Below are 57,123 nucleotides of genomic sequence, written 5' to 3'. Positions count from 1 at the left end.
AAACATAGGAAGGAACCTAGAGAGGAACCAGGCTCAGAGGGGAGACCAGTCCTCTTCTGGTTGTGCCGAGTGAACATTTTATAGTACAAATTATAGTAATTAATAAATGCATGTGGGCTGTGTCCAGAGTTTATAAAACATAATACAGGTAAGAAGCATGACCAGATGGACAAAGACAGGGACAACCCTGGGGGAGGAATGGTCTGCAGAGTGGCAGCTGGAATCGTCAGGTATCATCTTGATCTGCAACACAACCAAGAGGACTTTGGACAGGGACAGTTACAAGTCTTTCCAGCCTGGTACTCCAGAGGTGTGGTCCAAGTCCTCCTTAGTTTGAACGGAGAAGGAAACAAGGAATATTTAGAGAGCACATTCCTTAGATCTCAAAGGATTTACAATGGAAAAGGAGAACTGACTGTGTACATGTGTGCATTTCCCTGGAATGGCACCACATGGAGACCGGCATGAAGTTGGCCCCCCACACAATGCCAAACTTCGGCAAAATAGGCTTTATTGTCTGTGCTCCTTTTGTGCTGGTTTGTGTTATTAACATTTTCGTTTGGGCTGCTCTCATTTTTTAGATATTTAATAAAATGTTATAGGTCATTCTGAGGTCACTCAGCCCCTCAACATGCTTCAAATTCACCCAAAATAGTCTTGTTTGTTTGTGATGTTAAAAGTTTGGTTTGTGCTGCTTTGGTGTTTTAAATATTAGACATTTCATTATAGCTGATGATGTCACCAGCCGCCAACATGCTCCAAATGGGCTGACAATAGGCTCAATTGTTTGTGCTCTTTTTGTAATAGTTTGTGCTGTTAACATTTTAGTTTGTGCTACAATCATTTAAAAAATATTAAAACATATTTTATAGGTCATTTTGAGGTCACTCAGCCCTAAAATGTCCAAAGGTCCCCATCAAACTTGATGGAGCTTGAGCAATTTTGGAAAGAAGAATAGGCAATTTATTTGGTCTCCGGATGTACAAAGCTGGTAGAGTCTCATCCAAATACCCAGGTGCCTTTATTTGCTGCCAAAGGTGCCTGCAACAAATTGACCTAAGGGGGGAATACTTCTGCGATCAATTATTTTCTTTTTTGTATTTGCAATTAATTTAGAAATGTCTTTAGATTTAATCTTTCACTTTGAGTTGGTTGAAAGCTATGGTCTGTGTCTAAGAGCTTTTTTTCACAGTAATATAGTTGTTATATGATACATCACAATCTTTGCCTGTAGGCTAATCTACCTTCAGTGAGCAATTCGGGCAGCACCCCCAAAGAATACGAAACAGCTGTTTGTTGATTTGCGACTGCCGATGAGAAGCAACGGGAATAATTAGACAATACTAAATTCAAGTGTGGGATAATGACTAGTTAGATATATTCTGACTGGCACTTTGAAATTATTTAAGTGTAAAGTGTATTGTACTTTATGGCATTAATGGGATACACCAGGACTAATCTCTTCGCATAGCAGAGTGTGTTGGGCATTTTCTGGGAGAGTAAACACATACGTGTCCCCTGTGTTGCAGGCCTAGATTCGATGGCTGCATTCAAGACAAGGTTATTTTCAGTGTCATAAGTCTGTGTACAATGTGTTTTATAAGAGGCAAACATTTTCCAGACTCCTCCTAAAATGTATCACTCTTGCTGGCTTTGAGCTGATTTCCCATGAATTAAACTTAAATGCAGCACCTGATATTGGTAGGCCAACCTCATTTACTTTCTGGTAGTGGTAAGAGGCTATATTCTGTACAGGCTATATTAGAGCTGTGTTCCAGCTATCACCTACACAGTCTAGACATTTGCAACATTTGAAAAAATACACATTCCACAACACAGCAATGTGGGTAGAAATCACACACAGAAACTCTTGGAGAAACCTGGAGAAACATTGTTTTGTAAAACAGAACATACCAGGGTACACAATTTGCTTTACATTTATGCCAAAGTATTCTATAAAATGTGACTGACAGCAAACATTTTTGTATTTAATTGGCCAAATCGAAAGTTATAGGTTTAAATGGTTTTACGTACTGTGTTATTTGAATAGGAAAACATTTGTTGAACATACTGAATCTCTATAAATGACTTTATTGTGTTATGTGACTGTATATATTTGTCCTTGTTTGCACACATTGTGAAGTTATGTATCGCAGAACACATAGAGAGGAGATGCAATACAAAATACATACCTGAAATTTTGAAGTCTCTGTCTCTTTTTAAACTGTATTAAAATATGTAGGAAAGAAACTAACAACAATAAACTATGGAGGAGGGGATCGCTGGGATGCAGTTAAACAGGCACCGAATTCCACCCAAGTGCAATGCTTTCTACCAGGGCCTGTAGGGCTCAGACATAGTGCTCTGTAAGGCATAGATGCACACTTGGAAAAATGTGGCAAGTGCTATAGGAGGCCCAGTCTGGGTGTAGAGCTCTTCAGTTTTTCTCACAACTCTTTGTGAACAGCAGCACTGCATCGCCCCCCTTCCTGTCTCAACAATCCTGACTGGTCATGATGAAATATACCAATGCATTCCAGACAGAACCAGGCACAGATCAATGCCAAACATCGAGGGCTGATAACAAGACCGACCATTGCAACGTACCCAGATACACCCAGAAGTTAAATTGAATGGGAGCTGATCTCCTTCACATATGGCTGAAATGAAAAGGCAGGCATTCATCAGTTTCTGGGTAATCCGACAGCTAGGGGAATTGTCTGCAGAATCCGCATGATGTGATTCAGAAAGATTCACACTTAGTTCTCTGTGAGACATGGAGACTGAAGCTTGAATGAAGATACAGCTTCTATAGCTGACGGGTTGTGATGTGGTGTATGGTCCACAGACAAAGGCTGTTCAACCTGTGTTTAATGGGTTTATCTCTCCCTGCCGCCACAGAGCTGTGGGATAGTAGATTACTATAAAAGGCAGAACTAGGACTTATCAATGATTGACTGACGTAACATGCAGAGAACAGAGACAATACAAACAGTATGGAGACTTCAAATGATTCACAGATATCTACCAAAATAAAGGAAAGACTGAAGGAATGAGGAAGACAAAGTATATTGAAAGTAGCTGCTTCTACATGTTATCAATATTCCATCATGCTTAGTGTCATGTGTAAATGCTGAGCAATGGTAACAGGCATTTTTGGGTCTTAGTCATCTGGTTTTCACAGTAGAACATGGCTGTCTCAGTCACCTGGTTTTCACAGTAGAACATGGCTGTCTCAGTCACCTGATTTTCACTGTTAGAAATGTACTGTCTCAGTCACACATTTTTCGCAGTAGGACTTGGCTGCATTAGTCATATGGTTTTCATACCATCAACAAATCAGTAAATAATAGTCTTGTTGAAGAATGCCAAGGCACATTGAGGCGGTACTAGAAGTTTTTGTTGGCCCATAAACCTATTAAGACAAAATGTACACTATGACATTGAGCTCTTTAATCATTTGGTTCAGTTATTAATTATTTCCTGTTCACAGGCACTTTTCCAGATGTACTTAATCTATCTTAGGGAAACCTAGGACTTTATAACAACAACAAAAACACAGCGATCCTTCAGCCCTGAGCAATTATAGCAAATAGAATATTATTTTTCTCCCCTATTTAAGCAAAATCCTTTGGAAAGTAAAATACAGTTATAATAAAAATAAAAGTAGGTATTTGTATTATGCATGTACATATACAGCTCTGCAAAAAATTAAGAGACCACTGCACCTTTTTCTTTCCTTTCCAAAAAAGTTGAAAAGGAAGGTTTTGAGTAAGGAAGAGAAGGGTTAAAATTAAGAGACCCCTGCAAATTGAACGCTTCTGTTCCTCACTCAAAACTTTCCTTTTAAACTTTTTTGGAAAGGAAAGAAAATGTTGCAGTGGTCTCTTAATTTTTTTCCTGAGCTGTATTTCACTTTGAAAACAAGATAAACTATAACGTAACATAGCCAACAAACACCCAAACAATTCTTTCACCTCTACTAAGATAAGTGTGGGCCATTCTGACATCGAAAGCCGAAACTATAACTAACATCAGTCACAGCTTGTTAAAGATCTACAGAGGTAATCAGGGTATGTAAGCAAGTTTCAAAAATAAATCTTAAAAGCACTTTGATTTGATATTACTTTAAGGTGATTTAGCCAATAAAAGCTAGAAATGGCAAAAGTTAGCCAGTAGTCTGAAATGCATTTTATAGAAAGCAAATCCATGTCCAGTATTACAATTTCTCCGGGCCCATTGACTACTTTTAGTGTGAGGAACAATCTAACATCAAGTCGAAAAAAGGTGGCACTCTCCGCAGCATTTGATCGTGCAGATCATTATATCCTCCTGGATGGACTACAAAATTGGGTTGGGCCTAGATAAATATAATTTGATAAAATTGGAGAAATTAGAAAAAGGGGGTAAAAATTATACATATTTTTTTTTTACAAATGAACATAACATTACTATCCAAATACATTACTTTAGTTTGACTTTTAGGTACTGTTCCATAGTACTGTATAGAATTATGACAAACAATCAGACAGGAGCAGGAAATCAGATGAAGTGAAGCCAAATAGGGTGTTTTATCTGTTTCTGTCGGGTTATAGAAACATTGTTTACCTTCTGGGGATGTTAAGGAAGACGGAGTATGTCCTGATATAGTAATTGTAATGTGTTTTGGGTCAACACATGTTGTATCCATGAAGCATCCCATGTCGACTCATTTGATCCTGAATGAATAATACTGTGAAAGAGGTTTGATCACCTTAAGAGAGCTCAGAATTCCCAGGATTGTCTCCTACACCAAATCATGGCAGTACCATCTATATCACTCAGTGCCCAATGTCCTAAACAAAGAAGAAAACAAAAGTTGCTTAACTCTTGCAACACAATTATGTCAAACTGCTTGTTTTGATAATGCCCCTGCCTAGTATTACAGAATTCTTAGTAAATATATGACTTATGGATTAATTAATTATAATGTTATCTTTATTGTAATAACGTAATAATATTTTTATCATGAAATAGTAGCTACTTTTGTTATACTGTTATCTTTGTCTTAATAATGATATGACTTTATCATAATAACAAAATATATGATAAGTAATATTTTTTTGTCAGCAATACAACGCTGTACAATACAGTTTAGTTAAATGTTGAGTTGACTGTAGTAGAAGATACGTCTCTTTGACACAACAGACACAGTCATTTAGGTAGTTTGTAAAGGTTAGCTACCTGGCTTGTGGTTTTTACAAGCCCTTCCCTTTCAAAGAAACTGTATGTTCTACACCGCATTTCCAGGGGTTTCACTGTACAGGAGTCATTTGGCATGCAAGTGTAGACTCATCAAAAGGCCCTCTAGAGACCAGGCTCATCTCCAACATGTCGGCTTCCAAATTACAACAGTTTCCCCTTCCCTTGCTATTTTTCTATACAGGTCAAATGAACAATAACGCTGTAATAAATTAGCCAATACCTTGCAATGAAGATAATGTCCAAGTCTGAATACAGTACACATTTCATTACAAGGTGCTTATTTGAGCACTGATGATTTTCTCTCTACCCTTTGCAGTCACACATGGACATTGCATAGCTAATGTGCACTTTCATCATCATGATCTAACCTGTCACCACACACTTAAAATCAACTGACTCCCTACACACAAGTCATCCTTTCCAAGAAAAGTGGCTTGGGATTCTTGGTAAGAATTGCCTTTTGGCACAAAAACAACATCCAAAGGAGCTCGGCTGCTGCTAGAATGCTGTTTCCTATGATACACATGGATGATCCTATGAAAAAAATACAGAGATTCCTTAAAATGTGGTGGACGTGAAACTCACCCTATAAGGGTCCCTGTCAATTACATAGAAAACATGAGATAATTGGAGATGGACAAAAACATTGTTGTCTGTGAGGGATGGACTGTTGTTTTTGCGAGGGCCTTGAAAATGGCACAGGGGTTAATTCCACACAGGAATTCACGGAAAATAAAATGTCATGTCAGAAGTATACTTTAATGTGCCTGGATCACACGGTGTGGGTCTATGGGTGACGCAAATGGACAGATGATTTTATAAGTTTTTCCAGTGGATTGCGGAGATAGGGCAAGAATCCATCTTACCCCCACGCAAAAGACTTGGGAAATAAAGGGTGGACCAAAGAAGATGAGCAGGGGCCTCATTTATCAATAATATGTAGAAACAATCCGAAATGAAACGTGTACTTAGGAATGTAATTAAAAATGTCCGTATGCATAGAATAAGTGTGTTGTTTTGCCAAACGATCCTACGACCGTTTAACGCACACCATCTGGAAATAATAAATGATAAATACTCCTTGTTCTCTGTTCTCAGACTCTGTCTTTGTGCACAACCATGGCTATTTGTATGTGAAAATGCCTATACCATATATGGTCAAAATCCTTCCTTTAAGCTTGTGGGAAACACAATGTGAATTCAACAAATAAATCCCAAGCAACCCAAAAATCCAAGAAAGTTTGAGGTTTCACTGTCTGAATTGACACTTAAATGCATGCAATCATTATTAATTTGGCTTGCTTAGTTATTGCTTGCTGGACTACTAATAAATGCTAAAGAGAGGACAGTTAGAACAATTTGTGTCTTTAGCACTGGGAAATATGCTGTTCCTGAAACAAGTATTCAACAGTTACCAGAAGACCTCCCATCCTCAAAAGATCCTTCATGTAGCCTATACCATCAATGTGGAACCTCAGAATGAATGAGTTACGCAAACATTGATAGTAATAAATCCCACAACATAAAACTTTTTGCAACCATGGTTTATTGGTTACGCAAACTTGATAAATGAGCCCCCAGATCTTTTCTTTTCTAGTTGGCTCGCTGCATAATCCCTCTTAACATTATGACACAGTGCACCTGTAACGCTACCAGACGGATGCAGGTGTTGTGGCTCCAGTTCCGGTGTGCGCCACTCTGATCGACAACAGGGAACAGTAGAAACGTGGTCAGACGTACATGCTGGGGTCATACACAGAAGGCACTGATACAAACTGAGGTACAAGAGGGCTAGGCAGGTCTCCAGGTCACAGGCAGGCAGAAGGTCAAAGTACTGTAATCCAACAGACGGGCAAAAGCACAGATAGGGACTATACTGGGAATCAGAGTCAAAATGTAGAACAGGCAAGAGCAGGTTGGTACACAAAATCCAAAACTGTAGCAATCCAAAAAGAGGGCTTAGTAAAGATGCAGCGAACTAACAATCAATATCTCACAGTCAGAAGGCTGGGAGTGGAAGAACTAAATACTGGGAGAAAACAAAGAAACAGGTAAGTGACACAGGTGATCAGTATTCTGGTGATTGCGAGGCGGTAAGAGTGATGCATTCATGTGGAGTGGAAGGTTGCGGTCTAGGAGGTGCGCCGGTTCCCGGTGAGGAATGACGTGAACAGGGCATTAACAGTGGCCAATAAGCAACTGTCCATGTGTCTGGACCATGTGTGGTGAACATGTTCATGCGATTCCTGACCCTAGACCTGGCCCCATAATCTCCTTTTCATTATGGAGGTGGAAGATCTATGACCACCATTCCCATGAGCATGTTACCCTCCTTCTGTCCATGGATAAATCATGTCATGACATCACTGGTGATCAATATCAGGTTTGGATTCGCCACACCAAAAGATTTTTCCCACAGTGCCTGAAAAATTAAGATATTCATTGTGATGTGGAGATATCATGGCCAAATACGATGGCCAAAAACCACAACAGAATTGATTCACAATCAATTCTGTGAATCATTAGTGCTCAAATCATCAAATGAGTGTAGTGTGTGCTAAACACTGACACTGAATTTCTTTAATTTCTTTCTGATACTATTTGTTAGACAAAAACATTGATGGGACAGAAATTATGGGATTATGGATGATTTTCCAAGAATTGTGATGGATAGTGTACAGTAATAGTTTTACTTAATATGCAAACAGGTCTTGAACTAACTGATTGTTACCTTGATCATAGGTCTTCCATTGTAACCCTTCTGTTCCTTACTCAAAACCTTCCTTTTCATCATTTTTGGAAAGGAAAGAAAAAGGTGCAGTGGTCTCTTAATTTCTTTTCCGGAGCTGTATGTATTATATGTATTACTAATGTATGGTCATCTATTTCATACATATATTAACATATTAGAGTTTGGCAATTTTCTAATGTTTTAATATGTCTTAAATACATGTAAATATATTTACATAAATGACAAAATTATAGTTGGTAAAATGCAATATTACATCTAACTGATATACAACTCCAGATTTTTAGTTTGTTTTTTCTTTCCACTCTAGGCCGGTAGAGTGGCAACAAAAGTGAGTACACCCCTAAGTGAAAATGTCCAGATTGGGTCCAGTTGGCCACTTTCCCTCCCCGGTGTCATCTGACTCGTTAGTGTTACAAGGTCTCAGGTGTGAATGGGGAGCAGGTGTGTTACATTTGGTGTTATCCCTCCTCATACTGGTCACTGGAAGTTCAACATGGCAAAATAATTGTTGCTCTACCTAAAGATGGCCTAGGCTATAAGAAGATTGCCAAGACCCTGAAACTGAGCTGCAGCACGGTGGCCAAGAACATACAGCCGTGTAACAGGACAGGTTCCACGCAGAACAGGCCTCGCGATGGTCGACCAAAGATGTTGAGTGCACGTGCTCAGCGTCATATCCAGAGGTTGTCTTTGGGAATTAGACGTGTGAGTTCTGCCAGCATTGCTGCACAGGTTGAAGGGGTGGGGGGTCAGCCTGTCAGTGCTCAGACCACATGCCGCAAACTGCATCAAATTGGTCTGCATGGATGTCGTCCCAGAAGGAAGCCTCTTCTGAAGATGATGCACAAGAAAGCCCGCAAACAGTTTGCTGAAGAAAAGCAGACTAAGGACATGGAGTACTGGAACCATGTCCTGTGGTCTGATGAGACCAAGATATACTTATTTGATTCTGATGGTGTCAAGCGTGTGTGGCGGCAACCAGGTGAGGAGTACAAAGACAAGTGTGTGGGGAGCTACAGTTTATTGAGGGAACCGTGAATGCCAACATGTACTGTAACATACTGAAGCAGAGCATGATCCCCTCCCTTTGGAGACTGGGCCACAGGGCAGTATTCCAACATGATAACGACCATAAACACATCTCCAAGATGACCACTGCCTTCCTAAAGAAGCTGAGGGTAAAGGTGATGAACGGGCCAAGCATGTCTCCAGACCTAAACACTATTGAGCATCTGTGGGGCATCCTCAAATGGAAGGTGGAGGAGCACAAGGTCTCTAACATCCACCAGCTTAGTGATGTCGTCACAGAGGAGTGGAAGAGGACTCCAGTGGCAACCTGTGAAGCTCTGGTGAACTCCATGCCCAAGAGGGTTAATGCAAATTTACACTGTTATACAAGCTGTACACTCACTACTTTACATTGTAGCAAAGTGTCATTTCTTCTGAAAGGATATAATAAAATATTTACAAAAATGTTTGCATAAGTAGATATTCCATTAAAAACTAGCCATTTCCAGCTACAGTAGTCATTTACAACATTATCAATGTCTACACTGTATTTGTGATCAATTTTATGTTATTTTTAAAAAAAAGAAAATTTTTAAGTGACCCCAAACTTTTGATCGATAATGTATGTCAACTTCACAACAGAATATGTGTGTATCATATTACTGCGTGTGGTTTACAGATTTTTTGAGTCATTAACACACTGAAACTTATGTAACCTATGTAAAAGAGTAAGAGTTTTTTTTTCAATAAATCACCACAAATGTCTAAAAACATGTTTTTTGCTTTGTCATTATTGGGAATTTTGAGTACACTGATGACAAAAAAGTTATTTAATCAGTTATAAATGAAGTCCATAACACATAATGTAGAGAAAGTGTATAGGTTGAAACATAGTGAGATTATTGGATCCATTTCAAATGTTCTTGGCATTTGTGTAAAGTTGAATATATTGGAGAATGTCTTCCGTATTTTTCACCAAACCCCATAATGTCTGACATCAGAAGTAAATTCAACATCAGAATGCCAGGAACAATTCTAAGATTTTCCCTTTCGTAATGTGTCAAAGAGAGATTAGGCCTGATAAAGAGTGTTAATAAAAATTTTGACCTCTCTGGCCTGAACGACCTGGTATTTGAGTATGAGGAGACATACTGTACAATAGTATTAAGAGAATTTCACATCAGAATTATAAAATATAGAAATGATATGTATAATCAGGAATGTAATAGTATTTTGATCAATGTTTGTGATGACTAGGATACTGACCAATTGAATAAGCCTATTGTCATTGCAATGTCTAGTAGCCTATTGTCTCAAGACCATGTTATATGTTACAGGCATTTCAAATATGCCATCATTACTGTTAAGAATACCTCATGTTTGACCTGTGAAATGTTCAAACCACATCACTATTGTATGCAATTACATGAATCATTAGGTAATTATTTCCAGGTCATCATTGTAAACGAGACTTGGTTCGAGGTTGGCAAACCTGATTAAATTAAGGTGAAATAAAAATATGATTAATATTTCAGACAGATTCACCTTAGATAACTTTAGACTACTAAATGGGCACCTTTGGGAGAAGTGATAATCTCGTATTTGGCACAGGCCGAATAATAACAAGTGGTGAGCGTAGGCTATTGGACCACACATTAAATTCTATTTCATGTTACTTTTTCAAATAACAACAGATGTAGACATGTTGTTGATGGATGAGAAATGCTTGTTCATTAGATGCAAGAAACAGAACTTGATGAGAACTTCCTTCGCTAAGTAGATTTACACAGATAAGTAATGGTACATATAGACATGTAGACTTACTAGGTAGAGCACCAGTCAAAGGTTTAAACACAGCTTCTCATGAAAGTTTTTTTCTTCTATTTTTCAAAGACAGCTTCTCAAGCTTCTCATAAAAGGGTAGTTTTTTTCTATTTTCCAAAGACGTCAAAACTGAACATTAAAAAAATAAATACATTATTCAAAGTTTGCACACTCTTCGCATTCTCTCAGCTTCATGAGTTTGTCACCAGGAATGCACTGAAATTAACAGGTGTGCCTTGTTGAAATTTTATTCCAGTAATTTATTTTCCTTTTTATTGAGTTTGAGTCAATCAGTATAAAGAAGACCATTATAAAGTCTGTAATGTTTTAGTCCATATTGTGGCAAGAAGAGTCTGAATAGTTATGTTAATGTGAGATTATAAAGACATTAAAAAAAACATACATTTAATTAATTTTAGAATAAGGCTGTATTGTAACAAAAAAATGGAAAGGTGAAGGGGTCTGAATACTTCCCAAATGCACTGTAGTATTGGTGGGACAGATTGCCATTCTCTGATGGCCACAGTATAGGGAATGAAACTGATCAGAAGGCAGTATTTTTTGGTAACAATGAAATTGGAAGTCTCTCCCAAATTACTCTATTTAAATAGCAGATGCTTCGGTTGTGATGTCGATGCCAGGCATCATGCTTTTTTCCTTTGTATAACAATAATCACAATAGTTAGATTTTTATTTTATTGTTTTAAAGGCTGTTTTTTAGTTTTCAAGACAAGTACGTTGAATTTAAGGGATTTCAGGTCAGGCCGTCATGGCCAAAAATAGTATTTCCAAATTAGGCCAGGCTTTGACCTTCTGTTATGGTCAGAATCTAGTCAGCTATAGCTTGTTTTTTTGTTAAAAGAAAGTATCCCTGAATACACTGTTAATCATATATTGTGCAAACTTACTGAATAATGTTAGCTTAATAGAAAAATCCACAGTTGAAAACAATGTAAGAAACCATATTTGTTCTCTCTTTTAACAACCATAAGCTGCATTGACATGGTGTACTTCTGCACAACTGCTTGGTGGAAAAAATGTGACTGATATTTAAATGATTTTGGTTGGTCAGTTACTGAATGAGGATGGATATTTACTCTTATGTGACACATTTCTTGAGAGGTTTAGAATTCCAATAAGCCCATAAGGAATGGCAATATTGATAAAAATGACAATGTTTTAATATATTGAATTAAATAGTATGTTTTATATTGATAAATGTAAATGGTCCAAGAGCGTGACTGTTTTATTTTGGATAAGTTAATGTCTAGGCAAAAACAATTATTTTATGTTTTTTCATATTCAAATGATATGAAGTATTTATGAATAACACAATGATTGTACAATGTGTGGTATTATATCATTCAACCAGGAAGTCTAGACCGAAATCTTTACACGGCAGAAGGAAAGCACTCTCTGGCCTTTTACCTTATTATGCATAACACAAAAAATCTTATCAAATGTTAAGCATGCACTTTGTATGAACATAATGTATTTTAAAGTGAATGTCTTTCTAGAAATTGTTTGTACTCAGTCAATGTCAGATGTAGTTAGAGTTGTGAAAAAATGTATGTTTTGATAATCTGTTATGTAGTATAAATAGAGCAACAATGCAGCAGTTGCGTTTTTTTTAACTCACTACGCTTAACGTGCTGTGACTTTGAGGTCCTGATACAGGATCTCTAGCCTTGCTTGTTCCTGGGCGGGAAAAGTGAAAATCCCTGTTACTAGCTGTAAGGACAAGCTGTTAACCAGCAGTACTCATTGTTCCTCATCCATGCTTCCAGAAAGGTTGGTTAAAGCATCCATGTCCAGAATATGTTATAGTTATTAAGCCAGTGCTTCGTTAGCCACTAATATAACGTTTGCTGAACTAAGCCATAGAAGCTCTAAATGAATTTGAATGAAATGAAAAGTTTGGCATTGTTCCCAATTCTTGCATAGTTAGGAAGTTAATACCAAACAGTATAAAAACACATCTTAACAAACAAATGACCACTCTACAATTCTGTCATAGCTGAGTTGTCCATGCACAGTCTAAGCAGTGATTGATTTCAAAAAGCATATCTAACTACAAAGGTAACCAAAAACAGTGTAATAACAAATAATTCAAACCGAGACTACTAAATGTAATTAGGCCAGTGCTTTGTTAGCCACTACAGAAGAGTAGAACAATGCTTTGCTGCAACATGTAGTTTTTCCATTCCAGTTTTCCAGAGAAAGACACACACACACACACAAAGAAACACACACACGAACACAGTAATAAAAGTAATAAATGGCCCAGGGCTGCATCCCTGCAGTCCGTCAGAACATCTATAGGTTAACCCTGAAACTCAGCATATGGGAATGGAATCTGGGCTGGCTTGTCTCCAGTAAAACCCCTTCTATCCGCACATCAGCATATCTTGTGTGATAAGAAACATACTTCTTACACACGCATTCACTCATACCCATCAAAGGATCGTATCAGTGAAGGGAAAGACCAAGGACTGAGAGAATAATAATAATAATTTTAAAATACTCAATAACGGGTTGTTTGTAGTTTCTTAGTTCCTAGCTCCAACGTACTGAAAAAGTCCATTCATGAAATATTTTGGCTAATAAGAAAGCCATGTTTTCCAAAAAAAAGGGATTCTCTTATTTTTTATCTCTCTTCTTTTCCAGAAAATAATAGGATTTGATTATTCTGATCCAACAAGAATATACAATATCAAAATAACTGAATCCAGATTTGCAGAGCATTATCACGCCTACACATTGTCACCTACTGGACAGGTTGTAATACTTCTTATACACTACTGTTCAAAAGTTGGGGGTCACTTAGAAATGTCCTAGTTTTGAAAGGAATCACATTTTTTGTCCATTAAAATAACATCCAATTGAGATCCAGCATAAAGGAGATGTGTTGCTCTGCACGAGGCAAATGGAGTCACACTAGAAAGTCCCTTGTATTTAAAATGTATGCTGCTACCTATTCTTTAAGATATTTGTAACAGATTTATATCTGTGTTCCCAGCCATGTGAAATCCAGCGTAATTACTTTATTTTCATTTAACTCAAAAAATCTTATATCGTTTATATTTTTTTCTTAACTGTGGACGTCCAAAGACCATTCTGAATGAAGTAATGCCACCTGCTGGTCAAACTGGAAAATAACTTACTATCAACAGCATTTGAATGGGCACAAATTCCCACAGAGACACGCTAAAATCTTGTGGAAAGCCTTCCCAGAAGAGTGATTGCTGTCTTAACTGCAAAGGGGGGGACAACTTTATATTAATGCCCATGGTTTTAGAATGGGATGTCCAACAAGCTCATATAGGTGTGATAGTCAGGTGTCCACACACTTTTGGTCATATAGTGTATTTGTTTTATTTCTAAAATTCTACTAGGTCCTCAGTGGCGTCGTTAGTCCTGGGTGTCCGGGGCTATAGCCCCAGATCTTTTATGAATAGCCCCGGATCTCAAACGGACCAAAAAATTATAATAATAAAAAAATAGCCCCTGATCTATTCATTGGTAATTCCGATTGTGCATTATGTGCATTATATTTGATGCCAGCAACACGTTTCATAAAACTTGGGACAGGGTCATGGTTATCACTGTGTTGCATCACCTCTTTTTCTAACAACCCTCTGTGAGTGTTTGGGACCTGAGGAGACCAATTGCTGTAGTTTTGAAAGTCAAATGTATTCCCAGTCTTGCTTGATACAGGATTTCAGTTGCTCGACAGTTCGGGATCTACTTGGTCGTATTTTCTTTTTTTCATAATGCGCCAAATGTTTTCAGTGGGTGACAGATTTGGACTGCAGGCAGGCCAGTTTGTCACTCTCTTATGTTACTGACTTGTTGCCAATTGACCTAATTAGTTTTTTGATATTCCAGTATTTATTAGCATTACACAATTTTCCAGTCTTTTGTTGCCTCTATCCTAACCTTTTTGGGATAGGGTTTGCGAATTGCCTAAGACCAGCCTTTAGTCATGGTGTATTGGGAATATACCACGACCCCCTGAGTGACCTATTGGTTGGCCATACCACAACAGTAGTGCACCACCATATATGGATTTTTATGGAAACTCACCTGTAGTGCAACAAGTGGGGGAGGATTGATCGACTAAATGGACCGCAATCAAGGTAGGTAAAAGTTTTCTTTAAGCTCACGGTGCCATAATCTTCAATAGTGCAGATGGGAATATTATATGTTCATTCAAATTTGATGGAAAAGCCTGCTGAAAACAGCTAATACTTTACACCCAAATGTTTTACACAACTTGGCTACATGAACTGAAGTCTGTGTGGCTCTCACGTTGCAGTAACAATGCTAAAATGTTTTACACAACTTGAACTGAAGTCTGTGTGGCTCTCACGTTGCAGTAACAATGCTAAAATATTTTACACAACTTGAACTGAAGTCTGTGTGGCTCTCACGTTGCAGTAACATTGCTAAAATGTTTTCCTCAGCTTCACTTCATGATCTTTTTTCGGACATACTATCCTCCTGCTGTCTGTAAAGCCACTGACCAGAAGACAATTTTACAGTAAAGGAAATCATCAGGATGGGGGCCCCTAGCGGCCGAGGGGGACCCTGAGCCATCACTTATGTCTCTTAAGCCTAGAACGGACCCTGGTGACCCTGGTAGTCAGCTCCATTACTAATGAATCCTACTCTGAATCACTGGTACGCTGGACAAAGCACTGTACCAAGAGTAATTATCATGAGACATACAGTATTCATACGCACAACACACACAATATTCCAGTGTATTGAGTGGGAACGTTGCCTTGTGTAGATTCTATCTCTTGGATGGGATGTAAAACGAAGGTCCTGATTCTCTGTGGTCACCAAACATCCTTATGATAGTAATTTTATAAGCACAGGTGTTAACCCTGGTGTACCTGATATTCATACCACCATGGTCACTGAAGCATCCCCAGCGTCTTCTATGTAACTATTACCCTTGTTGCTGTAGTGAATGTGGTGTTTACAGTCCACATACATGGTCAAATAAGGGTTAAATAAACAAACACACACATACACGCCACCTTGGAGGCCCACAGATAATCCTATAATGTGTGGCCTCTGAATGAGTGGGCAACAGTCTGTGTCTGTCCATCTGTGAGCCTTGTAGGCTGATTACCTCCTCTCCCTCCACACACACACACACACACAATTCCATAAACATTTTGTTGTGTGGCTTGCCTTGTGTATATTGTGTATACAACTAGTAAAAATGTGAAACACAAACACAAATGTACTTGTTTGTGGAATGACAAATGATTTACACTCAAAATCCTATTTTCCCTAACCCTTAACCATCGCCATCAAATCTTCTTAACCCAGGTGACATTCCACTGCTGCCACAAGGAAGTGCATCTTTCTATACTTTGTCAATGCCATCTTTTTTCCACTTTGGCAGTGCCGTTTATCACCATAGATTTAAAGGCTAATAAGTCATCCTTTCACATACAAAACATTCGGGTTCTGCTTCTGGGAAGCAACCCTCAGTAAAGGCATTTCCAGCATTTCCATATAACCATATTTGTCTTTCAAACATTTTTTAAATGCTCTTTTGTTTTTTAATTACATCGTTTTTTCAGATTATGCTATAGGCATCTAGAAAAAGCAGATGTTGTACTTCACAATGGTCAGCAGGAAGAAAGATCAATCCTGCATTTAAGGACAACAGGGACAGACAGTTTTCCGTCAAAGGTACCATCAGTACAGCCATGGAAACTGATGAACTTGATCTCCACTGTATAATTCATCCAGACATTATTCTCCCTTGTTTGTGGCATACTGATGCTTGATTTCGCCACTATTAAAGAAAATCTGTCTGTTAAGAAATACATTTTTTAAGGCTGTTAACTTCGCAAAGGTACTAAATGCCGGCGTGTGAATTATTGTGTCACATATGTTTTTTTCTTGATATTTTTTTTTTCTTTGAACAAGCTAATAAACACCAACAAAACTGTTTTACTGACTTTTTAGGTCGCATTTACCTGGGTCTCCTAAATAGTTCTATAGGGAACTAATATAATGTAAGCAATAAGGCATGAGGGGGTGTGTTGTATGGCAGATACCAGCTGTTCATAGGAACGACACATTGCAGAGTGCCTGGACAAAGCCCTTGCCATAAAAAAAACTGAAAATGTCATATTGTGCGCATAAACCAGTTAGCAATGCAATTAGAGGAGTAAAAAGTGATGTCATACCTGTGGTATATGACCTCATATATCACAGACAATGCCTTTTAGGGGCCCTAAGCAAAATTTTATGTGGGACCCCCTCTCCCATAGAGGTCGGCGACTCCCTAGCAGTCGGGCCTCCAAACAACTGCTTGAGTTGCTCTAGAGCTGGCCCTGACCACAGCTAACATTTGAATCCTGAATCAGCATCTAGGATTCAAATTGCTCAGTTTATTTATATCACTTGAATAGATGTCCAAACTTTTGATCCTAGTTTCGACTGGACTCTGATTATAGAATTACATTTTGTGGACTCTGATTACAGTACCAGTCAACCATTTGAACATAAAATGTAAGTCCACAAAATGTTATTCCTTATTATTTCCTATAATTGCCATGACTGCAGGTGATTTGACTGTAATAATTAGGCCTAATGTATAATCCCCACTTTTTATGATAAACACTAATTATGGAAGATGCCCTTCAACTGACAATCAATTTATTTCTGAGACAATGCAGATGTACTGGTAGCATAGCTAGGTGTATTGCATTAGTTTGACTGACCTGTTTACAGACAAACAACCAATACATCTAACTCAATTTCACCACCAAAACATCATCTGGTGACATTTTTCCAACAAAAACGTTACTATAATTTTTCAATTCATTGCAGTCATTAAGAAATAAATCCGTTACTCCCCAACCCTGGTCATACTCCACTTCTCTATGAAGAAATTGGACGACTTGTTTGTCAAATATACTAAAGCAAAAATGCTTTGTCAGACAAAAATCACCGGTGAGGTTACTCAAAAGAGGACGTCTCTGTAGTGAATGAAATTTTTTTTAGGCTCTAAGTGAGGATCAAATTGGAATGCAAACAGATGTGTAGGCTTGCAGTCATTTTAGTCCACATACGTGTAGACGGGATAGCTGCCTTGGAACTACTGGCGTGCTGCCAAACGGCTCATAGCGTGATGGCTGACTGCACGATCAAATCCAGTAAGCAACCAGTTTGTCACGTGACTGGACTCAACATGAGTGTATTTCCGCGTTCATTTGGGACTGAATTAATAGAGAGAGAGGGACGTACTTGAACCTTTGCTGTCCGCCAAATGTGCTATTGAGCAAAGGCAAAATTCGGGGCGAAGGGACCCGTGCGTTACTATCGCTTGGACTCAAGCTGCGGCAAGAACATGCTGACGCGGATGAAATCAGCTGTGGCCAATTTTATGGGAGGTATGATGGCTGGCAGTTCCAACGGTGACCATCTCGGTGGCTCCGATTTACCACTGAAATACCCGTATACAAGACCGGAGTTTCTGGGACTGTCACCGGATGAAATCGAGTGCTCGGCAGATCATATCGCTCGGCCGATACTCATTCTGAAAGAGACGGAGAGGCTGCCATGGGCCACTGGTTATGCAGAGTAAGTATGCGTCCATCTTTAAGTCGTAAGACCATAGCATCAGCTGCATTGGCAGTTCAGCACTACCTGACCAGATGGAGCGTTGGCTACACATGATGTGCGGTTTATTTCCATGTGAATAGAGCTGGCAGTGCAGTCTCACCAGTAAGTGCAAAGGTTGCCCCTTAATCTCTCAAACGCAAACACAGATAAAAACGGTTGTATTTACTAAATGACATCTCATCAAAATGCCAGTTCTTTGACCTAACAACATCAGCAAACCAACAACAACCAAAATGTGATTTATTGTAATGGGCTTTATAATACCATAGGGTATTGCCATCTGGGTATCTGCAACACCCAAATGCATATCATATACAGTACATGCCTCTGTGTGTCATGGTTTCAGAAGTGCCTCTTGCCATTTAGAGACCCTAAGTGGGATTTGGGTGCTAAAAGGTTATTTCCTTTGACTATTAACATTTTACCATAACCTACCCATAAGCCATGTTGACATGAGGGTGACACAAAAAAATCAATAGGGCCCCTTGAGGTCAGGGCTCTTTGGCATATGCCCTGGTCTTTTGGTGATTAGATGTTTAGATACTGAAGTTTGTTCAACCATGTTAGCTAACATGGACTAATGGAGTGGCTAACATAAAGTGTGGATAACTGCTGATACTCTATCATGTTTAGAAAATCCACTGGTTTATTCTATTTGTTTAACTGTTAAGGGTTGGTTGAGACTGTTGTAATTTTATACGAGCAGGGGCGTAGGAGCCATGTGGCCTTCATGCTAAGGGATGTCTGAATAAAAGGCACTTTGGCATGCCCTAGATATCCTCTAGTTATTAGAGTCTTTATTTTGACCGTTTTACGGTCTTTAATTTAGGCCTGCTTGTTGATCATTCTTTGTTGTGGCCTATGATATTTGCTTATTACGTATTTGCTTTGCCAAGTCTCCTTGCTACTTGAGTCAACAGTAAAGCGCTGAGACCTTACTGCTTTCATGTGTCTGGTAGTTGTAGATTGCCAACTTCCCTTTACAGTTTCATTACTTATGCCTGCCATACAGTACATTTCTTCCTGCAGGTTAGATCACTGTGTTGTGGACATGGTGTTAAACATACATCAGGTCATGTGTCACGGATGTCTTACCTTTGTATACTTGCTTTGGACCTTTGTTTGGGTACTTATCTACATACTAAAAGCTGTGGTCATTCTTGCTGATTGACCCATGAAAAGCCAACTCGTTTACATTGATTCAATGAAGGTAGCAGCTTGTGCTGCTATTAAAGGAAAATAAAAAATAGTTAAATTACTTTGAATTCAAAATGCCAAGGAACACATTATTACAAATATATATATGAATTACATTTGATGTTTTAATCCTTTAGCAGATACTCTTATCCAGAGTCACTCAGAGTTAGTTCATACAGTATATTTTAAGATTGCTAGATGAAACAAACATGCAACTTAGGAGTAAGTACAGTCAATGAATTAATTATCAGTAAAAGTCAGTGTGGGAAGGACAAGCATACAAATAATAAACATAGCAATTGTGAAAGATGCATGCAGAATGAATGAACAACAACATACTTGTTCCATATTTGTAATAAATCTGGATTGTGCCAGGATGGGAACTGAAACATATTTTGTCAAAAGTATTTTCTGTTCCCTGTTTGCCACTAGATACCATCATATTTTTTTCAATCTTTTATCTTACCGTTGACTCTCAGTTTTGGTCTTAACTGCGATAAATGGATGCATGTCTCATGTACAATGAGAAAAAGGACTATTGCCGTATATATTTGGACAACCATTCAGAGCCTACACTGCGCACATGCCGAAAGGCTCCAGATTGCATGCTACCCTAAAAGATCAGATTCAGGCTGTGTCCAACATGATTCTGCTTGCTCTCTGTAGGGTATAGGGATGGCACTGTTACACTGCTGTGGATTAGTCAACAGCTGGTTGACCAGCAGGCCGCCCTCCCCTCTCCTCCCAGCAGGCAGCCCGGCCCGTATTGAGATGATCCAGTTAGGGAGGGAATAAACTGTGTCATGTGCCAAGGAATGGCCCTTCTAACTGCATAACACTGAGGCTCTCATGGAAAAGCTGGCCTGCATTTCACAGATTGGCGATTGAGGAATAATATAAAGGACACAGCAGTCTAAACTACATAGCCCTTCTTCTGCTCTTAGGTCCTCTGAGATCTATACATTTCAGAAGGACAGTGTCTTGTTTTCGCCCCACCCCTCCATCTTTCTGACTGTCTTAGTCATGCTCCCCAGTGTAGGTGTAACCATATTGCTTCTTCGTCTCTCCAACGGCCCCACAACGGCCCTCTGAACACAGTGACAGCCGTCACCCATGAAGTGTAGTTACCGTTACTCCACAAAAGGGAACCGTTGACATTCACTTCAAGGTCTCAGAGTGACGTAACCGATTCAAAAGCCATCAGCGCCGTCCCCTAACCGTGTAGCCATTTCACATCGGTTTCATAGGCCTACTAAAGTCTACTTACCACCATATTACTGTCAATACCTCCCTCTCTTTCTTTCCTGTCCTGAGGCTACGTAGCACTCATGAACTGAATGGAAGAGGATCAATAAATGAATCAATATGTGTGTCTGTGTAGCATGAACGCGGCTACTGTGTTGACTGGAGAATGGCAGACATGCATGTTTAAAGTGATGTCACAGACATCTACACATACAGGGCACAAATATACATCCCTTTGTGCAGATGTATAGTGGGTGGGTAATCACTTGTATTAACACTTATTTATAAGAATTTTCTATCTCTATCTTAGGGAGGAATTTAACCGGGCAAGGAATTGAGAGCACATTCCATTAATATTGTTTGGAATTACACTGTGACTGTCACACACAGGAACTGGATCAGAGTATTGGCACATTAGATGTTTCTTTACTGTAGCCATCTTAACGTTCATTTATTTTTTGCCTTAAATCGAATTGTTAGCAAATTAAAGACATTTTAACTTGGTCACTACATAACTTTTCGACCTGAAAAGCTGCTTAGTAGCTATAGCAGTATGTTTGGGTTCATTGTCTTGCTATATGATGAAGCACTGCTCAAAGTGTTTGGAGGAATTTGCTTGTACTTTATCTGACAAGACCTGTACTCTTCAGAATTCATTCTTCTTCTGCTGTGAGCATTTACTTACTCAATGAACAAACAGAGTAGGGAAAGCGCTCTTTGAAACCAGGTCTGCTCTGTTCCTATCTATCAGTTAACACAAGACATAACCCCCTCCACTTCAGAGACATTTAAGCTCTCCTACCTAATAGATATTATGACTGAAGTATTGACCCAAAATAAGAAATATCCTCACTATCTCAATGCTTACAAAAGGCTCTTTATGTTCTTTCTCACTGTAAATGGGTTAGGCCTAGTTGGAATGTGACCTACTCAGTTTGGGATACAATAAAAAATTAGATGGTGCCTTTGTCATGAAAACCTTATCAGGATGTAACAAAGACTGGACACAGCTCACCAGTGTTTATTGACCCACTGATAATTTTAACATGCCAACATTTTTTATGTGGCCCAAAACGGTCATGTACACTTAATCTTCACTCAATACAGCCAGAACAGGACTGGCCACCACCCCAGAGTCTGGTTGCTCTGTAGGTTTCTTCCTAGGCTGTAACTACTAGGATATTTTTCCTAACCACTGGGCATCCGTTTACAATATTGTGGTTTCTTGCGCTTAGGGGTTTCTAGGCCGGATATTTCTATAAGCATTTAGTGACAATTGATTATATAAAAACGGCTTTATAAATACCTTTGGTTTATAGAACAAACAGGAATTCTGTTTAAGCGCAGATGTCTATTCTGTTTCATGATGCAACTCTCCTTGTGAAATAAGAGTACAAGTAATGAGAGAATGTAGTCTCCTCTGATGCCATTTTCAGTATCAGGTTTGGCGGTTTGCTCATCCCTCCACCGACTTTGTAAGAACAATGACTGTAATCACTCCCTTCACATGCACATTAATGGTAGTATTCTCCTACCTAACAATCAAGGCCAAGCATCCCTGGCCACTTTCCCATATCCGCTCTAGCCTACCACTTAGCACTGTCCAACGCATTGACTTGTTTCTAAGTGGTGTGCCAGTGTGGGCTTTGGAAATTGGAACCGAGCCACTGTCCCATTATTAGAAGCCGACAAGAGGCAACAATGACGGGTCTGAATGCAGTAAAGTCTATTAAGGTCAGATGTAGTGAGGCCCAAATGTAGAGGGAATAGAAGGGAGTAACCAAGCAAACACGACAACCGCTGTCTCCGAAGTCGCTCCTCATCCCTCAGGCCAGGGCATGGCTGCCCATTCCACTCAGATCAGAGATGAGAGACCCGTTAAAACTGGAGTAACACTTGTAGTGGTGGAGGGTCTGGGTTTGCTGCTCTCATCCCTGCATGCCACCCCCTGACTGTGTGGGGGCTCAAACACAATCATTCATTGTTGCAGGATTGTTTTTCAAGTTGCAGGATTGTTTTGGTATTGTTTACAAAAACAATTTGGTGATGTATATATTGATATATTGTCTTTGGTTATACATATGTAATGTTGTATATTTCATGTTCTGTCCATGTAAGAAACAATATGTGGGTAAAATAGTAGATAAAAACATGTACTATAGAACATATGAGTGCTATAAGAAGGAACAATCTAAAATCCAGTTGCATGTCCTTTCGCTGATGCTAACAGCAAGTCAGACAGCCATGTGTGAGTGAGAACTTTGATCTCAGTCTACTTCAGTGTAGCTGTTTTCCTTTCTCAAAACCCTTCACCCTTTGGGAATGAATAAAGAACTAGCATTTAACTGCTTCCTCTGCCTTCAAAGTAAAATCGACCAATTGGTCACAATTTTCCTGAATGGGTTTCTCTAGCTCTATCTTCTGGTGATTATATCTCTCTACTGACAGAACATACAAAGGAGATATTTTCTGGGGAATTTGGAGGCCAAGTCAACACATTGAACTTGTTGCGTTGCTTACCATTCCTGAACCATTTTTTCTTTGTGGCAGAGTGCCTTATCCTGCTGAAACAGGCCAATGCCATCAGGGAATACTGTTGCCATGAAAGGGTGCACATGGTCTGCAACAATGCTCAGGTAGGTGGTATGTGTCAAAGTAACATCCACATGAATGGCAAGACCCAAGGTTTCCCAGCAGAACATTGCCCAAAGCATCACACTGCCTCTGCTGGCTTGCCTCCTTCCCATAGTGCATCCTGGTGCCATGTGTTTTCCAGGTAAGTGATGCACATGCACCTGGCCATCCATGTGATGTAAAAGGAAATGTCATCAGACCAGGCCACCTTCTTCCATTGCTCCGTGGTCCTGTTCTGATGCTCACATGCCCATTGTAGGTGGTTTCGTTGGTGGACAGGGGTCAGCTTGGGCACCCTGACTGGTCTGTGGCTACGCAGCCCCATACGCAACAAACTGCGATGCACTATTTTTTCTGACATAAAGTCGGAAAATAAGGTTTTGAGTGAGGAACAGAAGGGTTAAAAATAAGAAACCACTGCCAATTGAACGCTTCTGTTCCTCACTCAAAACTTTCCTTTTCAACTTTTTTGGAAAGGAAAGAAAAAGGTGCAGTGGTGTCTTCATTTTTTCCGGAGCTGTATATGTATGTATGTCTGTATGTATGATGGCTGTTGTACATCTAATGCATTCATTTTCATTCACCATGCAATGTTTTCCTTTTGTTTGAGGATATGTTTTTGAGACTCACCTTTTGGACTTTGTCCTTTGTATATGCGCGTCTCTCTTTCCAATGCTTCTTGGAATGCTTTGTAGCTGTTCTGAAGGCAAAGGGTGTTCATACTCTATTAGGTTTTGATATGAATATATTATGTTGAAAAAAATAAATAATTGTCCACCCTTTGTCCACCACATGAGGGTAGATGGGAATTCAGAGGAGCGGTAAGACCCTGTTGCCGCTGTCCGTCCATTGTCGTTTTGAAATCTAAAAAAATAACAAGGGTGTGAGGAAAAATATTAAAAAGTACTATGCTTTTCCAGCTTTTCACAGGGAACAGACACAGTACCAGTGTTTTGGGCCCTAGAGGGCATAAAGCAAAATAAAACAAAATCTTGGGGGCGGGTATTCTGCCGTTCAGCCTTCTCCCCTCTGCTGCTGTCTCAGTGCTGCTTTTTAAGGGGCCCTTTTAGCACCCCCCTGACGAGGCCTGATTATGGGTAGATGCCGGGCCGTTGCTAACGCAGGGAAAGGTGGGTATGGTTCACGGGGCCCATTGCTTGGCAGGGCCCACTGATTGTATTAATGTCTTATATAAGTGAGGAGGCCCAGGCATATATTTTTTCAGAGAGCCATGGTAGGTGTGCCTTGTCAATGGGTGGCAGCCAAGCTGTGTTCAAGGGCCCCATTTGGCAGCACCGGACCAGGTGGTTCTCCCTCGGGCGTTGGCCCGACAGTTACTGGAGAGGGTGTGTTCAGGTCACGTTTAAATGTTGTTTAACACTATGGGCCGGTTTCGCAGACACAGATTAAGCCTAGTCTGGGACTACAAAATCAAGTTCAATAGAAAATCCACTGAGCTTGTTTTAGTCCTAAACTAGGCTTAAACTGTGTCTGCGAAATCGACCCTATATATTCACTTTTACTGCATATTATCAACATGTTCTTATACTATCCTGCAACAACAAATGATGCACTCAGATTTCTGGCCACTGATTGTTCCAGTTGCACTAGTTAGACCAACAGAGTCCCCATAAATGGTGTACAATGCCCTATTTGCCTATTGGTGCCCAATTTCATAAAAAAACAGTTCCTTTCAAACTGGGAGGTTTTGAATTGCAAACGTACCAGACTGCATCTTTATTGTATGTTCCTTTCATTCATTAAAACATTCAAACAAGCTCTGCTTATATCGGGAATAATATACCATTATAATGTAGTTGAACTGTCTCTGTACGGAGCAGCATATTTCTAGCTGAGGGCTAGAGAGAGACGGGAGCCCTTGTTTGTCTGTCCGCGTGTCTTGCAGTATGTCAGCTCGTCAGTTCATTTCCTTTCATATACACTGCTCAAAATAATTAAGGGAACGTAATCATCACAGTATAACACCAAGTCAGTAAGACTTCAGGGATATCAGTCTGTCCAGTTAGGAAGCATGAGCCATTGTGAATCAATGTGACCTGTTTTGGTGCAAATGAAAGTGACAACCGGTGCACTGGAGGCAACAGCAAGACAACCCCCAAAAAGGAAATGGATTTGCAGGTGGTGGCCACATACAATTGCTCTCTCCTTATCCTTCCTGACTGATTATTCTCTAGTTTTGTGTTTTGCTAGTGTCCTTGTAACTCCTTGTAGCATGAGGTGGTACCTGCAGCCCATTCAGGTTGCACAGGTAGTCCAGCTCCTCCAGGAAAACAAATCCATATGTGCCGTCACAAGAAGGTTTGCTGTGTCCCCCAGGACAGTCTAAAGAGCATGGAGGAGATACCAGGAGACTGAGGAGAGGAGAGCTGGACAGGGCTGTAGAAGGGCATCAACCTAGCAGCAGGACCGGAAACTGCTCCTTTGTGCGAGGAGGAACAGGAGGAGCACTCCCAGAGCCCTACAAAATGACCTCCAGCAGGATACTGGTGTGCATGTTTCTGACTCCGTGAGGGGCCGACGTCCTCTAGTGGGACCTGTGCACACAGCCCAGCACCCTACAGCTCGATTGGCATTTGCCAGAGAACACCAGAATTGGCATGTCCGCCATTGGCGCCCTGTTCTCTTCATGGATGAGAGCAGGTTCACACTGAGCACATGTGACAGACGTGAAAGAGTCTGGAGAAGCCGTGGTGAATGTTATGCTGCCTGCTACATCACCCAGCATGATCAGTTTGGAAGTGGGTCCGTGATGGTCTGGGGAGGCATATCCTTGGAGGGTTGCACAGAGCTCCACATGCTAGCAAACGGTATCCTGACTGCTTTTAGGTACCAGGGTGAAATCCTCAGACCCATCGTCAGAACTTACACTGGTCCAGTGGGCCCTGGGTTCCTCCTGGTGCAGGACAATGCCCGGCCTCATGTTGCCCGAGGGTATAGGCAGTTCCTGGATGACGAAGGCATTGATGCCATTGACTGGCCCTCATGTTCCCCAGATCTGAATCCAATTGAGAACCTCTGGGATGTTATGTATCATTGCATCCCACGCTGCCATGTAGCTTCAAAGACTGTCTAGGAGCTCACTGATGCCCTGGTTAGGGTCTGGGAGGAGATCCCCCAGGACACCCTCTACCGTCTCATCAGGAGCATGCCCAGATGTTGTCTGGAGTGCATACAGGCATGTGGGGGCCATACACACTACTGAGTCACATTATGAGTTGCTGTGGTGAAATTCTCACAAGTTGGAACAGCCAGTGATTTCAATTGTTTACATAGATTTTCAAAGTGAGTTTGAATCCAGCCTTCAATCGGTTGGTGATTTTGGTTTCCATTGACTGTTATGTCATTTTGTTCTCAACGAATTACACAATGTATAATAAAGATTTTGATCTTCAATACATTTTGTTCATCGAGACCCTGTGTGTAAGTTAAGTGTTCCCTTACATTTTTGGAGATATATATGCTGTATATGGATTTATGAATCTTTTTTAAACTGAGTATTATAACAAACCCTCAATGACAGATTAGGCCTGTCTTTATTATTATATACCTTTTCTCTGTGGTTTATCTGGTTTTCCGTTCAACATGTGTTTTAGGAACCACCCTGAAACCTCCCCTCTAACTGAAGACTGATCACATTTTGACACTATTCTACTGTAGCGTTTGAGTGCACCGTGGTTGCAAATTAGGTCTGGAACTGTTCAGACATGCTGTACTCTCCTGGCCAGTCCTACAGGTGGGTGATTTGAATGGCTGATTCCTTGTCCATGGTTTCCATTGAAAATAGCCATCGGAGGGGCCAGTGAAAATAAAAGTTGCTATTTTCTAAAATATCTCGTGGTTCTGACTTCCCTATAGCCCAGTCCTCCATGTACATGGGGAAACTAAGAGTGTTACATTAAACATTTTCCCTACAGTTCCCCCTGTGTGTCTGTTTGTCATCTCACAGTCTGGTCTCTTCTCACCAACAGGGTGATCAACGCAGGGAAGAGTCACCTGAACGAGGACCAGGCGTGCTGTGAGGTGATGGTGGTCACGAGAAGACCCAGTGTTGGGGGTGACTCCACCCCCAGCAGGACCCCCACCAATGTCAGAAGGTCCTCCCTACCCAACGGAGAGGGACTGGGGCTTATGAAGAACTCTGTGAGTACTCCCTTCTGACTTTGTAGATTCCAGATGGAGCTTCAAGGTCTATTGTGGGTTTTTAATATTCAGTGTCCAGCACCTACACTAGGGTGGCATGATATTGGAAATAACTGACATTGCAAAATTCAGTTTTTCTGCGATATATATTGCAATATGAAAAAATACAGGATGTCTTCAGAAAGTGCTTTGGCTATCTGCAATATGTATTCTTCATTCTTCCCCAGCCCCTTCTTCTTCAATTAAAATTTATGAAACTCATGAAAATTATATTTCAGAACAGGTTGCTAGGTAATAATATGTAACAGTAAGAGTAGCAATAGCAACAGTAGTAAAATAGAATGCGCAATTGGGCATAACTTCAACTGCAAGATGCAGTCTGTGGCCAAATCACTGCAATCTGGTCCACTTGTTCAGGTGCAGCCTTCACCATGTTCCGGGCAACCGTGTTAATTGGTAACATGTCTTTGGCGACGTGAAATGTTATTGAATCTGTGATTTCTCACTGCCGTTTGGAACCTTTCTCGTATGGTGTAATACTGGCAAATGCATCCGAAATAGATTTTTGCTTTGGACGGCATTGAGATGCTTTGCACTAGCCATACGAAGATTTGTGTCGCCGCCTTAAATGATCGAACAAATTGGTCGTGTTGTGGCAACAATTGCAAGGCACTCTCGACAAAGTACCTGTTTTTGGTCAACATCATCCTGCCTGTAGCCGAAATATTTCCATGTAATTAACTATGCATTTCTTATTGCAACCAAATTCTCCATTTCGGTCTTTTTTGCCTGTTCCTCGCTCATCATTTCGTCACGCGCAAGCAGAGCCTGCATGTCAACAACATGCAGCAACGAAAGTGTTTAAAATTATAATAATAAACGGTGTATCCAATAACCCATAAATCAGAGTAAATTACATTATATCAGACAGATATAAAGCTGGTTTTCCATTTTATTTTAATTTACCTTACTAAATCGCACGTTCTGCGGTGTGACTTGCGGATGCGTACATCGCAATGTCGATGCTGAAACGACATGAGGTGCCGCCCTACTACACAGACATCCCCCTCTAAAATGACCTCCATAAGGGCTGTCTGTGTAGAACCTCCACACAGCCTGCAGTAGCGCAAGTAGCCCATGACTCACTTCAGCATGGAAAACATACCAAGACAAAGTATGACATACTGTTTAGCCTGCTTTATTTTGTGTGACCCCAAGATTTTTTTTGCATATCAGGAGGTTATTGTTATGTTTGGAAATGCATGAAATGAAATCTATTTTGTGTACATGGGGTCTGCGTACATTTGTTTATAGATGTGTGTATTCTCTGGTCTTCCAGGCACACAGGAGTGTTCAGAATATCTTCAGTAATCTTCTATTATGTACACTATCTCTGTGCTGTGCAGTTTTTATGTCTGACATGGAAAATAGGAACATTTTATGAATTTCAGTCTGAAAGTATTGTGTGTGTATCCAGGACGCAGAGCCAGGACTGACCTTCCACTACTGGGCTCTGTTTGATGGCCATGCGGGCTCAGGGGCGGCAGTGGTGGCATCTAAGCTACTCCAGCACCACATCGTGGAACACCTCCAGGACGTCCTGGATATCCTGAGGAACCCGGACTTGCTGGCCCCCATCGTCCAAGGGGAAGAGCCCACCAACCACCACCTCACCCCCACCACTCATAGAGGTATAACCAGGGCCGCCTCGTTGCGGGGGGCCGCAGGCGCCCCTGGTTCCCCTAGCCAACCCCCACCTTCCAGGTTCTTTACAGAGAAGAAGGTGCAACACGAGAGTCTGGTGATGGGAGCCGTGGAGAACGCCTTCAAAGAGATGGTGAGTTTAGGGTCATGTTTTGAAGGTATTTATTTACAATTATTCACATTTATTTGCAGTCGGGTCCGGAAATATTTGGACACTGATAACATTTTCCTAATTTTGCTCTGTACGACACCACAATGGACTTCAAATGAAACAACCGAGATGCAATTGAAGTGCAGACTTTCAGCTTTATTTCAAGGGGTTGAACAAAAATATTGTATGAAAAGTTTAGGAATTGCAACCATTTTCATACACAGTCCCCTTATTTCAGGAGCTCAAATGTAATAGCGTGACAAATGTACACAATCATAAATAAAATGTTACTTTGTCGATAACTGCTTGAAGTCTGGAATGCATGGATATCACCAAACACTGGGTTTCCTCCTCTGCTTTGCCAGGTCTTTACTGCAGCTGTCTTCAGTTGTTGTTTGTATGTGGGTCTTAAGTTTTGTCTTCAGCAAGTGAAATGCATGCTCGATCGGGTTGAGATCAGGTGATTGACTCGGTCATTGCAGAATATTCCACTTGGTGCCTTAAACTCCTGGGTTTATTTTGCACTATGTTTTGGGTCATTGTCCATCTGTTAAGTGAAGCGCCGTCCAATCAACTTTGCTGAATTTGGCTGAATCTGACACACCGATCAGCCATAACATTATGACTACTGACAGGTGAAATGAATAACACTGATTATCTCGTTATAATGGCACCTGTCAGTAGGTGGGATATATTAGGCAGCAAGTGAGAATTCTGTCCTCAAAATTTATGTGTTAGAAGCAGGAAAATGGGCAAGCGTAAGATTCAGTGCGACTTTGACAAGGGTCAATTTGTAATGGCTAGATGACTGGGTCAAAGCATCTCCAAAATTGCAGCATTTCTGGGGTGTTCCCGGTCTGCAGTGGTCAGTACCTATCAAAAGTGGTCCAAGGAAGGAAAAGCAGTGAACCGGCAACAGGGTCATGGGGACCATGGCTCACTGATGCACGTGAGGAGCGAAGGCTGGTCCGTGTGGTCCGATCCAACAGACTAGCTACTGTAGCTCGAATTGCTGAAAAAGTTAATGCTGGTACTGATAGAAATGTCTCAGAAAACACAGTGCATCACAGTTGGTTGTGAATGGGGCTGCGTAGCCGCAGACCAGTCAGGGTGCCTATGCTGACCCCTGTCCACTGCCAAACGTGCCTACAATGGGAATGTGACCATCAGAACTGGACTACGAAGCAATGGAAGAAGGTGGCCTGGTCTGATGAATCACGTTTCCTTTTACATCACATGGATGGCCGGGTGAGTCTGAGTTGCTTATCTGGAAAACACATTGGACCAGGATGCACTATGGGAAGGAGGCAAGCCGGTGGAGGCAGTGTGACGCTTTGGTTAATGTTCTGCTGGGAAACCTTGGGTCCTGCCATTCATGTGGATGTTACTTTGACATGTACCACCTATCTAAGCATTGTTGAAGACACTTTCATAGCAACGGTATGCTCTAGTGGCATTGGCCTCTTCCAGCAGGATATTGCCACAAAGCACAAATGGTTCAGAAATGGTTTGAGGAACACAACGAGTCAAGGTGTTGACTTGGCCTCCAAATTCCCCAGATCTCTATCCAATCAAGCATATGTGGGATGTGCTGGAAAAAGAAGTCCGATCCATGGATGCCCCACCTCGCAACTTACAGGACTTAAATGATCTGCTGCTAATGTCTTGGTGCCAGATACCACAGTACACTTTCAGAGGTCTTGTGGAGTCCCTGCCTCGACAGGTCAGGGCTGTTTTGGCGGCAAAAGGGGGACCTACACAATATTAGGCAGGTGCTCATAATGTTATGGCTGATCGGTGTGTATCCCGATGCACTTCAGAATTCATCGGGCTGCTTCTGTCTTCTGTCACATCATCAATAAACACTAGTGACCCAGTGGCATTGGAAGCCATGCATGTCCATGCCATCACCCTGCCTCCACCGTGTTTTACAGATGATGTGGTATGCTTCAGATCATGAGCCGTTCCAAACCTTCAAATACTTTTGCCTTCCCATCATTCTGGTACAGGTTGATCTTAGTTTTATCTGTCCAAAGAATGTTCCAGAACCGGGCTGACTTTTTTAGATGTTTTTTGGCAAAGTCTAATGTGGCCTTTCTATTCATGAGGCTTATGAGTGGTTTGCACCTTGTGGTGAACCCTCTGTATTTGCTCACGTGAAGTCTTCTCTTTATGGTAGACTTGGATTATGATATGCCTACCTCCTGGAGAGTGTTCTTCATTTGGCTGGATTTTGTGAAGGGGTTTTTCTTTACCATGGAAATGATCCTACAATCATCCGTCACTGTTGTCTTCCGTGGACGTCCAGGCCTTTTTGAGTTGCAGAACTCACCAGTGTGTTTTTTTTTTTCTCAGAATGTATCAAACTGTTTTTGCAGCCTGTGGATGGCCGGTTTCACTTGCACCGAGAGCTCCTTTGACCGCATGTTGTGGGTTCACAGCAGCAGCTTCCAAATGCAAATGCCACGAATCAACTCCAGACCTTTTACCTGCTTAGTTGATAACGAAGGAATAACCCACACCTGTCCATGAAACAGCTTTTGAGTCAATTGTCCAATTACTTTTTCTCCCTTGAAAAGAAGGGGCTACATATTAAAGAGCTGTAATTCCTAAACCCTACCTCCAATTTAGATGTGAATACCCTCAAAATAAGGTTAGAAGCTGCACTTTAAGCCCATATTCATTATTTAGCTATAACTTGAACGTATTTCTGTAAACAGCCAAAATAACAACTTGTCAGTGTCCAATTATTTCCAGACCTAACTGTAAATGCTTTACTGTATACCCAAATTAACCCAAAAGAGAAAGCAATGCAGAAGCATAAGTACAGTGGTTTGGAAAAAATCCTTAAAAAGACAGGAACTTGGAGAGGAGCTGTTTGGGGAATGGGTCAGTCCTCTTCCGGCTGGGCCAGGTATAGATAATACCTGAATGTTCTATTAGGTTGTTCCCATTTGGCCTCTGGTTTAAAAGAACATACTTGCATTGCTGCTGGAGGGATGCTCTGAGAATCAGGGACCATATTCATATAATTTATTATAAACTGGGTGGATGGAGCCATGAATGATGATTGGTTGAATTCCCACCATATATCACTGTTATGCTCAAAACAATATTTTTTTGTACATTTCTTATTGCATTGGTAACCCGTTTATAATAGCAATAAGGCCCCCCAGGGCTCTGTGGTGTTGGCCAATATACCAGGGCTTGTGTCTTATTGTTTAATTTACCATGCGTCAATTAGACATTAATTATAGTATAAGGGACACCACGGCATCCATTAATTACAGGAGATTTACTGCAGGCGACATCACAGCTCAGTTTAACGACTCCTTATGCATTCATTATCTGCTCAGTCGATAGACACTGATCAATGTTCTCTTGATAATTAGAATATTTTATGGTGATATGCAGGTAGTTGGTGTACTGAAGTCAAAATTGCAGATCAGTGGGTCCGAGTCACAGGACTCGTGAACATTCTACGCCGCTTCCTTGTCTTTCAATGGATCACAGTCTAAATGTCGGACATCCTCCACATGTAGTTCCGAAAGAGCTATTAACGGATTTGAATGAGCCTGATGTTCCTCAGCAGAACCCTAGCACTCCCACCCGTCCGTCTTTCTGTCCCCATGATCTGTGTTCTGTAGCTGTTCCCCTCATCAGCAGCGTGTGGTCGGTGCTAGGCCGTCCGTAGCAGCACAACTGACAGTTGTTCCCCGGACCGGCAGGCCGACATTTGTTCAGTGCCCCTTACCATCTGGTTGTGATGCTATGCAACAAGTGGATGTGCGGGGCTAGACTTGGCATCATTCAGTGGTCTGACACAAAAGGTGTGGTTTTGAGAGGCTTGGTCTTGCGTGGGGTCAGGAAGCTAAGTGGTCTACCTGAACAATAGAAGTAAAACACCTGCCGCATTCTGAGCTCACCTGTCGTCACTGCATAAAACGTGACCGCAATTAGCTTCATCAGACAAACCTGGGTAACCTACTGCAGCAGCTGTTGTTTCCTCTCTTTCACCACTTGATGGCAGTGTGCTGTTATCTATTGAGTGTGATTCTTTTTTATGTTATTATTTTATTATAGTGCCACTGAGATCCCAAGCTATCATATTGCACCATTCCTCATACAACTGTGCACATTTCAGACTTTGTTGACGCTTAACAATCGTTGTAATGACTGTGTGATGTACACGGATTAAGGATTAAGATTTAACGTCTATATATAAATCCATGATTTTACCAAACGGCAATACAATGTCATGCCGATACACTTGAGTGGATGTCAGCCGGATTTCTTTTGCTTTGATCCAACAGCAGTCTGTCATAAGGAATTTCCTAATTTAGACGTCAAACTCTCACCATAATATTCAGCTAATTCCCATCCTTGATTTCACTAGGTGATAAAGGGTTCTGTCACTCTCACTCCCTCTCTTCACACCTCTGTTCTCTGCTCTTTTCCTTTTTGCTCTCTTCTATCATCACTTTTTTTAACACCCGCTATGTATTCTTTTCTGCCATATTTTTTAGTTCCTCCTCCCTCCTTTCCCCTCCTTCCTCCCTCCCTCCCTCCCTTCCCTCCCCTTCCTTCCTCCCTTCCCCTCCTCCCTCCCTTCCCCTCCTCCCTTCCCTTCATTGCCACTGGCTCTTGTCTGGAGTTGAAGCTGAAGCTGCACTTTTCTGTCCTGCTGCTATTCTCTTTGATAATCTCCCTTCTTATATTTAATGAACCTCATTCACCTCAAATAAAATCTGTCAAAATGATTTGGGTGCTGGTTCTGCTTGGTGGTGGTGAGACACATTTCCCTGTCTTAGACTAGCTCATCTCTCTCGCTCATATCTGACTGGGATCACCACCCACCGACGGTTCTGATTCTAGTTCAGGCTGACATAAATCACCACATTCCTATGGAAACGGGGCATTTCTGGAGGAGGTTGCCAGAGCCTGATGAATGCAGAGAGATGTGTAAACATCAAAAAGAAATGTGTCTCACCACCGTTTTATCAGGAGTCCTGTTTACTGAAGGACTGGAATAACAGGCGAAGATTGGATCGGTTTTCATCTCTACCGCCCTGTGAACTTGTGCTCTGTGAAGGCATTGATATTGCCCTGTGAAGGCACACAGGGGGAAAACCATGATCCCAGCTGTTGTCTTTGACTTACTGTTGGTATGTTCGTCATTGTGAGCAAATAATTTTCCATTGTACCAATGCCATAAGGGAAGGAAGGTGTAGCTAGTTGTTCATGCAGACATTTTCATAATTTAAGGCTTTCCTCAGCAGCCACAGGCGCTTGATGGCAGGATAAATATGTACGCACTGCTACAGATTTATAACTCACCCTGGGTGAAGGACACATTTGTTCACAACATCCCCTTCTTTAACGCACACACCCACACGTTATGCACATGCACAAACACACACTCCTGATAAATGTGTTTCTCCTCCAAAGCGACAGCGTTGGTGGGGGAAGTGGTATGGCCTTGTTGCAGGAGAGGTTTACAAAAACACACATTCTTAACATGGCTAGGGTCTCATGACATTTCTTTAACCCAAAATACACACCATTTCACTTATCACTTCCTGTTCGAGGTCCCAGGTCATACAGTTAGTTGGATCGTTGACCCTGTGATAGACAAGCGTTTGGTCCAGGGGGTGTACGATTCTTCTTGTTTACACTACAGAAACATGAGATTTCCTGCGCTGTGGGCCATTTCTGCTCTCAAAGGCAAACCTGGCTAGGGGCTGCATACAGCCTATTCAGTCCAGCCCCTTTAAAAATTGTGCAGTCCAAATGTAAAGGTCATTTTTAGTTGAACAGACATATTCCGTTTTCACCATCAATACAATCTCTGCCAATGTGTATATGTTGCCTTTTCTGTAACACTGAAAATCAACACTATCAGGCACCTAAGATGGACATTGTTTTTTCTTCTTAGAAAGAATATGGTAATATGGTTAAAGCTAACTAGTAAGCTAAGGTTAAGGGAAGTACAGCAAATTTGAGCTAACAACAAAGAAAATTTGTTGACATAATGATGGCAAGCTGTTTTTTTAGTAAATTTTTGCAGACTTGAGTGAAGTCCTCAAATTTCCAAGCCCCTGTAGTGTTACTTTGGTTGAACAGCCACTAGGCCCTTACCACCAATGTGGCTACACTGTCTGTACAATGTTGATAACAATGGCAACAATACAACCAAGTGACCAAGGTGAACTTAAACAGCATCTAGCAAACAGAATTGCCTAGTTCAGACAGAAAGATTTTCAAAATTGACCACATAACTATACATTAAAATCAGCTTAAAAAAGCAAAGCATCCAAGCCTGAGATCAACTTGGAATTTACTCCACTTCTTCAGGCTATCTCATGTGGTTTTATTTAGGTAAGACACACCAAAAAGTAGCATCTATTACTATCCATTCCTATTTTGTCCTGCTGTATTTCATTGTTTCACTAAACATCACATGACTTAACTATCTTCTTGCATGCAGAGGACCATAACACCTTTACATAAAATATAGAATAATGAATCCTAAAGCTGTTATCAAAGATATATTGAAGGACAGATTGTTATAAAGTATAGGGGTGTAATGGTACACATATCTGTGCTGTACCGTTTGCTAGAGGATGTTCGGTTCGGTACGCGTTGTGATCCGAATGAATATAGACTTGTTTTAACTATGCACATACATTTTTTGTGTGCAGAACAAAAATTCTGAACTCTGAGTTTCCCCCCCGGAGACGGATTTTGGAGCCGTAACTTAGCAACTAAAGTAACCTAGCACGTTATGCAGCCTTGTGAATAAATATGGCGAACACAAATGACAAGCCACATCTTGAGGACTCTCCCGTATCCTTCAGGTCTCCCATTAGGGAAAACTGAGGACCCTCCCGTATCCTTCAGGTCTCCTATTAGGGGAAACTGAGGACCCTCTTGAATCCTTCAGGTCTCCCATTAGGGAAAACGTCATCATAAATAAAAAGAAATGTTACCTTTTACATGTCTTTTTTCCACAGTACTGAAATCGTACCAAACCATGACTTAAAATATACAGTATGTCCCAAACCTTGACATTTGCATACCTGTACTCCCCTAGTATCCAATGGTTTTGCATAAGCTACTTTATGTGTATAGATTATAATCCCCTACTCTGAAACAGACATAAGTGGCCTGGACAATTAATTGTTTTACTATAAAATATGTCACCCACTGTGTATCAGCACCATTTCTTTTTTTTGTTATTGTTCACCAGTTATTCACCAATGCATTGTGAACAACAGTGGACCCATAATAATAACCTTCAGTCATAGCCTGAGTTCTGCCATTGAGATAGTTATGAAACTACAAGTTGGTGCAATTTCCCAAACCTAGAGGTCCACTTCAGTTCAGTGAATGGGAATGGTCAACTGTATCAAATGCCTTGGATAGGTCAGTAAACAGTACAACAGAATGCAATGACAATGTTATTTATCAACCGGTGAGGTTGCAGTAACAGTGCTGGTCCCTAGTGGAAACACTGGTTGCTTATCATATAGCAAAGTCAGAAAGAAAGGAGCGCAGCTGAACATTCACCAATCATTCTGAAATCTTAGCAAGACAACAAAGGTATAGGCTACCAGTTTCCCATTCCCTATGGAGAGTAAGCATCTAAGCAGCTTTCCAGACTGGCAATATCTCCTGGGACCAACTTTAGATATAAAATGTGGGTTATAGAGCTGTGTTGAGAGGAACTTACAGTCCAGCTTGTAGGCCTCTTTGGATTTCCAGCTCGTAGACCTTCGTGGATTTCTATGTGTCTAGCTAACAAGACATCAAGGAATTATTTTACTGAAATAAAATGTTTGATATTGTACCCCTGGATCACCAGTTGAATTCAATTAACTACCAGGTACAATAGAAATAGAATGTCCAGGGTCCCCGGACTCTGATTTGAGAACCAGTGGTGTGGAGTCTTTTTTTTGGGAGGCTAAGAGGGGGAAATACATTAAAGTAATTTAGTAGACTTCATAGTAGACTTCATCCAGAAAGAAACACTAGTGATTTCATACATTTCCTACTTCATGTGTACTGGCTCCTTTGGGAATCAGAATCAGGAGAAGTACAATTGAAACTTTTTGGGGGATTTAAGGTTTTTCTAGAACAGCTGGATTGTCATTATAAATCAGACATGGTTTGCATACTGATTTGTGTGAAAAGGCACAGATTTACACCTCATATTTTGTTTTCTGTGCATTTCAGTGAGACAATGTGTGCAAAAATTAACTAACATCAGATATTTTGCATTCCTGTGCCTTTTTTGTTATACACTGCTCAAAAAAATGAAGGGAACACAATCACCACAGTACAACAAGTAAATTAAACTTCAGGGATGTCAATCTGTCCAGTTAGGAAGCATAAGCGATTGTGAGTCAGTGTCACATTTTTTGTTGCAAATGAAAATGACAACAGGTGCAAGGAGAGGAAACCGCAACACAACCCTCAAAAAGGGAATGGTTTTGCATGTGGCCACAGACAATTGCTCTCTCCTTATCCTTCCTTATTGAGTCTACTCTAGTTTTGTGTTTTGATAGGTCCTTGTCACCACAGGTAGCATGAGGCAGTGCCTACAGCCCACTGAGGTTGCACAGGTAGTCCAGCTCCTCCAGGATGGCAAATCCATACGTGCCGTCGTAAGGTCTTCTGTGTCCCCCAGTACAGTCTCAAGAGCATTGAGGAGATACCAAGAGATGAGCCGTTACACGAGGAGAGCTGGACAGGGCTGTAGAAGGGCGTCAACCCAGCAGCAGGACTGGTATCTGCTCCTTTGTGAGTGATGGTCTGGGGAGGCACGTCCTTGGTGCTAGCAAACACTATCATGACTGCTGTTACCAGGATGAAATCCTCAGACCCGCCGTCAGACCTTATGCTGGTGCAGTGGGCCCTGGGTTCCTCCTGGTGCAGGAAAATGCCCGGCCTCATGTGGCCAGTGTGTAGGCATTTCCAGGATGACGAAGGCATTGATGCCACTGACTGGCCTTCACGTTCCCCAGGCCTGAGTCCAATTGAGAACCTCTGGGGCGTTATGTATCGGTTCATCCGACGCTGCCAAATAGCGCTACAGTCTGTCCAGGAGCTCACTGATGCCCTGATTCAGGTCTGGGAGGAGATCCTCCAGGACACCATCCACTGTATCAGCAGGAGCATGCCCAGACGTAGTTGGGAGTGCATACAGGCACGTGGGGGCCATACGCCTGCTCTAGTATATTTACTTGAAGGGTTCTACATCAGACATGGCCACTGCATTTTAACGTTACTCAGGAGGTTTATTAACTGATAACTAAAATGTAGGTTACTTAAAAGTGCTTCCGATCAGAGGCCTTTTCACTTTCAGTGATGGGTAAGGGGAACTGGGCAGTCACGAGAGAAGCTGCACTATTGCACGTTGTTAGCAAACAGTAAATTTGTTTGTTTGGGTTTCCCCAAACTCTACAACGTGAAACATTGACTCAGTAGGCTGGATTTTCCTCAGTTTTCCATTCATAATGGTAATGAGAAGTTAATTAATGAACTTACTATTTTCAAGAGACACTCTTCTTCTAAAATAAGATATGAGAGCAAAGACAATTACTTTCCTGTCAATAATCTAGTCCCATTTTGTAAATCATAATTGACATCAATTAGCTTGACCTATTTTCCAATTATCATATGATAAGAATAAAGATCATATTAGCTATGATTTTCTTGTCTCAGGCACTCACATAGCCTTTCAAAATATACAGTGGGGAGAACAAGTATTTGATACACTGCCGATTTTGCAGGTTTTCCTTCTTACAAAGCATGTAGAGGTCTGTAATTTTGATCATAGGTACACATCAACTGTGAGAGACAGAATCAAAAACAGAAATCCAGAAAATCACATTGTATGATTTTTTTTTATAATTAATTTGCATTTTATTGCATGACATAAGTATTTGATCACGTACCAACCAGTAAGAATTCCGGCTCTCACAGACCTGTTAGTTATTCTTTAAGAAGCCCTCCTGTTCTCCACTCATTACCTGTATTAACTGCACCTGTTTGAACTTGTTACTTGTTTAAAAGATACCTGTCCACACACTCAATCAAACAGACTCCAATCTCTCCACAATGGCCAAGACCGGAGAGCTGGATAAGAACATCAGGGATAAAATTGTAGACCTGCACAAAGCTGGGATGGGCTACAGGACAATTGGCATGCAGCTTGGTGAGAAGGCAACAACTGTTAGTGCAATTATTAGAAAATGGAAGAAGTTCAAGATGACGGTCAATCTCCCTCGGTCTGGGGCTCCATGCGAGATATCACCTCGTGGGGCATCAATGATCATGAAGAAGGTGAGGGATCAGTCCAGAACTACACGGCAGGACCTGGTCAATGACCTGAAGAGAGCTCCGACCCCAGTCTCAAAGAAAACCATTAGTAACACACTACGCCGTCAAGGATTAAAATCCTGCAACGCACGCAAGGTCCCCCTGCTCAAGCCAGCGCATGTCCAGGCCCGTCTGACGTTTGCCAATGACCATCTGGATTATCCAGAAGAGGAATGGGAGAAGGTCATGTGGTCTGACGAGACAAAAATTTAACTTTTTGGTCTAAACTCCACTCGCCGTGTTTGGAGGAAGACGAAGGATGAGTACAACCCCAAGAACACCATCCCAACCGTGAAGCATGGAGGTGGAAACATCATTCTTTGGGGATTCTTTTCTGCAAAGGGGACAGGACGACTGCACCGTATTGAGGGGAGGATGGATGGTGCCATGTATCGCGAGATCTTGGCCAACAATCTCCAAGAGCATTGAAGATGGGTCGTGGCTGGGTCTTCCAGCATGACAACGACCCGAAACACACAGCCAGGGCAACTAAGGAGTGGCTCCGTAAGAAGTATCTCAAGGTCCTGGAGTGGCCTAGCCAGTCTCCAGACCTGAACCCAATAGAAAATCTTTGGAGGGAGCTGAAAGTCTGTATTGTTTCTGTAATTGCAAACAAAAGTTTCTGTACCAAACAATGTACCCTACATTGTCTTTATGTCATGCTATAAAATGCAAATTAATTACTTAAAAATCATACAATGTGATTTTTGTTTTAGATTCCGTCACTCACAGTTGAAGAGTACCTATGATAAAAATAAGACTTCTACATGCTTTGTAAGTGGGAAAAACTGCAAAATCGGCTGTGTATCAAAAACTTGTTCTCCCCACTGTAGGTCCCCACAATAAAAGTCCCACAGTAGATCCCAATATAAAATAAAATTTGAATTACAATTAGGTAGTCCTAATACATAACTGCAATATCATGCAGGTCAAGGGAAATAAGTATGAAAACAGTATGCTATGACAACAACATGAAGCAACACCTCTGAATATGCTTTGAAAGTATAGTTTTCACAATATTCAATTTTTTATGCATAAAAAAACAATAATCAAATCTCATGAAAATGCACAGGAATACACAATCTATGGTTTAATATTGTGTATTTGAGCCCAATTCAGGTCCCACCATGACTCACAAAAACCAAATCCATGACATTGCCTGATTATGTGCAAATTTATCATGAGACTTTGGTGTTTAATCCTGAGAATTACAATTCTGGGGAGTTGTGGGTTGGATCCGTTTCTTCAATATTTTCTGTTTATTTTTATTTGTGTTTTTTTGTCTGGTTGTTCACACAAGCTCCCTTTTATCTCATATTACATTTTAGTTGAGTATCTAATGTTCAGTTCTGAGAATAATAAAAAATGCATAAAATCTGATCAAATAATTTTTTATATCACTGTTAACCTATCAAGATAGAAATCACCATATATTAATGCTTCTGAGATTAGAATAAGATTTTAGCTACTCCAACACAAATAGATTTGCAGATTTTTGTTCCTTTCACTGTTGAAAGCTGAATTATTTCCCATTACCCTGTGTAGGATTCCATTTGGATGGGACACTATAAACGTGTCCTGATTTAGTGTTGTTACTGTAGATGCCATGGCATTTATTTAAAAAATTGTATAAATAAAAATGTGTCATTTGTTTCTGACAAAATATGCAATCTGTCCCTCGCACCATCATGTGTACCCGATCAAACCCCACCTTCCCATTGGCTAATTCATCCTATTCCGTGACTCCCATAGTCGTATAGAAAATAAAGAGTTTACTTGTGAAATAGAGAGTATAGCACTGGTTTATTCTATGTTATTTCTTTATTCAATTTTTTGGCAATTTTGTATTATGATGTTAGATAGGACAGAGGTGGGGGAGACAGTTTTGAAGTGAGTTGAAACCTGGTCTCCGGTGGGAAGAGAATGTGTTTGTGCCGGGAGCATTACTTTTAGACCGGATGCTCTGCATGGTTGGTCCAACTTTTGGTGACAGATTAATAATTCATCTAATTTAATGAATTAATATCATACATTTTTAAAATAATTTTCTTAGTTTAATTAGCTTGAAATGTATTGACCTAATTAAGCAGTGTAAAACGAGCTCTCTAAATTCACCTCGTCTTTAGGTTTCCATTTCTTTTTAATGCTCCTTGAAGTCCACCACTTTTACTGTGATTAATCATGTTATATACAATATGTTGCTGTAGCAATGCTTTAATCTGTTTCTTATGTGTTAGGTTTTTATAGAGGAAGCTTTAATGGTTGTTGGTGTATATTCCCATCTTCATGCTGTCCTGCATACAAGGGCTTTGTAAAACACTTCACTTTTGTAGATTAAGAATACACATACAGTAAAATATCAAAATGTGTACAGTGGCACATTTGTTGTTTCTGTATTCCAACACTGGATATTACATTCTATAATGAAAATATGCTTATAGTGTAGATTGCCATCCATATCGCATTAACCATTTAAAAATTTCATTTTTAATTTAGTCTTTCATTTAAGGATGGCTTCCCAGCTCTTTATTAGGCAGTGTCATTAGACCACACACAAGACTGCTGTCATTATCAGTTCTTGATTCTAGACTTTGTATTTGGATTCTGTTGCTGTTGTCTGACCACATGAGGACTAAGGAAGCGTGTTATTTGATCATTTCAAATCCGGTGCTGGATTACTGAGCCAAAAACTTTTGGAATACTTCTTTCCAAAATAGCCATTATTTTTATTATTAGGCTTTCACTTGTCCAGAGAAGTTCCTGGTTTTGTTGTGACATTTTATCAAACAATATAACTGTAAAATCATTTTATAAAATAATGTGGCATTGAATTGTATCCTGGTTCTCAACCAGGTTTTTGATCCATGTATTGTTGTGTTATGAATTTATACTGCGTATGAATTATGTGTATTTGTGTTGTGTGTTTTCAGGATGCTCAGATAGAGAAAGACAAGGCTGTGTTTAACGTCTCAGGAGGCTGTACTGCTCTGTGTGCATTGTTTTTACTGGGAAAGCTCTACATAGGAAATGCTGGGGACAGCAGGTGAGACACACAGACCACACACACGCACACACACACACAGAAATACACTGTCAACCAGTTTTAATAAACACAGATTGTTTTGTTGCTTTGTCCTCCCAGGGCGATCGTTATCCGGGCTGGAGAGGTCATCCCCATGTCCACTGAATTTACACCAGAGTCAGAGAGGCAGCGCCTGCAGTTCCTGGTAGGAAGATAAACAGACCTCTGACTTCCCCACCCTGTTCACACTTAATTTGTTTATGTCTCTTGCTCTCACGCCCTGTTAGCTCTCCTTCTCTCCCCGTTAGCTCTCCTTCTCTCCCCGTTAGCTCTCCTTCTCTCCCTGTTAGCGCTCCTTCTCTCCTTGTTAGCTCTCCTTCTCTCCCTGTTAGGTCTCCTGCTCTCCCCGTTAGGTCTCCTTCTCTCCCCGTTAGGTCTCCTTCTCTCCCCGTTAGCTCTCCTTCTCTCCCCGTTAGCTCTCCTGCTCTTCCCGTTAGCTCTCCTGCTCTTCCCGTTAGCTCTCCTCCTCTCCCCGTTAGCTCTCCTCCTCTCCCCGTTAGCTCTCCTCCTCTCCCCGTTAGCCCTCCTCCTCTCCCCGTTAGCTCTCCTCCTCAACCCGTTAGCTCTCCTACCCCTCCTTTAAGTCGCTGTAGTTTATGCTAAATTACTCAAATGTAAAATGCTACCTCTTCTGCTCACTCAACTTTCTAAGTTATCTTAGCTCTCTTCTCTCTAATTATTAGGACAGTGAAGAATTATTTTTTCTTTTCGTGCAAAAACTGCCTGAAGTCTACAACCCAATGATCCCACCATACACTGGGTATCATCTCTGTTGATCCTCTGCCAGGCTTGTACTGCAGCCAACAGTTGTTGTTTTGTTTGATGTCTTTTTTCCTTCATCTCATCTTCCATAAATGATAGGCATGTTCAATTTGATTTAAATCTGGGGACTGACTTGGCCAGTCCAGAACCATCCAGTGCTTGGCCCTGAAATACTCCCTAGTTGCTATGGCAATATGTTTGGGACCTTTGTTTTGTCCATCAAATATTTCTTCAAATGCTTGTATTTTATCAGAAGAGATGGTTTGTAGAGTTCCGAAATGATACAACTTTTTTATATCACTGATTGTGTAGCCAGTTTCAGTATCAATCATACATGCACCAGCTGTAATTGCCCCTCCACCATATAATACCCCCAGCACAGATGAGGTGGTATGCTGTCGGTCTTGGGCAGTTTTCTCAGGGTTTATTTGCCATAACTCTGCCATAAATCACCTATACCCAGAGTTCTGCAGGCTCTTTTAGGTATTTCTTTCAGCAGAGTAACCTGGCCATCCTGTTCTGCGGATGGTAGTTGCTGACACATCCACACATAACTGAGGGAGAGTTCTTGATTCGTTGGAAAGTTGTATGGGGGTTTTCTCATGATTGTGAGCGGTCTTCAGTAATACACTGTAGGGGTTTCCTCTGCCTCCCAAGGTGTTGTTGAGTTCAACTTTTTAATGATGATCCAAAATGCTGTTTTTTGGCAAAGCGTAGATTTACGTCTTGTCCTTGAAATCTCTAGTATGTCTTCATACATTATTGTCTTTTTGGTGCCCTGAAAAAAAGAATAATAAAATATTTGGTCATTATGGTGAAAATGTGAGAATACACAACCTAATTTCTAATTCAAACTTTTTCAGTAGAGCCAAATGAGGTAAAGATGTATAATGACTGAGGGTATTTTAGCTGCCCTGCTCATTGCTGGTGTAATAGGTAGTGGTAAGAACCAATAGACTAGTTGGAACCAATAGACTAGTTGCAAAATCGCCAAACCCTGCCCATCTGGGTCTCCAAGCAGAGTAGAACAACACTGTATCTGAAAGATTTACAGTCATGTTTGAACCCAGGTCTGCGCCGCTCCGGTCTGTCAGTTATTGTTCCTCTTCAGAGGCGGCAAAGGTCTCCTGCTTGGTGTCAAGTCGTGTTTAATAGTTTGTGTGGTTGTCTTCCTATCCCCTGGCCATGTCAATCACTCGTCTTTCTCTGTCAAGGCCTACATGCAGCCGCACCTGTTAGGGGGAGAGTTTACCCATTTGGAGTTCCCCAGACGAGTACAGAGGAAGGAGGTGGGGAAGAGGATGCTTTATAGGGACTTCACCATGTCTGGATGGTAGGTGTTCTGTCTGTCTGTCATCTCTATCTGGCTTTTTGTCCGTCTGTTCAACCGTGACTGATTTGATTGCTGGTACTAATGTGGAGCCTTGTGCCTCTCATTGGAATACACTATAGAAAGATGGTGCATTGAGGCTAGCATCATACCCTGCCAGTTTAGCATAACCATGACATGCATAATTACGCTATTTCACGCTATTTCACAAGTGCCCTCCAATATGTAAATAATACAATGTTTTCGCAGTAATTCCATCTGAAGCCACCATTCTTCCATTCTTATCAATGGCACTCAGTACGGCTGAATCATAGGAAGTGCTCCGATCTGCTCAAACGTTCCTTGTTGTCTGTGTAAATAACAGGAAGAGTTTTGCCTACCAGGGATCTATTGATAGAACCTGGGCCCATCATAAACTCCAAATCGTATTTCATTCACTCCTTAGAGGACAGCTGAAGAGTGTGGGAAGATGTCTTATTCTAGATGTTGATGTTGGGCAGTACTGCTCCTTATTGAGCCAGCTGCAAATAACCTCTGGCTTGCCTCTGAAGCTGAACAAGGTTGGTCCTGGTCGGTCACTAGATGGGAGGTCAGATGTGATGGGAAGTGGTGTTGGAGGGCCAGTCGTAGCATTCTTCCTTCTGTCAGTAGTCCTTGAAATCTGGGAAAACATTGCCTTGCATACAGTGCTGTCTTGTGGGATGTTAAAAAGGTTGTCTTGATTTTCTTTGGAAACTAATGCTCCCGTGGCCCACTATTACAAGAGCAGGGGTGTTGAACCTGGTGACTTGCCAAATATCTAATCTTATACCATCACCTAATCATCTCCAGCTGCCAGTTTCATTTCTCTTCATCCTTTAGCTATTCCCCAGGTTGTTGATGTAAGAGAGAATATGTTCCCATTTATCAATCCTGGTAACACAAGGGTCAATACATAAGTAAAGGACTCAAGATCTGTCTCACCATCTCAGACTTGTTTGGAATGTATTTTAAAAGAAATCTCTTTACAAGAAACGAGCACTAAGCCCTTCTCAAGACTACATCGACAGAGAGAGGTAGACTTGACTGACTGTGTGTGTGTGTGTGTTTGAGCTATATATTCTCTAAACAAGGCCTTCATTTAATGAAGGGATGCAGATCTAAACTGCACCTCATTCTCCCTCCCTCTCTCTCTCTCTCTCGGACCCTCTCTCCCTCCCTCCCTTGCTCTTTCCCCACCTCCTTCCCTCCCCACCCTCTCTCCCTTCGTCCTTCCATCATTGCATGGCCAGTTGGCAGTGAGTGGGGCTCTGAGTTGACAGTGCAGATGGGTGGTTGTTAAAGATCGCAGGCGGTGGTGTTTCAGGAACATGTTCAGCTGGTGGATGTTTAGCATCGCGTAGGTTCTGCATGTTCAAACACCACTGAAGCCTGCCAGGCACACTAGCCAGCTGTGGACAGAGAGCGAGGGGGCAGAGGGGAAAGACTGAGGAGTTGAAGGAAGGTATACGAGAAAAATGGGAGAGGGAGACAGAAAAAGGTATGGGGGTGGGGGGGCTAGAGTATGGCGGCTGAGCTGGGTGGGGTGGGGGGGCTAGAGTATGGCGGCTGAGCTGGGTGGAGTGGGGGAACAATGATACATGGCAGATCAATTGCCCTCCAGCTGTCTCTCCATAGAGCTTGCTGGGCTCTTCTCCACCTTTATCCCCCGAGATGGAGAGAGGTGTGATTCCTAGCATGTTCGTCCCTTTGACACGGAAATATCATTTTATACTGTATATCATTATGGTAGTAATGGTATTAATATAGTAAATATGATTTACATTCTGCCCCTGCTCTCCCCTCTTCATATCCTATTATGGTAAATGAAGAGGAGTATGATAATAGCCCGTTGTCCAATAAAGTCTATATTTGGAAAGGTCCTGTAGGCCCCATATCCCTGTCCTAGTTTCATTCTGAATGCTGCAATCGATGTACAGTCCATTAAAGATGGACAGTTATTTAAGGATTGGCTTTACTGTAATATCACAGCATGTTTTACTGCTGTGTGTGTGTGTGTGTGTGTGTGTGTGTGTGTCTGTGTGTCTGTGTGTCTGTGTGTCTGTGTGTCTGTGTGTCTGTGTGTCTGTGTGTCTGTGTGTCTGTGTGTGTGTCTGTGTGTCTGTGTGTGTGTCTGTGTGCGCAATGATGTGTGTGCATGCGTGTGTGTGCGTGGTTAGGATGCTGAGCACGCAGAGCTAATGTCTCTCTGTCACCCCTCTGCACTGAGCAGTGGCCCTGCACGTTCGTAAGAGATGAGATCACTGCTCCCTTGGCCGTCTTTCATCACCAGCCGAGCAGAGAGCAAGCTACAGACAGGAGGCTACGCCCTCCTCGCGTCTCAGTCCCACTCCACATTGTGGCGCTTGTAAATACACCTTTAACTGAAAGTAATTGCATGAATCCATTTGTGAATGGATTGTTAATCAGACTTTTTGTCCACAAACTGGAGATTCTTAAGGGCGTTGAGCGTGTGAAGGTCTGGTACTGTTTTCAGTATATATGAGTGGGGGCAGGTATTCTGATGGGATTTATGTGTGTCTGTCGCCCTGTCACAAACTCTTTATCTACAGCTAGACAGAGAGATGGAGCTCAGAGACAAGGAGACTACCCATAGGGACTAATCTGAAGATGTCTGCTAGACGTCCTTTGAAATCATAGAAGAGTTGTCGTCTCTATTTTTTTGAGTTGAAAGGCTGGAATAAAAAAAATTAAAAAGACAGTATGAGACTAGCAGTTATTCACTATTCTAGTTTTAGTTCAGTAGTGTCATAAAGGACCATAGATCAAATGAAAAGGCTGAAGCGTAGAACAGTATTTCTGTTCAAAGCCTTACGCACAGAGTTTGTATAGCACTGGATAAGTAGCTACAGGTAACTGCCTAAATAAACTAAACACTTAAGTAAATGAGTGATAAAAATGTTTGAGGACATTGCTTTGACAACCCATGTTTGAGGTTATGTTGGACATGGTGCTCAGGTACTGTACAGTTGCCCATTATTTTGGCTACCATGGGTAAAAGAACAGATCAGTGATTGTTGTTTCAATTGTGATATCAGTATTCACTTGCTGTTCCAGAATTTGATTATGGTGCCACAAAATGGACATGCTTTTTGTTTACTGTTTATGTTGAGCTGTTTTAGTTTATTCTTGGCAATGTGCACTGCCATGTTTACTTAAATTACAATGTCGTTTCATAGTTGTAAGGTCTATCAGACCAAAGATCTTAAAAGATAAAAATGTTGAAGGAAGATGAGGAAATGTAATTGACTAGGAGTGACCCATCTTATCACCATTTTATCTTTGATTGATGTGAGTACACAAACATGGTAGCTCCCGCAAAACATTAGCAATCTTTGGGTTACTTGTAACGTATAGAAAGGTTTTACACAATGGTTTTGTGTGTTTGTCAGCTAACACATGATATGGTATGTTCTATGTACTAGTAGCTAATGTAACTTGTATTATGTCATGTATGTGCCAGTGTGTGTCTCATGTCATCAAAACCACACTCTTTTAAAACGGGAACTTTGTGCCTAACTCAGGTATGATAGTGACTTTACTTGCATGTATGCACATATAAATAATATAAAGCATCCAGCCCAAAATGCAAGTTCAAAAAAGTTGTTAAACGCTAAATTCCCTCACTGCATCTTTGAAGCTGTTTCATAATATGACATGGAACACTTATGTGAGATTCTGAAGCAATGCCTCCCATGGTTTTTCACCGTCATCGACAAAAAACAAAAGAAATGATAGAATTTCTCTTGGGAGAATGTTGGATCATCCCTGCAGTAGAGTTACAAATGCCTGAATAATCTATTCCAAGGAGCAGAGAGTGTCCGGCGTCTTGTGACTCGATGCCATGTTCAGACGTAATGTTTCCTTTAGTTCAGTGGTTACCTGTAGATGGCCTGGCCTCAGCTCTGCATGCTGCAGAAAGTGCTGAGTGTGTGAATCCTTCTGGCCCTGGGTAGAAACATATGGTCTCTCAGAGTGGAACCAGTAATCTAAAAACCATTCCATCTCTACACCAGCACAGCTGAAATGCATCTGAAAAGGTATCTGGTCTGCTTCCAGTATCAAACATTTTTTTAATTTCATATTCACTTGCAGGACCAGCTGTGATGTACTATAAATATTGAAATGGTTGGGGCGTCTTTGGACCTTTATCGTAGAGTGTGTGTAATACTTCCTAGTCTGAACTCCAACTCCCAGTCACATGCTGGTGAATAATGCAAGAGTGGGGTAGTTTAAACCCCGCTTTGAGAATATACAAAGCGGATGCATCAATCAGTCACCCCTCCCTAAACAAACACCAAAACAATCTGAAAAACAGGAGCAGCATCTCATACATTTGTTACAAGGGGATGTTTTTTTTTTTTATATAAGATCAGCTTATAGAAAAACCTATTCAAAGTTCTCTCACTGTATCTCCTGGATCTGGGTGTTTTTTTTCCTGTTTTTTTCTCACTCTGTCTCCTTAGTCAGTCTTGTCTTGGCCAAAGGCCCTGAGGAAGGCTGGCAAGCTGTGTATTGTCAGGGTATACTGTGGACAAACCGCTTCCTGCCTCCCTGCCATAAAACAAAAACCCATTAAAGTATCCTCTCCTCTTGTGTGCAGGGCATATAAAACCATTGAGGATGACGATCTGAAGTTTCCCCTAATCTACGGCGAAGGGAAAAAGGTGAGTCTGCTTTTGGAAATAACATTTTAAGCTCACACTACAAATGAGAAACTCTTGCACAGCACTGTTTTCAAGTACCACAGACCTGGAAGGCTTATAAATTCGCTGACTTGTTTACCTTGTAATCAACATGACACTCTCCGTTGATTTCTGGTGATAGTAGTACAATTGCCACTGTGAGATGTTAAGTTGCTTCCCGAAAGACAAAATATCGTTTTTCTGATTCTGTAAATGGAGCTTGAAGGACCTACAGAACCAGACTTCCTTTGTTGCCACTCATTCCACTCCAGTACACATGGAGTTAGACATCGTCTTTAGACCTCAGTGGCCATGGGGGGTATCTGTTGGAAGTGTCCCACATTACCTTGGAATGTGATATGCAACAATTTACGTATTTATTTTACACTAAAATAAAATGTATCTACCGCACAAAATCTGGCAACAAGCCTCATTCATCTAAATAAAACTATTGTAGTGTAAAAACGCTCTACGTTCCACCAAGGCACCATCAGTCAGCTCCGTGTCACTGTAGACGAGGGAGCGGCATCGGTCCGCGTTAGGTCTTACCGTGGCGCCGGTCCAAACCATATTTATTACAGTTGCACCGCACACATGATAAGATTCCTAGCTTATATCACGGTAATGTGATTACTGCGATGCAAAGCCAGCGTGGGGGAATCCGCACACGCCTCCCACCGCGAGGCCCTCCCTGGCCCTGACATGCAGGTTGTACTCTGCTTTACTCCAGTGGAGGACCAAGCCGAAGTCGCGCTAAGGGCGGTCTGTCACCACACGACCCTAAAGCCTCGTATCGCAGTCAAGCTCTGCCCGTGACGCCAAGGGCCGGCCGGGCCTAGCCGCTCCTTTGAAGTGAGGGGAAACAGATAGATGGGTAGATAGAGCTGGGCGGGTGTGCTGGAGAGGAATGCCAGAGCACTTCAAAGATCGGCACAGCCTGTCGGGTTGTACGTATGCTCAACAATTAATCCCAGGACGCTTCAGGGCCTGCGGAGCTCCCTCTGTCTCTCTATCTTTCCCTCATTGCGGCATCGGCACTGCATGCTGATCCACTTGTAGCCATATTGACTGGGAACAACTGCCTTCTAACTCTCCTTCTCCCCCTCTATCCCCTTATCGCTCTCTGCTCTTTTACCCCGTCTCTTTGCTCGCTTCTCTCTTTCTCCCTCCTTCCTATTTGATAAAGATTCAATTAGCAGCTCCAAGCTGATTATCCCTTTCAGAGGCGGAGGCAATATGCTGCAGACAGTAGGAATCAAAAAGGAATTTCACACAGCGTACAAATGAGGGAGACCATAGACCGTGTCTGCGTCTCAGGGAAGGGAGAGAAAAGACAGACCGTTAAGAATTTACAGAACTAGAAGATGTTGTGTTTCGTTTCAAGGTATCATGAACAACTGCTTCCATTACATTAGAGGCAACACTACTTGGAATGTGTAGAGGAGTATTTATTCCTCCTAAATGATTTTCATTTGTGTGTGTTTCTGTGTCTATGTTTATGAATTTGCTCTCAGAGCAGTACTTTATCCTGTATTAGAGAAGATATATCTAGCGAGATATCCTTTATCTTCCCTATTATTAAGGTTTTGAGGCAATTTTTTGGTCCAGTTGTAAGTCCTCCCTGAAAAAAGGAAAAAGGTTAATCTGGGCCAGGGCCAATGAAATTTCAACTCCGTCGATACTAGAAGGGAAATACATTCATTTAATGTTTTTAATGTTGTCTTTTTGTTTTTCCAAGAATGGAACTTAAATATCTCGATCCCGAGGTCCACACTCATCAAAGGACTTAAATGGATCAAATTAACTGAAACATTGGTTTGAAAAAAATTGTTGCCAAAACAGAGTTGAGGAGGGAGGGTTAGTGGGAGTTGATGTTTATACAGTTGTTCCCCGCTCTGATGGTATCATCCCTCAACAGGCCCGTGTGTTGGCTACCATTGGGGTCACCAGGGGCCTGGGAGACCATGAGCTCAAGGTGCACGACTCCAACATCTACATCAAGCCCTTTCTGTCCTGCTGCCCTGAGGTAATTATCCTTTACTTTGTCAATAATGTGGAGAGTGTAATAGTGTCTATTTCACATTTTATTGCATAAATTGACCTTGAGATCAATAACAAAATCACAGGAGACCATGAATGTATTCCAAATGACACCCAATTCCCTTTAAGGGATAGTTTGTCCTAGATTCATGTTTCGGTGAAATAACGATTACCTTGAGATGTTCTTGAAGGCCCATGGAGTAATTTTTCACAACAAGCCAATATTCAACTCTGTCCAAGCCTGGAATTAGAATTATTAGCGTTGCCCATGAATTGAAACTGTGCATCCCAAGCCACAAATGCTTTATTGTAAACTGAAACCTGCTCAAAAACACTTCCAACTAAGAATAGTGGTGTTGTTTACCTCAAAGAACCTGTCAATGTTGTATACTTCAAAATAACGTTTTTATTTTTGATATACATATCTCATTTTCAACTGAACTGAACTGAACTGATACTTCTAATGTTTACCGATCAGTTTTGTTCACAAATGGTATCAATCCATGTTTTTTTCAGTAAGAGGAAGTTTTGATGTAACTTTGCTAGAACAATCCGGAACAACCACTTAGCATTCCCTAGCTCCTCGATGACATCATTGCTGAATAGCAGAAGCTGTGTGTGGTGGCTACAGAAAATACTTTGGATAGTGCCTATTTCAAGTCACAAAATTCCAGCAGCTGTTTCGTCAGCATGCAGTCAAAAACAAATCTATGCTACTGCGACAGATAACTGAATTTAGTTTGAAGTGTTTTTAGTTTGTTTCCACTTGCAATGCAACTTTTGTGTTGTATATTGACATACCAGTGTATCAACTCAAGTCCTAAAAGGGAAACTCTTACCTCTCAACCAACCCTCTGCTGAATTCCTACCTCCTGACTCCTTGTAGTCACAAAGCTCATCACTTAATCTTTATATTCATCGCAGTTGGAGTTCAGTCATAGTTCATGTACAATGCCTACTGTAGATTCCTGTTGAACGTTTTTACCTCTATCCTTGCTTTCTATGTGCCCTGACTTTAAAGTAACTGTAAATACATGTGCAGACAGTATGTTTATAAAATGTTCATACATTTCAATGGAGTCTGGCAGTCACGGGTTTCCACTAGGTCAGCCTGAGGTCAAGGCATTTCCTGTCTATCACATGTTCAGTCAGTGGTGCTTGTAGGTCAAAAGAAGATGTGGTTAGTGGGAGTGTCGTTTTACGGCAAGTCTCAATGTTGAAATTTCCCTTGTCTGTTGTGAAATAGATTCTTAAGATAGTTGCTCCTACTACTTATTATTCCAGTCAGACTTGAGTTGATAAGGGCATTTTCTCCCCGTGGCCTTTTGACTTGTGATCATAAGTTTTACAATGTGCCACCAATGACTGATTCTGCATTTGCAATATATCTCTGATGCTTTCACAACCACTCTTATAACATTAGAAGGGCTAATGTGCACCATGGTACTAATCAGTATCTTCAGAAGGCCGTTTAGGTACATCCTGCAGGCTGTTGCTGGCTGTTATCATAAGAAGTGGAGGTGACGATCCAAGGAAATAATTTACCGTACTGAGGAGTCACAGGTGGTCTTCATAGCCTGTTGTTTCAGACCCCAACGGAGACCCATATTACATGTCTGTAAACTCTACATGGGGGGACATGTTACCAAAGGTCTACCTACAGTGGCTTTGAGCTGTATCTATATATTGATCGGCTCATTGTCATACTTTACCAGTCTAAAGTATAATCAGAATAATGTTGATCTCCTCTCTTTTATACTCTCCATTTAAACTATACACGATAGACAGGGTGCGCTTGAGTGATCTTTTCTTTGTAATAAAATCACCTTTCCCTTCCTCTCTTCCCACACACAGGTCAAAGTGTACCCTCTGACACAGTATGAACATGGGGCGGATGATGTCCTGGTCATGGGGACAGACGGCCTATGGGACGTTCTGTCCAACGAGGAGGTTGCCGAGGCAGTCACCTGTTTCCTGGCCAACTGTGACCCTGACGACCAGCACAGGCATGCTCCAGATTTTGCAGACACCAATGTAGCACAAGTGTCACTCCCAGGCGGACATGTTGTCATGATCTTGAACCTTCGCTCACCGCACTCATATTTGGAGAACATCACAGTTTTTTTACCTTATCGTAACAACTCTAATTTTCAAACAGTTGGTTCAGTATTTTCTGAAGTTGTCGAAGACTCGTAATGGATAGGTTCCTTCCTTGAGGCATGTGGTTGATAACCCTTTGAGAAATATCTTACCTTCTCTAGTGTTCTTACTTATGGTTTTAGGAAGTTAACTTCCGGCAGCTGGTGGGAAAGTTGAAGTACTTTCTAAACAGCAGATTTTCATGTTGTCATGCTCTTTGTTCACAACCTGCATGTAGGTGATTACAACTAGAGGTGCTCTCTATACCGTCCACTGTGTCCTATAACTGTCCTCTGTCTTCTCCACTGTGGCCCAGGTACACAATGGCTGCTCAGGACCTGGTCATGAGGGCGCGAGGGGTCCTTAAGGACAGAGGCTGGAGGATAGCCAACAACCGGCTTGGCTCTGGAGATGACATCTCGGTCTTCATTATACCTCTGATGTATGGCAACCGGCAGGCCTAGCCCAGGCCGAGCTCACCGCCACCTCCTACCATGGAACTCATGATAGGGACCGTGTCTATAATGGCAACTGATTCCCTATTCAGTGAACTGCACTATTTTGAGCCAAGACCCTGGCTGCCCCCCCTAACCCCACCCCTTCTTCACTTTCCTTTCCTTAAATCAAAGCCCTGGTGCTCACACAGTGCTTCATTTTGGTGGGTTTCCAATCCTGAGGAAGCTATATTGCTCTTGGTTGTGGTACACTAGACTACAGAGTAGTGTGTGTCTGCTTCTCTCTTGTAAAAGGAAATTCTCAGGATGTTCTAGACAGTCAGTTTCTTCTTTTGTTGCTGAACGTCAAATGAACAAGATTCTGGACTCAAAGGCTTATGGGGGTGTTTATTTGAACCCCCATGAAGTCTTAACCAACACTTTGTTGTTTATTAGTTGGTTGTGGTTTCTGAATAGTGAAGTATGTTCTGTTGCATCAGAAGGGTGTTTGTTTCAGAAAGATATTACTTTTCTTTTGGAAGTTGTAGGTATGGGACAGTTTTAAGCAAGTCAGTTGGACTGACTTTCAAAGTGCAATGCTTTATGGTGTTAGTTTTAATCCTTTATAATGAGATGTTAATATATTATTGATTATGAACATGTAAATATGTTTAAAAAATAAATGGATTTTAGATATCCATGTTTTTGACTGTATAGTGTATAGACCCTGTTTAAGTTGCGTTGTGGAACCTATACTGTTCCTATGATTTTCGATCTTTTCTGACTAAGGTCAATCATCCATTTCAGCCATAAGTGACTGATCTGGACAATACCATTCTCCCACATACATGTTATAGCTTTCAGGGCCGTAGTTTGGGTGTTTCTCTCCCAAGTATAAGACAAACTAAGTCAGACTGATGCCCATTTTTTAATCATGCTGTTATATCTTCGTCATTGCTGTACTCCATAACGTGAATTTACTTGGAGGACAGAGCTTCACATAATTGTGAAATATCTACCTCATGCTTTTGCTTTGTTTTAAACATAACATTTAGTTCTGTATCCCCGTGTCAAGCTGTCATTTTTCTATTTGACATACATATTACATCATCCTGACTGTGTGCTTGTTTACTTTTGAAAATGAAACATGTGCCATTCCTTACCTGATTCGTGTCACTAGTTTCCATACTAATATAGCTTTGTACAGCTCTATTCAACATTATGTAATGTCAAACCCTGACCTGTCATACACTGTGTTGCTACGTAAATACGTTAAACATTTTTTAAATTAGCAATGATTATTTACTCTAAGGTGGTGTAATTTCATTTTATTGTGATAAATGCCAGATTTAAACAAAACTTCAAGTTACAAGTGTGTATCTCAGATTAGCATTTTGATCTTCAAGACAAATTACCTTGAGCAGGTATATTGTTTAGAAAGTGCTTGGATAAAGCGCCTAGTATATTGTACATTGAATTCTAGAATGAAACTGTTTGAAATTATGTTTTCTTATGCTTGAAAAAAAAACTTGTCACAAGACTCCGGATGCTATGTGACTGATTTTCATGCCAGAAACTACCCAATTTTGTCTCTGTATAAGGTCCAATTTATCCTAGTATTATATTGCAGTATTTACTCTTTGAACAGTAACACTCTGCAAACTAACCATTTTGGCATTATCCTTAATGTTTGTTGTTACAGAGTCTTGTTTGGTCACCACATTTTCCCTTTTATGGATTAGGGGAGGGAACTAGCATGTATTGTAATGTAATTGTACTGCATTTAATACTGAGTGCTGTCTTAATTTCTGGATGACCCGTTAGGAGCAACATTGATAGGCATTCAACTGATGCTACTGATACTCTAAAGAAACACACACACTCACAAATGATGTCAAAACTTGGCAGATGTCACATCTAATCAGTCTCTAATTGTGGCCTATTTCGAGTTAGCCCATGTTTCTGTTCATTTCACTCTTTCGCATGCTTTTTTTCCCCGAAGTGTCTCCATTCTTGTTACACAAACTACTCTTATTACCTGTGCTGGGACTGAGCGGCTCAAAACAATACATAATGACCCCATTGAAGAGAAGGAGAATGAAAAGGAAATGTTTTTGTATTACTGTATGTGCAGTAAATTCTGTTTTTACCCCAACAATAGGGGGAAATGTAAACAGGCATTCATATGTGAAAGAAAAAAATATAATTTGAATGATTCCTGTTGAAATTGATTAAATATACTGGTTGACATAATTCATAGGTGTCTTTATAATTTGTAATAAGGAAGTGTTCTAAGTAAGCAATGAGGAATGAGGGGGTGTGGTATATGGCCAATATACCATGGCTATCATGCCTGTGGTATACGTTATTCAGGATTCAAACCATCCAGTTATAGGGAGAAATAAATGGGTAAAGAACGTGACCATATACCACAAGTATGAAATTGCATCACTGAAATAAATGGCTTCATCTTGAACAAGATCTGCAGCTAGACCTCCATTCTACACATTTACATTTAAGTCACTTAACAATTAGTAGAATGCACACGTCTTCATATTTTTTCACACCACAGTTGGATACAGGTAATATACACTCACCTAAAGGATTATTAGGAACACCATACCAATACTGTGTTTGACCCCCTTTCGCC

General features: G+C 41.1%; 1 protein-coding gene across 2 annotated transcripts; it reads left to right on the top strand.

The window, feature by feature from the left end:
• The first annotated feature begins 18,027 nt into the window (after positions 1 to 18,027).
• ppm1h (protein phosphatase, Mg2+/Mn2+ dependent, 1H) lies at positions 18,028 to 56,853 on the top strand. 2 transcript variants are annotated; one of them, XM_010883948.4, is made up of 10 exons: positions 18,213 to 18,445; positions 27,553 to 27,724; positions 29,202 to 29,561; positions 42,893 to 43,005; positions 43,105 to 43,189; positions 45,021 to 45,139; positions 49,779 to 49,842; positions 51,779 to 51,886; positions 53,755 to 53,906; positions 54,356 to 56,853. In XM_010883948.4, the coding sequence occupies exons 1-10, from the start codon at positions 18,213 to 18,215 to the stop codon at positions 54,501 to 54,503; spliced, it is 1,554 nt and encodes a 517-aa protein (XP_010882250.2). In that variant the 3' UTR covers positions 54,504 to 56,853. The 2 variants fall into 2 exon arrangements, with proteins under 2 accessions (XP_010882249.2, XP_010882250.2); XM_010883947.4 differs by lacking the exon at positions 54,356 to 56,853 and having other exon boundaries at positions 18,028 to 18,445; positions 53,755 to 54,334.
• The last annotated feature ends 270 nt before the right edge of the window (positions 56,854 to 57,123 follow it).

Source organism: Esox lucius, chromosome 19 (assembly GCF_011004845.1).
Source record: "Esox lucius isolate fEsoLuc1 chromosome 19, fEsoLuc1.pri, whole genome shotgun sequence".
NCBI classification, from domain to species: Eukaryota; Metazoa; Chordata; class Actinopteri; order Esociformes; family Esocidae; genus Esox; species Esox lucius.
The sequence above is the reverse complement of the archived record's forward strand: the minus strand, read 5'-3'. Positions and strand labels throughout refer to the sequence as shown.

Excerpts from the sequence above, each read along its gene's own strand:
- ppm1h (XM_010883947.4), top strand. The coding sequence starts at position 18,213 with ATGCTGACGCGGATGAAATCAGCTGTGGCCAATTTTATGGGAGGTATG. Across the intron at positions 43,006-43,104 it reads GGAAATGCTGGGGACAGCAG|GGCGATCGTTATCCGGGCTG; the intron begins GTGAGACACACA and ends TTGTCCTCCCAG. Across the intron at positions 51,887-53,754 it reads TTCTGTCCTGCTGCCCTGAG|GTCAAAGTGTACCCTCTGAC; the intron begins GTAATTATCCTT and ends TCCCACACACAG.